The sequence below is a fragment of the Vicugna pacos genome, chromosome 14, assembly GCF_048564905.1.
Source record: "Vicugna pacos chromosome 14, VicPac4, whole genome shotgun sequence".
NCBI lineage: Eukaryota > Metazoa > Chordata > Mammalia > Artiodactyla > Camelidae > Vicugna > Vicugna pacos.
In genome coordinates, this window is record NC_133000.1 from 17,312,687 (window position 1) to 17,384,775 (window position 72,089).

The 72,089-nt window shown below is 38.6% G+C and overlaps 1 protein-coding gene across 1 annotated transcript; it reads right to left on the reverse strand.

The window, feature by feature from the left end:
- Window positions 1-15,043: 15,043 nt before the first annotated feature.
- Window positions 15,044-48,567, reverse strand: LRRC63 (leucine rich repeat containing 63). The gene is made up of 10 exons (XM_006209458.3): window positions 47,853-48,567; window positions 47,520-47,752; window positions 39,191-39,874; window positions 38,267-38,335; window positions 36,046-36,203; window positions 27,108-27,206; window positions 23,180-23,316; window positions 21,353-21,436; window positions 19,507-19,746; window positions 15,044-15,328 (listed from the first exon to the last, which is right to left on the reverse strand). The coding sequence occupies exons 2-10, from the start codon at window positions 47,602-47,604 to the stop codon at window positions 15,142-15,144; spliced, it is 1,743 nt and encodes a 580-aa protein (XP_006209520.2). The 5' UTR covers window positions 47,605-47,752; window positions 47,853-48,567; the 3' UTR covers window positions 15,044-15,141.
- Window positions 48,568-72,089: the final 23,522 nt, after the last annotated feature.

Genomic DNA, 72,089 nt, shown 5'->3' on the forward strand with positions numbered 1-72,089 from the left:
TGGCAGGTGGAGTTAGGGTTGCTAATCAGCTGATCTTGAGATGAGGAGGTTAGCCTGGATCATCTAGGTAAGACCGTTATAATGAGGACAAAAATCCTTCTAAGAGGGAGACAGAAGAGGAAGAATGAGAGAGATGACAGTGAGAGGAAGAATCAGTCTAACTTTGCTAGCTTTGAAGACAATAGGGGGCTGTGAGTTGAGGGATGAAGGCAGCCTCTAAAAGCTGGAAAAGGCAAGAAAATGGATGCTACCCTAGAGCCTCCAGAAGAAATGCAGTGTTGCTGACACCGTGACTTAATCCCTAAACCAAGTGAGACCCGTTTCCGACTTAAACCTTCCAGAACTGTAAGATGATAAAATTGTGTTGTTTGAAGCCACTGACATGTGGCAGCTTGTTACAGCAGCTGTAGGAAGCAGATACACCTTTTGTCTGCGCGTTATTCCCACTCCCCTAGGTCAGTCTTTGCGTCATCTCTTGGAAGACATGTCTTTTGGAAGGACATACCTCATAATGGTACTTATGGGGCAGAATGTCCTCTAACACAAGCCGGCCAGAGCAGAAGGGCTGCATCTCGTGAGGGTGTAGCTTGTCTCCTGCTGCTACTGGGTTGCTTTTAGCTATTTTGGTTAGAGCTGAATTGAAAACAGTGGGTTCATTTGGGAGTCATCACACTTGGAAATTCAAAGGTAGTCTAAAATAGCTGGTAATCTGATTATTTTTCCTCTTGCTTGATGGTACATTTTAGTTCGAGCTGCCCTCTTGCAGTGTGTCCGAACCTATCTGCCAGGAAAGGGTTGAGAGAGCGGCAATGACTGAGGTTCCCTGGTGCCTGGCAGTGGTGGTAGGCGGTTTGTGGTCTCTGCCCCTTGCAACACCCATCATCCTGTTTGACGCAACCCTTTGATGCAGTGTGAAAGGCAGCGAGCTCCTGTTTGACCCCCTTCCTTATACGCCAGCATGGGTAATTTTTCATTACCACATATTCATCAAGTTGCATAAAATTTTCAGCACCCAGGGGCACCATAACATGACCATTGCCAGTGATGAGTTTATCTAAGAAAAGGAGAAAGAGCAGAGTGAGGCTCAACCTAGTTTTGGCACAGACTTGGCCACTTGCTTCCAATCACGTGCTCTGTCACCCTCAGCTTCTCTGACAGTGCTGAGGCTGGTGCAGACCCGCTGACTATTGAGAAGAGGAACAAACTTCTTTCTGGTTCCTCAGAGTATAGAAGCTGTTTCTATTTCTGGAACAAGCTGTTGAAGTGTGAGATAGTTTTAGCTTCTCCCTTTTCTAGTTTTTGAAAGTAAAATAGCTAACTCTGGCTCCAGGTAAAATAGTGAAGCATTTAATCCATTTCCTTAGGATTTATGCCATGTTTGCTCCCACAAAATTCAGAAGGACTCCAAAATTAAACTAGTAGAAAATAGGAAAATTTTAAAAGACAATGAAAATAACTACAATAAGGTCCCAGCTCCCCCTGTTGAATGAGTAAATATTTTAAATGACAACCCTCATTGTTTTGTTGAGTGTGTGGTGGAAAAGATGATGGTGTAGAGTAGGGGATGGGGCATGAATTTTCCAGAAAGCAAATTGACTTTCTGTATCAAGAGCCTTCAGCATGTTTATGTATATAACCCTGAAATTATATTATTCAGAGTTCATCCTCTTTTTTAACTCATCCTCTCAGTTTCCTTACCTGTAAAATAGAGATATTAGTAGTAACTATTTCATAGTGACTTGCAAATTCAGTAATGGAAAACTGGCACACAATGGGTGCTTGACAATTGTTAGGCATAATATTGACCAAAAACAAAAAAGTCTTTCCAGATAAAAATTATTGCAACACGGTGGCATAGAAATTTCAGGTATTGATACTCCCATGTGCTTGAGGAAACCAAAAAACCCATTTTGGGAAGAGAGGCCCACCTACTGCCCATTCAGTTCTTGAAATAGGTCTCTTAAGATGGCTCAAAGGTGTGGAAACCGGAGCTCTCAATTTAATTCAGACATATTGTCATAAAAAAGGTTAAGGACTTCCTTGGCATAAGAAAACTACACGTTATTTTTATGGATTGCCTTAGGGGCAAACGTCGTGTTCTCCCGAGGGGACATTCTAGTGAGCACTCAGTGCCTGCAATTGTGTGCTTAGTGTGGGCTGATCAACGTATTCAGTGGGCAGGTTTTTAGGATTAGGATCTGGGTCTATTTGAAGGTTTTCAAAGGTCTTTGAAGAAGCCTTCTGGCGCCCGAGGAAAGGGGATTCAGACTGGCTTTGGCTGGTAATGATTAGGTGGTGGTCAAATGATTGGGTGGGTAAATCAGGGTCTGTTGTGAAAGAAAAGAGGAGAATTGAGCTGTTAGGGAAGGTGGTAAAGGGGGTGTGTCACAGGAACTCACAGAGAAGAGAGGAGAGCTGCATGCAAGCCGTGTTTACGGGATGGAGAGTTAGTTACCGGGGACTTGAGCAAGAGGGAGTGGCCAGCGTGGGGAGGGAGGCTGTCCAGGGAGTGGGGCGGGCACTGAGGAGGGAAGTGGCCTGACAGGCCTCCACGGGATCCTTCTCACGCCCCTGGGGGCCACCTTGAATAGTGTCCTCTTTGCTGATCCACCAGCCTTCACACAGGTGGAGACTTCTGTCCCCCCCACCACTGAGCTGCATATGGGACAAACCTGGGTTCCACCTGCCCCGTGCCTTGCAGGCAGAAGAATTAGCAGCACTGATCCCCTGCACTGCCACAAGTCTTGCTTCTGGCAGACCACCCTGTGCAGGCACCTTCTGTAACTCCCCAGGATACTTGTAAACCCAAAAGGAGCCCCTTCCTGGGCTTTGGCCTGAGTCCTGCTAAACTGAGCAACATCTAGCCCCTCAGGCTGGGATGGTGCTTAATGGCATCCCCACTCACTTCATAAGGAAATGCTGTTTTCCTATTTTGAAAAAACTCATTTGTCTTTTACACAGGACATACTTTTCTACTAGTGTCCACTGAGAACTCCAAAGAGCTGTAATTCCATTTGTTCTGTAAAAAGGGGGTCAAGGAGGTAGACCCAGTAGTCACGACAGCAGACACCCTCTGTTATCATCGTGGAATGAAAGCAGCTGGACTCTAAATTCAGGGGCGTTTGAGGGTCCTTTGAGCACTGGCAAAAGGAATTCTGTAGATCATTTTGGGTCTCTTAGGGTATTGCCAAGCAGAAAGGGAAAATGAAATTGGAAAGTTCCAGTTAAGGCAATTCTTTCTATGACATGTGATGTTACAAAAAAAAAAATGCCCTTGTCTTTTTCAAGGGCTGTCTATTATTATGCTTTCTGGGCCAAGACAATCTTCAGTTAAGGTCAATTGGAAATCTGGTGTCCAAGCAGATATTTCCCAATTAGATAATGACTTTTTGAAACCGTTTCTCTGTCTGTCCTGGGCCTTATGGAAACTATTGATCTGCTTGTTGAGCCAAATTTTGCATTACTATAAATTACTTGGGTGATTCTTACTTTTTAGTGCCTCACTCCTTAAATTAAAAAGTGTCTGACCAAAGCAAGAGTGACTCAGGGATCAAAAAGTGCAATTAGTGTGAGTCTCTTTTCAGTACAGAAAACTACTACAGCCCATAAGCTACATGAAATTGAGCTGGAAAGAAGTAAAGGAAGAAAATCAAGCTGTTATTTGTAGTTTCAAGTAAAGCCCATGGTTCTCACTGAACTTTTAAAAATTTCAGTAAGTGGCTTGGCTGGGTTTCTGAGGAATTTGCCGGTTGTCCCCATAAAATTTTGACTCTGGCTTCTGCAGAATTTTCTAACGTCAGCTTTCTGTATTTGAAACATCATGAAAATTTAACCCGTTCAGATTTTTCCAGCAATCAAACATATTCAGCAAGGTACTGTGGAAACATTGTTAAGGAGGGTCAGACAACATTGCAAAACCGATGTGACGCTTTGAAGAGACTGATCCTCATTCTTCTCATGCTCCAGGTGACAGGAGACATCCTTTCCAATTTTCAGGAGCAGCTAGGGTGGAAATTCTCTCAAAAGGGACAGGTGGTCCCCGTGTCCTGGACTCACGCACTGTCCATGGCCACGAGGGACCCGATGGTGAGGATGGTGTAGCAGCTTTTTTAAGCAAGTAGGACCCCAGGAAGGATGAGGCCGTGGGGGTCTGTGCGGAGTAACTTGACCCTCTCTCTCCATGGCCCTTTATATCCACTTCCAAGGACTGTTCTTTGCTGGCCCCTGCTGGATCCCAAAGTCCTTCCTGCCCTTTGTGTCATAAGACCAGTATTACTGCAGCAACAATGCATCCAGACCAATGTAATAATCTTACTCCAAACTCTTAAGCAAGTGAGAACATATTGGGTCAAGCCAGAAACCCACAGTGGGGTAGGGGCCGTGATCGGCTGCATCTGTCACCCCTCACTGCCCTCCCCCACCTCGCTCTCCCATTGCTTAGCTGCAGTTTCTGAAATTCAGAACAGTGCCCTGGGGAGAAGGAGATCAGGAGGAAAGGACACAGCCTTGTGTCTTTGGAATTGTTATGACCTGGCATTGTGCCATGTAGGCTTAGTAGATGCTCCAAGCTGACTCTCTCTGGGCAGGTTTGTGGGTTTCTTGGGGAGCCCCTTGCCCCTCAGGAATCTCCCACTGCAGCTCCCACTATTCAGGTGATGCTCCCATCAATTGCCACTTTCCATCTCCTCACTCAAGCCTTGTCCCTCTAGCAGGAGATCCCACTGCAGAGTCATTTGGCTCCATCCCCGAGTAAAGCTCCCAAAGAGAACCCTTTCAGAATGACCCCAGGCCTGATCCTCCCTGCAAGTGACTCAGAGGAAAACTCTGCCTCTGTCTTTGGTCCTGCCACTTATGCCCAAGTTGCCCTGTGTCTTTTATCTTTGCTTGGCCACCTCATGCCGATAGCCACAGTCTTCCCTTTAGAATTCTCTGGGTGTGTCCTACATTAGTGCCTTGTGTCTGTGATGTTCCAGTGAACACATGAAACTTGTCAAGCAGGGCCTTGAAACCTCTCTCACGTGGCTTAAGGCAAGGGGAAAGCAAGCACCATGACTTCCTTCAGGTGGCTGAGGAGTGCCTGTCTGTCTGTCTGTCTACCTATCTGCCTAGCTATTACAAATCTGATTTGTCCACCTTATTCCTGAGTTCCATATAATGTTTTGATCACGTATAACACTTTGATTTGGAAACATCATTTTATTCTAAGCATTTATGCCCCAGCAAGATAGAAACACCAAGAGTCCCATTTTAGTTTCCTGTTACAGTTGCTAACCAGTACCAAACAATAGCTTAGCAACCTAAGAAGTGATATCAAATGTATTTATAAGGTACTAACATGTAAACAAAGAAAAGCTTAGTCTGGCCAGTTAGGAATTCAGGGGCAGGGCAGGGCCTAGCAGGTGTGAGTTTTAGGATTGATTAGTAATGTCTGCAGTGAACTGGGAAATACAATGATGCAGGGCTAGGAATTTGCCATCCCAGAAGATGTTGGGGGCTCAGTAACAAAGCAGATCTTACATGCTGTTCCCAAGCTATATTAGTTTGCTGGTTTAGAAGCCTTTTTTCTTTTTCAGAAGAGGTATACAGAGGTAAAGAAAGAAAAGTAATTGGACCAGAAGTGGTTGCTTTCTTCCTTGCTAGTAGGTCATATAGACCAGTGTCAGGTGAGGTAAAAGACCTGGGCCCCCGGTCCATCCCACAAGTGAGATCATTGCAAATCAGTTTGATTTACCCTGTTTCCAGCCTACCATATAAACCTAAGTGATACCAGGTTTGAAGGAGCAGCTTGAAGGGAAAGAGTTGAGCTTAAGATAGATTAGTAGGAGTATTACTCATTGCTGGTGTAGTTGATTGACTCTGTAACAGACTATAGCTGTTAGGGTTAGGTTTGACTGAAGATAACAGAAAATGCAAAATATTGGTGGCTAAACCAAGATAGAAATTGATTTCTCCCTCTTGTACAAGGTAGGCAACACCAGGTCCAATATTGTGGTTTATGGTGTCATCAGCTACCTGGCTTCTGCTTTCTATTCTCAAAGTCACCTCATGGCCCAAAATAGTTGCTGGAACTCCAGTCATCTCATATGCATTCTAGGCTGGAGGAAAGAGGAAAGGACAGAAAGGGTCTTCTCTCCGATCAATCTGTTCTCTTTAAACAGACTTCTGGAGTCTTATAGAACTTTCACTCATATTTCACTGGCCATAATTTTGTGATCAGATCTAGCTTTATGGGAGCCAGGGAAATGTAATATCTTATACTGGGAGGCAGTTGTGGCTAGCTAAAAATCAGGAGTCTGCTCCTAATGAGGAAAAGGAGAAAGGAAATGCTGTGGGTAATCAGCCTTCTGTGCCACACAGGTAATACTAGGAAAGCAATGGCTTTAAAATCCCTCCCTCCCTTTGGGATATGAAAGTGCTTTGCAAATTATAAAATTTTAGGCAATGTAATCTAGTAAGAGTTTGAAGTGATGCAAAGACAGTACACTATTTCATGAGAAATTAAGCTAACAAATTAGGAGTATTCCAACAATTGTATCTTTTTCTCATTAATAACTTAAACATTGTGACTATAGATCTGATATTTTTTTAAAAAATGAGAATGTATAGTCTACCATCTTCATCTGAGTCTGGCAGTATATCAGAATATTTTAAATTGTGAAGTCATTTATACAATATATTATTAGAGTCACTTTCTGTTCTTTTAAGAATTTATTCAATTGAATAAATATATAGAAGGTGCCTGCTCTGGGCAAGGAACTGTGCTAGAAAATACCTTAAAAACTAGCAAAAGGGAAAATGGTATACCCTGTTTTTAAAAAGAAAAACAAAAGGACAATCCATTAGAATGTAAATTCTATGAGGACAGGAACTTTTGTCAATTTCATTCACTCCTGTTACTGAAGGGTCTAGGACAGTGTTTGACATACAGGAAGAACCCAATAAGCAGTTGTTAGTTGAATGAATGAATGAATGAATCCTAGAAAGTATTGATGTGCATTTACTCTAAAAAAAATCTTGGGGGAAAAAACAGAAATCAACTTACAAGTATGTATGTTTTTATAAAATAGTGTTTCTGAGGAGCAGTATATTATGTCATATTTAGAGCTAATAATTTAAAGGTGTCATAAGATTTATTTTGCAAAACAAAGAATGCTTTTATAAGTAATATAATCACCCTTATTTTGTTGTCTTGACAAATCTCGAATTTTTTTATATGTAATATTTGCATAAAGTGGCCTTAACTCCACTTTCGTGCCCAGAAGAGAACAGAGTATGACTTAAAACCAATGTATAGTTTTGAAATGTATCAATTCTATAAAACTGATTTTTTCCTATGACAGAGTTATAAGTTTGGTGAATTAATTAATGCAATAAAGATTTTTTTCATACTCCTTCCTCCCATGAAATACAAATCAAGGGAACCATTCTAGAGACTTCCCTCCCACCCTCGTGTTCAACATTCAATCGCCCAATTATATACTCTAAATATTCCTTGAAAATTCTCCTCCCTGCTACTACTGTTGTGCCTGGTGGTACCTTTGTACCTTCTCTAAATTTCCTAATCTGTTTCCATATTTGATCATGTTACTGTCCTGTAAAGATCCTTCAGTGACTCTTTAGCAGTCAGTGACACCCCCTTAGCATGGCATGTGGGTCTTATGACCCCACTCTGTTTATTTCTGTAGCCTTATCTCCCATGACGCTGGCTGTGCCGTACACTTTACAACAGTAGCCCTGGTCACTGGGTCAACTACTGTGCCCATAGTAAGTCGTCTTGGAATCCCCAGAGTTGGCCTGGTGTGACTTTGCTGTGCTCCTGTGGCATCTGGGCACACCTTGGTCATAGTACATGCCACATACACTGTATCCAGAAGGCCTACGCTTCATGGTGATGGTCATCTGGTAGTGCTCAATCACTGGTGGATTGAACTCAACTCAAAAAAAATTTGATCTCCAGAAAACATTAGTTTGAAAGTTTTATTTAAAGAATAGTTAATGTGATTATTATTTATTTTCTTCTTCCACTACAAAACTACTGATCTTCAGGTCTCCCCAGAAGTATGTGGCAGCAGGACCTTCTGAACCCTTTGGCTTCCCACACAGATGTCCCCCAATACCATTTTCTGATCAGACATAATAGCATTTCTTATTAATGAAAAGTAGAACTTCCTAACATGTTAGAAAATAGTGGTTAGATAGTCAGAATGGGTTGGCACTCTTGATTTGTGGAGGTATGGAATTCTGAGATTAATTGCTTTTGGAACATTTGCATTGCTGGCCCTAGCCAAAGGAATCCTATTTAAAAATTAGAAGTGCTTAACTAAGCACAACTTGAAGAAAAGAGAAGAATCATTCTTTTGTCATTAATCTCTACATCATCCCCGCCCTGCCCCCCAATGTAATGAAAACAACAACTAAAAATAATCAGAGATCCTCAGTTGACATTCAATCCACTGGAAATGTCATTGTGTCGAGAATTTAAAAAGGGAAGAAATTGGAGAAATATGTGTTTAAAATCCACTTAAAAAGGCAAATAAACCATAATGCCCTTCCCCGTCCCACGGTGGCCGCCCAAGTTGAGGTGTCTGCCTGTTAGAACAACTGCACCTACATATGCCACCCACACTGTGGCTTTCCAACCAGGGTCAACCCTCAGTGCTGGGAAGCAGAAGGAGAGAGAAGTTGGGAGGGATAGAGCGTTAGTAGAGGAGGGTGGTTGGTCTGTAGAGGGCCTCTTCACCACCACAGAGCAGGACACTTGTCTGACCTTCCTGAGCAGGCTGACTCCGGGGCCTCAGGACCTGACCTCGGAGTCTGCAGGAGGCAGAGGCCCGGGTGGTCCCACCCTGAAGTCTCATTGCAGCTGCGCCAGTCTGGGCTGGAGAAGGCCCCGGGGCTACCTTGGTCCAGGACTGGTCCCCACCTCTGCTATCTCTGGCAGACATCGACGCCATGGACTATCTTCAGATTGTCACCCATAGGGTGTTGCAGGAAAGGCAGTTTCTGGGAATCAGATGATCAGGAATCCAGGCTCAGGATGTATGATGTCTAGTGTATGAAATTAAGCACTGCCTTGATGTGCAGGTTATGGTTAAACAGTGACCCCAGTGAGTGACCTCTGAGCACCTGCTGCCCAGGAGATGCTGCATACTTCTGCCTCCTTGGGTTCTGAGCCGGAAGTGACAATCCCCAGTAAAGGGGGCTTAGAGGGCCCTGCTCTCCTAGCCCTACCCCTCTTGCCTTTCATCACAGCTGGCTAAGCATACAGACTCCAAAGCAAGGCAGAGTACTCCTTGGAGCTATATTGATCAAAACTCTCAGCTTGAAAATAATATTTCTGAGTAAGTGCATAAGCCATTATATCTATGATTACTGCCCCCAGATAAGAAGCAGACATTTTATCATAAACAGTGTGAGTCATACAGAAACGTATCCCCCAGTAACTGAATTGTTACCATTATTATTACCTAAAGTTACATAGTACATGTTCCTGAATGGGGAGACCGCATATTGTGTGGATAGCAGTTTTCTTCAAATTCTCACCCAAATCCAAAATTGTTTATTTGGTAAGGGGGAGAGGAGGTAAAATAATTTTTAAAATTATAAAAGCTATATAAAAAAGAGGTGTAAGAATAGCTAAAAAGTATTGAATAAGGATAACATTGAGTGGGAACTTGATAAACGAGATATATGAAGATGTGGTTCCAATTAAAATCATTAAAACAGTATGGTGTTGGCATCACATAGACAAGTTAATGGAACAGTAGAAAGTATAAAAATTGGGTCTAACGAAGAATTTAATATATCATAAAGATGGCATTTCATATCGGTGGGGTAGACAGTAGATAATGAGGGCACAACTTCACCGCATTCTGGAAAGACTTGAATTTTGGAACCACACCTCACTTACGATACTGAAGTAATTTTGGGATGAATCAGAGATTAAAATGTAAAATATAGGTCAATATTTATGTAAATTTGAGAGTAAGTACTGTAAGGAAGGACTTGTTAAGCTTAGCAATAAAAAACAAAAACATAAAGGAATAAATTGGTTTTGACCAACATTGCTCCATTTTCCCAGCCCTCTCATCCCTGGTAAACAAAACAAAACAAAACCTCACTTCAGGTAAGAATAATAGGCAGGCAGTAAACTAAAAAAAAAAAAAAAAAAAGTTCATCCTACAGGACAGAGGGTTAATGTTCTCAATATAAATCAACTTTATTAGTAATGAAAGAAAGTAAATGTATCGTGTCTACTTCCTGTCTCTCTAATTGGCAAATGAATATACTAGTTTATTAACTAAAATCAATGATATTGTGGGTTTGGGGAAAAGGTAAACTTTCATCCTAAGAATAAAAAGACTTCAACTTTTATACAGTGCTTGCAGTCTTAATATCAGAAATTTATATTAAAATAAAAACAAGGATAAATTTTGGCAGAGATTTATTTTTATAAATTTTCCTTAAATTGTTGTTTATAATTAATAAAAACTGAAGAGAATTTATTTAACAAGAGAATTTTAGATAAGTAAGTTGGGGCACTTCCATGATGACACATCAATATTGGATATAATAACATGGAAAAATGTGATGTATGATTGAGGGGAGAAAGATAGAAACAAAACATCACCATTACATGATCCCATTAAAAATTAAAACAATTTTTATGTTTACAAAAATAATACATAATTATATTTAAATTCAAGCAATCAGAAGTAGAATCTGGTAGAAAGCAAAGGCCCCTCTTCCCAGCCGTGAGATTCCATTTCCCAGAGGTAACCATGAATCCATGTTTTCTCATCCATACCTTTGTCTCTGTGTATACAGATGCATGCGCACTCACACTCACTATTACAGGACAGCTTTGGGATTATCTTGAGTACTTTACAGACGGGTTATCTCACTTATCCCTAGTCCCCCTTCAGGTTTAAATTGAGCACTCTCTGTGTCAGGAATGAGAGACAGGAAAAGATAAGGGCCAAAGAAAGCAAGGAAAGGAAGAGGGAAGATGAAAAGAGAAGAAATGAATGCAAGGAAAGGAAAGAGGGAAAAAAGAATCTACTTACCGAGCAGTTTTGGGCAAAGATAATGAAGAACTAGAAACAGAAGCAGTTGCCCATCTCTGTTCTCCCACCTCTGGTGCTCTTGCGGTTCTGGAAATTACAGTGGATGCCCAGTGACTTACATTGATTGATTTTTGAACATTAAGCCAGTTCTGCATTCCTGGGGTGAATTTTATGGATGGGATCTTAATGGCTGAGACTGGATGAGTAGACAATAAAGTATTTTACACCAAAACCTGCATCTCTTATTTAACCAGCATCTAGGTATGAGCCTTCTGGCCTTTGGAGGTGGTGATCCCCAGCTTCAGTGAGCATTAGAATTACCTGGAGAGCTAGTAGTTATGAAGATTCCTGGGTACCATCCCCAGAGATTCTGATCTAGTAGGTTTGGGTGGATCTGAGAATCTTCATTTCCAAGAAGCTTACAAATGAAGCTAATGATGCTACTATAGAATATAATGCAAAAAATCTTTTTTAAAAACCTACTGGATAAGGGAGATTCTTCCATATACAGCTGCATGCTTATATGTGCTTAGAATTTCTCTAGAGTTGCTGGCAATGTTTGCCTCTGAAAACTCGCATCTGAAGGAAATTCATATGAGGCAGACTTACTTTTCACTCTTACTTAAATCTTTTTTGAACTATTATTATTACCCATTTAAAAGTAAATAAAATAAATATGTTATATTTTCCCCCAACTCCCTATTAAATATAAACACACACGCCTTTTGAACCAGCAAGATAACTTCTAAGAATTTATTCCACAGCTATATCTAAGCATGTGCAAATGACAAGGTTATTCATTGCAGCTTTTTTTTTTCATAGAAAGAGGTTACAAAAAATTGAAAGTCCATTAGTAGTGACCTGGTAAAATAAACTATATACATTGCTCAATGGAATAATATATAATCATAAAAAATAATATAAGCTAATAACGTACTGGTGTGAAACTGCATCTGTGACATAATATTAAATGGGAAGGCACAGAAAGAAGTATGTATTATGTTAATATTATATCAATAGTAGGAAACATTTATTAGTTTACATCTGCATAAAATATCCTGAAAAAATATAAAAGACTTGATATCTTTGATTGCCTCTGAGAAGGGAAATGAACTGACAGAGAACTGGGGTTAAAGACATTTTAAGAACTCTTTTGTACTTTTAAAATTTTGAGTAATGTGATTATAATATCTGGTAAATATTTCTCTAAAAATATGTGGTAGATATCTTTCCATGTTAGGGAAAACAGATATCTAATTTTTTAAATGGCTGGATGATATTACCTTGTTGGACTGACCATATATAACCAATTCTCCACTGTTGAAAACTTAGAATGTTTCAGATTTTTCATTGTTGTAAATATCATTGCAATACATATCTTTGGATATATTTTTGCACACGTGCAAGTATTTTTGAGCAATAACGTCTCAGGATGAAAAATACATATGTTTAATTTTGATTGTTATGGCTATTGAAATATTTAGTTCATCTTTTTGATGTTATTATTTATAACAGCTTATTGGATATTAGGAAGTTTAGAGGTCTCTGATAGTTCTAGATTTTTTTAGCTGCCAAAAACATTTCTCCTTCCCCCAGTTTTCAGTTTCAGAACTCTTCCTTGTAAAGAGCCTATTTCATTTGTTTGTGGATGGGCTAATTTCCCCTTTCCTAGTTACACATACGGGCATGTGACTCAGCCAGTCAGAGTATTCATTCATGTAGCTACAATGATTTGTTCACATATGGACATGTGAGACCCAGTTTAAGCCAAAATCATCCCTAATATGTTTGACAGTAATAGTTGGGATCGATATTGAACTTCTCTCAGAGGTTCCTGACTTTCCAGTACATAAACCTGGAGTCATCATCAGTGATCATCCTTGCTACTCAAGGAAGAGCCAAACTTAGAGAAAGGTGTTACTAAGAGATGGATGATAGACAGATAGACAGACAGACAGACAATGCCTTGATGACACAGTTTGAGCTCAGAATGACACAAATTTGGCTGTGCCTGAAGACACATGCACAAAAGGACTACATTTCCTTTTGTTTCTTCAGCTGGTCCTAGTGGGTTTCTGTCATTTACGATTGAGATTAGTTAGTAGAGTAGCTCTCTTCTGGTGGTCATGTGTATTATAGATGTTTTCCCCAGTGTGTTGCTTGTCTTTTGACTTCATTTATGGTGGTTTTGGCTGTACAAGAATTAAAAAAAAAAAATTTACATAGTGAATCTGTTTATCTTTTCCCTTGGGTTTCATTTCCTGCTTAAAAAGGTCCTTTGCATCCTGATTTTTTGTTAAGACATGATATATCTCTTTATATTTTCAGTTTTGACCTTTAGGAATCTGAAAATTGTTGTGTGTGGTGTGAGACAGACACATAACCCATTTTTAAAATAAGAGTAATACATTACATAAGTGTGCACATATATACATATACACGTCAAAATGATTAGCTCTTGTTCATTGGGTGGTGACATTACAAGAGGAATTTTGTTTTCTTCTTAGGTTTAGTTCTGTTTTCAAATATTTCTTTAATAAATGTGTCTTACTTTTATATTTAAAAAACACTCTATTTTTTTTTAAAGATCTATAAGAGATCACTTACATTCAAGGTTTATACTAACCATGAAGAAATAATGAGATTGAGCTCTAAGTATATTTCATTTTTATCCAAATGCCTAGGTAAATGTTTCTGTGCAATGTCTCTAAGCTGTTGTGATTTCCCATGAAACTTTTCTTGTTTATTCCTATTGCAACGTGACACCACCCAGTTACTCAAGCCAAAAACCAACATTTTTTAATTAAAAAATAAATACACTTCTTTCCCCAAGAAATATTTCAGGGACAAGTATAAGCATTAATAGGCTATATGCCACTGGGATTTAGTCTTATTTTTTATCTTGTTTTGTAACTATAGGTATATTACATTTTAATGAATTTATTTGTTATCATGATATAAGTATCTCCTTCTGGATTACACGTGTGATATGATAGTTACTTCTATATAAAAAATTTTATTCGTTTGCTAGAGAATACCTCGTATACTTCTTGGGCAAGGTTTTCCTAGTTCTGCTTAAAATTGAATTATTTTTCAAGAAGAATACAAGCATTCCAGTTTATTGAAATCATTAGTCAGGAAAATTAATTTGCCTGGTTTATTTTCTTTTTGATTTAAATGATATTACTACATGATATACAAAAACCTGACATGTGTATTTTCTGATGTTTTTGAATGATAAAATAGTTATATAAATTTAAATTACTTCCTTTCATCAAGTTTCATTAGCAATGACATTTTAGATTTGTTAGCTGCACGTAAAGATATGCCATATATGAAACAATTCTGTGTCTGCCTTTCTAAAATTGTTTGTTATATGTTCTTTTACCTTCTTCTTACCAAACACTAATTCTTAAAGCTTCAAGTTCTACTGTGTGCATATGTTGCTTTGTAACGTAATTTTCTAAGTTCTACTTCATTTTCTTGACAGCCTATCACTGAAAGCCTTTTGAATGCTGGCAGTAGCCTGTGGAATCAGGCTTTGTGAGATGACCAGCAAGATAACAGAGATTGTACCAATTTCCTAAGAGCCTGGGTAATGAATTCAAACAACTAAATATAGTACTGGAATTCATCTTTCATTCCCCAAAGCAATCCACAATTGAGATGGTTGGCACTGGAGAGATTTCCACAGAAACACACAAAGGTTGAGAACTTGGGTACATGACTTTAAATCCATATGAGGCGCAAACCCCACTGATGACTTTGAAATACTGTCTTATCCCTTAGAATGGATGGCAAAAGGCCAATTGTAAGATAAATTCTTTTGCATTTTTCTTTTTATAGTAAACATTTCAGAAAGAAATTTTCTAGACCTTCTTTTAAATCCAAAGAGTTTTGCTTAGGTAAGTATTCTGCAAAAATTTGCTATCACAAACTTTCATAAGGATTACAAAGAGGATTCACACAAGAAGACATGTCTTCACAGAACCTGTATTTTCAAAGAAATGAAAGATTATGTACAGAAACTTTAATGGCTTTTAAAGTGGGACTCATAAATTCATCAACTTGGGATTTAGAGATGTTCTTTACCAGAAACACTAGCTGAAACAACACTACTTTCCTTTACTTTTCTATAGCAGGAAGAGGAACAGACATGATATAGAACAGGAAGCTGTGTTGCTCCAAAAATATTATAGGATCGGATGATGCGAAAACCTTCACCAAACTTTGGACCATGGCACCATTCACATCTGGACATGCTGCAATGAAGGAAACATCAGAACTACTAAAGGAAAGACATTTTGCTTGATGCTAAGCAAAAGACTCAAAGTAGTACAAAATATGGCCTTTATAATCATTGCTCTTACCATCTGAGGAGCGAAGACATCCACAAGTGAAAAATTAAATGCTAAAAAATAAATGTGTGTATTAAAAAAATCTTAGTTTCTAAAACAAACAAACAAACAAATAGATCCATAGTAAGAAAACACTCTAAGGACAAATCCCAAATAGAAAACAGTAATTATCCTTGGACCTATTATCCTGTGTGATCACAGAGAATTTTAAACTTCTTCATAAAATGTTTTTCTATATTTTCCAAATTTTCTATAATAAATATGTATTTTTATAACTCAAAACAAATATATCATTTTAGAAATAAAAGGACTATTGTAACCTAGTGTAGGCCTAGTGTCCATATATATATTAAATGCTCACAAATCAGTTTTAAAAAAAGACATCAGCCCATTAGTACATTAACATTAGCACATGAACAGACTATACACAGGAGAGGAAACTTAAAAGTCCAGAGAATACTGAGAAGAAAAGCTTCTCAGTTTCACTAGTAATAAGGGAATACAAAACAAAATAGCAAAGAAATACCATTTCATAAATCATCACATGGGCAAAGTGTGAAAATCTGACTGTACAAAGTTTGGTGAGGATGAGAATCATCAGGGACCCTCATACTTTCTTGGCGAGGTATAAATTGGTGTAATGACTTTAGAGAGCAATTTGGCAATTTCTTCTTGTTGAAGATGCACATACTCAATGACTTAGAAACACTTGCATATTTGTATAAAGACATAGACTTTAAAATGGTATGGCAGACTTCTTGGTAGTAGTGAAATTGGAAACAATTCAAATGTCCACCAGCAAGAGAAAGGATGAATAGATTATGAGATATTCATTCCAAAGAAAATCATACTAGAGAAAATGGACTAGAGCAATATAAGTCAATGTGGAGAAATCAGAAGAGACAAAGCAAAAGGCTGAAAGTGTAAAACAAGTTGTAGAAGGACATACTTTGTGATATTTATGTAAAGCTTAAAACACGAAAAATAATAATACATATTTGTTGGAGGTTTTTTTCTGACACCAGCCAGTTCTCCAACTCTCTGCAGACACCAGCTGGGTGTTCCTAATATTCAGTTCAGTTCTGACACTAACTACCTGGAGTTAAGGATCAGACTCCACGGACATAAGTGCTCGGTGCCACAAGATTGCTCTCACTTAAGATGCCGTTTCAAATATTGGGTTCCCAGGTTACCCACACTTCTGTCTGACTTGGTTGCAAATTGGGGGTATCCACTCCCCACCCCCAGGTTTGATAATTTGCTGGAACAACTCACCGAACTCAGAAAAATGCTGTAGTTACTATTACAGTTTATAATAAAGGATGCAAATGGACAGTCAGGAGAAGCGAGGTCTGAAAGGATCTGGAACAGGAGCTTCTGTCCCTGTGGAGTTAGAGTGCACCACCCTGCAGGCCTGGAGTGTGTTCACCAACTTGGAAGCTCCCTGAACCCCATTATTTAGGGGGTTTTGGTACATAGGCATGAGAGGTTAAATGACTGGCCATTAATCTCCAGCACTTCTCCTCTCCTAGGAGTTGAAGAGGGGTGGAACTGAGAGTTCCAACCTTCTAATCAAAGCTTGGTCTTTCTGGCTGCTAGCCCAGATCCAGAGGCTGTGTAACTGCCTTCCCACCCAACAAAAGTCACTTTATTTGCATAAACTCATCTACTATTGAAACAACACTCCTATTACTCAGGAAATTACAAGGGTCTTAGGCGCTCTGTGCCAAGAACTGGGGGCAAAGACCAAATATTTTTTTCTTCTACCACAAGCTTGTTTATAACATACAGATGCGGTCAAAGTAAAACATGGGGGGTTAATACCAGTTAAGGAGAGTGGTTACCTCTGGGGAGGAAGCAAATGAGCCTAGAAAAAGGTCAAAGGAGGCTTTAACTGTATCCATAATGTTTTACTTCAAAAAATAAAGATTTGAAGGAAATATAACAAAATGATAAGATTTGACAAAGCTATGAGATGTTCAATTTTAACTATATTTATTTTGTATATTAATATGCTTACATATATATTTCATAATAGAAAAGCAGAGTATGCTGAATTAGTAAATGAATACTCTGTAAAGGAAATCGTCTGGTTACAGTACATGCCATAACTGAAGCAGGCTGAGCTACAAGTCCGATCTAAGCTTCAGAAGCCAATCTCAGAAACAGCAGAGCGATGGCTGCCAGGGGCTGAGGGGAGAGGGAAATGGGGATATGTAGGTCAAAGGGTACAAACTTTCAGTTATAAGATGAGTAGGTTTTGAGGATCTAGTGTACAATGTGGTGACTGTAGTTAATAATTTGGTATTATATACTTGAAATTTGCTGAAAGTAAATCTGAAAGTGTTCTCACCACACAAAACAAGAGTTAATTATGTGATGCGATGGATGTGTTCATTTTATCTTTGTAATCATTTCACAATGCATATGTATATCAAATCATATTGTACAATTTAAATATGTACATTTTTGTTAAAGAAAAATACAAAAAACTAATTGAGGCTTTTGAAACAAGCCCCCTCCGGCTGAGAATTGCAAGGAAGAAAAAATATCTTTTTCCTCTACCTATCTTAGGTTCATTGACTGGTGCGGGCCCTGGATATTAAACTTGTCAGTTTAAACTTGTCAAACAGATTAACAAGAGGAAAAACAGCTTAATTATGTACACACACACAGGACCCTCACAAGGAAATGAGACTCAAGGAGGCAGCCATATGGTTGAGGCCTATATACCATCTTAGGCTAAACAAAGGAAAAGAGAATTTGGGCTTCTGGGCTGAGAAGCCCAGTTATGAGAAGGCAAAGGGTGGAAATATATGGTAAATAAGGGTTGTCTTGTTTTGTAGATAGGAGTCTCTCAGGTGATAAGAGGTGTCTCCTGAAGTAGTTCTCTTCCTCATGTAGAGACACTTTTACAAATGGAAATTTCCTTTACAAAAGGAGAAATTTATATTCTATTTTTAGGTAGTTAAGGGGAGGTAAAGAGCTTTTCCTGCATCTGCTAGATGTCAGTTGCCTTAAACTGAAAATAATCCCCATGTCAAAGAGGCATATTTTGGGAGGCATATTCTGGTACCCTTCAGAAGAAAGGGAAAATTCAGAAGGCCCAGTATTTGCTATTATAGCCCCAGAAGAGAAAACACAAACAAATCAAAGATAGAATTTTCAAAGTAATAGTAAAAGAAAATTTCTCAGAATTGAAATGCATGCGTTTCCAGATTGAAAGGATACACGTGCCCAACATTGAATTAAAAAAAAAAAGATCTCACAAAGGCACATCATTGTGAAAACTTAAAACAACTAGAAAAAAAGATTTGAAAAGCTTACCCCCAAAACACATAGGTTATATATGGAGGATAAGGCATAAGAAAGCTGTAGACCTCAAATACAAAATAGAAAAGTAGAAGACGATGAAGCAATGTCTCCAAGATCCTGAAGAAAATTATTGAACCCACAGTTTTTATACCCAGTCAAATTATCAGTTGAGTCTGTGTGCAGAATAAAGACATATTCAAACGTGGATAGTCTTTAAATTTTGCAGGGAGACACTGGAGGGAAGGCTTCACCAAAATAAGGAGGTAAATGAAGAACAAGGTATCCAGTGTGACTACAGTAAAGGAAATTCCAAGATAATAGTGAAGGGAAGTCCTGGACTAACAGTTGTGGGCCAGATCTAGACAGCAACTTTTCCAGATTAGGGCACAAAGACACAGGGCTCCAGGATGATAGATTTAAAAAAAAAGGGGGGGGGGTACTGATTGGCTCTATGTTACATAAAATGGCTCCCATGGCCTAAAGAAGAAACCCCAGTGCATTCAGTGGTCTCCAGCAGCTGTTCCCAATCTTCCTTCTCAAACTTACCTTGTGCTACTCTTCATAGACTTTTTATTATGCCTAAAGAGCCAGAAGGAGCAATCTGAAAAACTGCAGGAGTGTTGTGTGTGGTGTGGGGGATGTATGTGCAGGGGGTGAGGTGAGGGGATGTGTGTACAGTAAGTCTATCATCTGGCCCTGTAATAAAGAATATTTTAAATGCTTTAAAACAGTATGTTTTGGTTAAAAGGGCTTAAGAATTTGCTCACCATTTTAGTAACTTTTGAATTTTCTCCGGAATCTCAGTATAATACATATGTAGATTATTCTTTAAAAAGAACAAAGAAGTAAGTTGAGTAAGGCGCTGTGGACTATTCACAGAATTCTCTTTCCAAAGAGTAGGATGAGTGAAATTATTCTCAAATAGGATTTTTCTCAGGGTCAGCTTCAAAATTCCAGGTGGAAAAGTAGTCAGTTCATTCCCGTCAACAATCAGTTTTTTAAGTGATCTGCAAATAAAGGAAACCATAGCTTACAAGGTATTCATACAATTTATAATATCCAAGTAAAAATCTGTCCCAATGTTCCTGAAAACTGGTATAAAACTTAGTAGTAATAAAATACGTGTTAAGTATTTCCTTAGAATCAAGAGAATTAACTGAAAAAAGCAACCGAACCAATATATTATGCAAATAAATGGATTTGTGTAAATAGTAGAGTTAAAGCACATATTTTGGGTCTTTGCAACATGCCATTATTATGGAAAAAAGTAAGCACAAATGTAGAAAGAACAATGAATGTTACGCTACCTAAAATATAGTACAGTTTAATGATACAAAGAAAGAATTTATTTTCCTAGACAAATTAAACATCAGCACTTTTTTTTTTCAATTCAAGTATTCTAAAGGTCTCAACTATTGGTGGAAGGCAGCAATAGGGGGAGACAGACCATCACGCTGGGGAAAGTAGCTTTCATCTTGCTTTTATAAAATAGTATAGAAAAATGTGTTTGTAAGTTTTGGGGGGAAGGAAAGATAGCCTGTAATAGACTGGGAAAGTTCAGTGAAGTTCCAAAATTAACAAGAGAGGAAAAAAGAGAACAAATAGCATCCTGAAAAAAAAATCACCGAAAAAAAACCCAAAAAAACCCCATACGAAAAGGAGAAAGTAAATAAATACTAAATACAAAGTAAAACAGAAGTCACTTAAGTATATCAGTCATAACAAATGTGAACAGGCTGAATTCTCCTATTGAAATATAAAGACTGTTACATGAGAAATTAAATAATGGAACAAATACTAGAAAAGCAGAAATAAGATGATCTTATTTTACTGAAGATGAAATAATGCTCCTAGAATATCAAAGAAAATATAGTAAAACTCAGAACTAAAATAATTTGATTACATAGCTTGATTTAAATTAATGCGAAGAAGTAAATAGCTTTTCTCTATTCTGTTCTGTCCTCTGTTTCTCTATTCTGACTGGCAATAGGCAGCTAGAAATGAAAATTAGAGGAAATACTACATCCATAGTAGTAACATAACTTTATGTTTTGGGGGGAGAAAGGGCTTAGAATTATATTAAATGATCTTAAAGATCATTATCTAAAGAGAATTGTTAATACACTAATATTGAAAAATAACCTCCCTACTAGTTATAAGAAATAAATTACTCTGAAGTCATAATTAAAATAATATGGTACTGACCTAGAAGGACAGAGATCAACTTCAGAGACTTTTAAAAAACTAGCGTGAGAAAGAATTGAGGCTAAGCATTAAAGCACTGTGTGTTACTAGCATTTTGTATATATTTATGTATTTCCTCACAATAAATAAATAAAACTGATGAGAACTACCTGGTGCACACACAGATAAATGGGTAAAATCAACCTGTCAACCTATTAGGTGGTCATCCTTTAATAATTACAGAAAATGTTATGTATTAAAAATACTGTACACCATTCAAATTACATGTTGGTTAACTTAATGCTTCACACATTATGTTTTACGGCTATTAAATAAATGAAAGGACTCAATTTTCTCCATAACAATCATTACCAAATATGCCCTTAAGGGGCATATATGTCTTGTGGGTACTTACTACTTCCAAGATACCTGAGTTTCTGGATTTCATTTGGAATAAAAGCAATGCTATTGTAGGAAATATCAAGTTTCTCAAGATTAAACAAGTAAAATAACCTAAAATGGAAAGAGAAAATGAATTGTAAAAATGATTATATGCTTATCATCGTACTGGGTGGGCATAAATAAAGAGTTTAATTCTTGAGTAAATAGGTAAAGAAACTATTTTTCTGAGATCTTGAAATTTATACATATAGGCTTTTTAAATTATAGATGATATAATTACCATGAAATTTCCTAAAAATTATTCATCTATCCCTTAAGACTGATTTGGAATATCTGGAGTGGATAAAGCCCCATCTAGAAAAAGCCACCTGAGAAATTCCTAACAGCATTTAGATAAATTTTTTCTTCGTTGCTATCATTAGGTCAGGTCTCTTTGCTCAGGAAATTAGAGTTCTGACAACAGCCTTTAAATACAAAGAATTCAGTACCCTCATTCCTCACTGCATGTGTCCTCTGTGTGAGTTTCCATTGAATAAACTCTGCAAATGAACATTTTCACATATGTCAGAGCTTGTTTTAAGTCTCCCCTGAGGTAATAAATTAATTCTCATAATAATTATTATGTAATTGTATTATTATTCCTAAAATTCCCATTATGTTTTTCATTCTTGGCTTTAATATGCTATCAGTCTTCCATGGATATACATACATAGCCTATGTTATTTACTTAAAAATATACTACTGTATTTTAGAAACACTAGTATTTTTGAGAAATAGTTCCTTAAAATTTTGATGATAATCAATAGGTCAAACTAATTTGCCTACTCTCTAAACAATGAACAATGTTGACTCTTTAATGTTGACTCAAGTTTTAGTTGCTTTAGAAATTTTTACGTTTTGTTTAAATGACAGTGTGGTTACTCTAATTATGTAATTATGATTATAGATTATCCAGTATGAACTCCTGCTTAGATGTATATATTTCATGTACATATACACACATTGTATTATTAATATATACACACACTTAGAATTGTGTGTGTGTATACACAAATAATTATAGATGTGTGTACACACAGATTAGTATACATATATAAATTGCTTTCTCTGTCCACTGAGAGTGTTTAGAAGCAATATCATCCCAATAGCAATGGGAACATCCAGCACCCAGATCTTGGTTTTTAAATACCATCCTCCAGTAAAAAGGAAACAGATTTTCCTTAGAGATAAGTCTGATTCTAGTATCAAGGCAGGGAATCAAAGCAGTACAATTTATGCTACTGTGGGAAAATATCTATAGATAAGTCAAACAAAAATAAAACCCATAATATAATATCCTTACTCCTTAGTGTTTATTCTTTCTTTTTATACATTTTATGTGTAATGTGTGATGTATATATATATGTATTTTTACACAGAAATGATACAACTTTCACATACTTTATAAAAAATGACTGAAAAGTTCTACAGTATATGAATGTAGATCTTGTTGGATTGTTGCTTACAAACAATGCTTTGTCAGTGAATTTGATGCACTTCCTTAATTACTATAAAAATCTTCTTTTGCAAAATGTTACTCAACTATTTAAGAGTCCCTTTGCTTATAACCTTTTGCCCTTAAGCTGCATTCAATTTGTTAAAAATCTAACTGGAAGAGGTATCTTGTTTTGGCATTTGGTTAAGGTTTTGGTCCAAAACTTTCATTAGTCAGTTAATTACCGTCCATATGTGGGAAAAAAAATCCATATCTTTTATACCTGAGTATCAACATTCCTATTGGAGTTTAAAAGATCTTAGATATCATACAAGTAGTTGCTTATTTTATAGATTAGGAAATTAGACTATCAACCTTACCCAAGTGGAAGAGTAGTAATCAAATTAAAGGCAATGTTGAAAGTTCTAAGGAACTTAAGTTGTTGAATGTGAGAAGGGATTTCTTTGATAGGATTATTTCTCAGAATCAGTATTTGTAAATTTCTAAGACAAAATATCTGAGGAACAGAAAAGAGAAACATGAATAGAATAGTGAAGTATGCAAATCCCTATTCGTTACATTTTATTAACCCTTTGAACTAATGCAGTCAAATCAGCATGGTAACACTACTGGCTGTATCATCTATCTCAAAAAATACCTTGGTAAGCCTTCAAAATAACTGACCAGGGTTAATATGTAAGCTATGGTAAGACAGTGCAATTACTGCATTCCATACCCCTGCCTCAAGAATGTTCCTTTTCTAAATGGGAAGATCATCCTGATCGATTGAGCACATGGTTTCATAAGAAGTAATTATGCAAAGAATGAGGGAGGCAGGAGGTATCTACAGAATCAGGAAAATAAGCGGAATTAACCTTAGCGATCAGTGGAGTGTCCAGTATCATAACAAGCATGTTTTACTCTGATATCACAGTAATTTTGTATATTCTGATTTTTCATACGAAATTTTAAAAATAGAACATACCTTTTAAATCTATGATCATTGCTTGATTAGCATATTTTACTGTCTACTGAATCTTAATAAGGTCTTATGCTAGCTCTCTTTAACATTAAATGTTTTTGTACCATTAAAGATTTTAAATTGGTGGAGAAGAGCATGCTCATTCTTGCCATCAGAAAATTTATATACTCCAAGTTTGTCTTTCCTTTTCAAGAAGATTGTTTTGCCTATTTGGAATCCCTTGCAGTTCCATAAGAACTTCAGGGTCAGCCTGCCAAATTCATTTTAAAAGGCAGGTTGTAATTTTCATAGAGACAGCAATGAATCTATCGATTAATTGTGAGTATTGCCATCTTAACAATATTAAGTCTTCAGATCTATGAACATGGGATCTCTTGCCATTTAAGTATGTCCCCTTTAATTTCTTTTAAAAATACTCTAGTTTTCACAGTATAAGTTTGGTGCTTTTGTAAAACTTACTTCTAAATGTTTTATTCTTTTCCATGTATATAGAATTCCTTTATTAATCTTATTGTCAGAATGTTTTGTGGTCATGGTGTAAAATCCTCTTTATATGTTGCTAAATTTGGTTTATTAGCATTTTGTTAAGGATTTTTGCACTGTGTATTCACAAGAGATATTGTTCTGTAGTTTGCTTTTCTTTCCATATCTTTGTCTAGTTTTGGTATTAGGGTATCACTGGTTTAATAGTTTGAATGAGAATGTTTTCTCTTCTCTCCTATTTTTTGTAAGACTTTGTAAAGGATTGATGTTAATTCTTTTTAAGATGTTTGGTAGAATTCACTAATGGAGCTATCTAATCCTGGACTTTACTTTGTGGAAAGTTTTCAAATTACTATTAAAACACTTTCTTTATTATAGAACCATTCAGATTTTCTATTTCTTTCCTGAGTCTATTCTTGAGTCTTCCTAGGTATATATCTGTTTCATCTAAGCTATCTGGTTGGTTGGTATTGATAGTATTATCTTAAAATATTTTTTGTATTTCTATAAGGTTGGTAGTGATGTCCCATCCTTCACTCCTAATTTTAGTAACTTGAGTCTTCCTTTTTACTTGGTTATATATAAAGTTAGTCAATTTTGTTGATCTTTTCAAACTAACAGCTTTACATTTTGATTTTTCTCTATTGTTTTTCTATTCCCTATTTCATTCATTTTTATTATCCTCTTCCTTATTCTTTCTTTGGATTTAGTTTGCTCTTTTTTTTTCCTAGTGACTTAAGATGGACAGTTAGGTTTTTATTTCTTCCTGTTTAATATAGGAATTTAAAGCTATAAATTTCTCTCTGAGCACTAATGTAGATGCATCTCATAAATTTTGGTATGTTGTATTTTCATTTTTATTTCAAAATATTTTCTAATTTCCCTTTTGATTTCTTCACTGACTTTGTTATTTAAGAAAATGTTGCTTAATTTCCATATATTTACAAATTTTTTCAGTTATCAATTTCTAATTACATTTCATTGTAGCCCAAAAATATACTTTCTGTGATTTTCAAGTCTTTTAAATTTATTAAGATTATTTTTGTAGACTAACATATGGTCTATCCTGGAAAATGTTCAATGTGAATTTGGGAATGGTGTATTCTGCTAACTATTGGTTGCAGTGTCCCATAAATGTCTGTTAGTTCTTACTGGCTTGTAGTGTTGTTCAAGTCTTCTGTTTCGCTCTTGATCTTCTGCCTAGTTGGTCTGTGCATTATTGAAAGTTGGTACTGAAGTATCCAACTATTATTGTTAAATTTTCTATTCCTCCCTTCAGTTCTTTCAGTTTTTGCTTCATGTATTCTGGGTTCTATTGTTAAGCACATAAATGTTTATAATTGTTACAGATTCCCGATAGATTGACAAAATGTCCTTCTTTATCTCTAGTAACATTTTTTAATTTAAAATTTGTTTTTGTCTAATACTAGTTTTAAAATTTTACCTGATACTATTGTAGTCACTCCAGGTTTCTTATGGTTGCTATTTGCATGATATATCCTTTCCTATTCTTTACTTTTAACTTCTTTGTATCTCTTAATCTTAAGTATGTCTCCTTTACACAGCATATCAGAGCTTGTTTTTTAACCCAATCCGACAAACTGTATTTTTTTATGTATTCATATGTAATGTTATTATTAACATGGCTGGATTTACATTGCCATTTTACTTGTAGTCTCTAAATGTCATGCCATTTTTGATCCTCCTTTACTGCCTTCTTTTGCACCAGCTGGATATTTTCTAGTTTAATGTTTTAATTACTTTAGTGGGGTTTTTTCACTATATTCTCTTGAGTTATTTTCTTAGCGATTGCTTTAAAGGGTTTAAAATACACCTTAACTTATCAGAATCTGCTCAAGATTTACACTAACTTAATTCCAGACATATGGAAATGTTGTTCCTAAATAGGTCTATTCCTTCTTCTTTTTTTGTACTATAATTGTTACACACAGTACATGCATATGTTACAGAGCTAACAATACATTATTATAATTAATTATTATTGTACATGATTTCACGTCTTTTAAAGAATCTGAGAGAAGAACCTCTTCAGATAGAAGAACAAACTACATAAATATATACTTTGTTATGTTTACATTTCTGCTTCTACGTTTTCCTGTCCTAAATTTTTTCAGTAGACTCTGTCCTCTGCCAAAGTCTACCATCTAGTGAAAATAAAAACACAATATTATGAGAAACTATGGAAAATATATGTTTTCAATACTTTATATTTGAAATAGAAAGCAAGTCAACTTGCTAGAAGTCAGTTCTTTAAAAGTCAATATTCTGGAAGTCAGTTCACAAAACAACCAGATACCCTGTGACCAATGAAACAGTGACTAAAGAAACTGAAAACATAATCTGTCCTAATGACTCATAATGACTTGTTTATGTAAATGACATTGAATTTTCTCATCCCATATCTGATTATCCTTCATATGTTTTATTAAGCAGAATATCCTATTTCAGCCTATGATAATGAAAACTTGTTATGACGTCATATTACCTGGTCACTAAACATTGCCTTTAAAGCTTCTGATTAACACTTGGATATAGTACATTTTAGGTTTTATTCAGAATTATAAAAATAACTAAATAACCTTATATACATTGTACAATTAGGAGAACATATTTGAGAGCCTGACCATAATACAGTCTTTGAAGATTGTATCGTGGGACGTCTAAGAAAAATGTACTGTACTTTTGGTACTTCTGCATTTTGGGATGCAATACAAAATATATTTACTTTCTAGTAATTCCAGGGTATTGTGTCTATTTAAAAATTATGATTATTATTAATAATAAGAAATTATTATAATATATAATAGTAAAAATGGACTCACTTCTGTGGGAAAGTAAAAGATGTTATTATATGATAAATTAAGATATACCAACTGGGAAGCCAAAGGTGTTAAATCTGGACAATACAGTAGAAAAAAGCCCTAAAAGAAAATGACAAGCGATTAGAAATTATTAACAATGCACAAAATATTTCATACAAGATTGAAAAAAAAGGAGCACATAATCTGAATGACAATGTTTGATATTACTCTAACAAGCCTTCAATAATCTTCTATTCATTTATTTTAGTCTTTCATGATAATTTCTTAAATATGTAAAGAAACAAAATAGAAAAACTACAAAATATTTATATATGTAAGAAATATAGTATTATATGTGTGACAGGCATTATTTCAATTAGTAACAGGCAAACATTTATTGAGTGTCCACTACATGCTGAAATAAGTAATTGAAAATATATTATATTTAATTCTCTTTATGCTGTTTTTTTTTTCATGTCTCTACTTCTACTTCTCTGTTATCTTTCTAGTAATCTCACATCTGTCCAAAATTCCTTGCTTAAATCTGCCAATTTCTGATTGAGGAAAGCGTATGTGTTGTTATGGACTAAATGTTTGTTCTTCCAAAATTCATGTGTTGAAGCCCTAATCCCCAGTGTGATGGCACTTAGAAGTGAGGTCTTTGGGAGGTAATAGAGTTAGATGATGTCTTAAGGATGGAGCCCTCATGATGGAATTAGTGCCCTTATAAAAAGAGGAGTGGACCAGAGATCTCTTTCTCTCTGCATGTGAAGATACAGCAAAAAGGCAGCTGTGAAAAAGAGCTCTCAGAAGGAACCAAACTGATGCATTAGTCTCAAACTTCCCAGCCACCAGAACTGTGAGAAATAAATGTTTGTTGTTTAAGCCACTCTGTGGTATTTTGTCCTAGCAGCCAAATTTGACTAAGACATATCTGGTACCCCCAGTATCTTTAATGCTCCAGGAAGGTTGGCACATTTGTTTCTTAAGGCTCATGGAATCAGTTGTGTTCAACTGAATAAACCAAGGCACTTTAATGCTGGGGGATCAAACCACCACTTGTCATGAAGGGAGGCATTGCTACCAGTGCATTAGGTTATGGCATGTGCTGGATACGAATGAGAAGGTTCATGGCTGATGAATCTTACACTGGACAGTGCTGGTTTCAAGACTGACCTCTTGTAAAAGTATTAATATTTGTAAATGTCTATATGTTGGTGGTAGACAAGCATAGCTATTCTTTCTTCCTGTCATTAAACATTTTTCTCTTCTCTGCATAACTAGTGGTAAATTATGTGGCAGGAAAGTGTCTGTCACAGTTGCTAATCAGTCCACTTAGAGTGTTCAGATAACTAGATAACTAGTGCTTTTATGTTTTCTTCTGCCTTCCGCCATCTGTTTCATGAATTATCTTCTCACTTCATTCACATCCTGCTAATAAGCAGCTGTCTGCTCCTAAGTCATCCAAACAGAGAAACCTCCCCTGAACAACCTGTCATAAAGAGTAACCTCTCAAACCAGTGCCCCATCAATAGCCCTCTGTCCCCTCCACTTGCTTTATTTATCTTCATAGCCCTATCACCACAGAACAGACTGTGTAGAAATATCTGTGTGTATGTGTGTATGAGATCACATCCCACTAAAGTATAAGCTCCATGAAATAGGTATTTTTTCTGTTTTGTGCTCTGGTACATAAAGAGATACATAGTTTACCACTGGTACACAGTAGGTTATTAATGAATATTGGCTGAGTGACTGTCTGGGACCTTCACATTGTCATGGAATCCCAGGGACCTTCCCTGTGGATACACCATGAGGCTTCCCAGCATGGGTACCCTGGGTCTCTCTTTCACCATCCCATAATAAAATCTGTTTGCTGCGGTTGTTGTGAAAGGGATGTGAAGAACTAAACAACACTAAGAGTGCAGAGGCTTTCTCAGTCCCTTGAATTGCTCTAGCAACCTTTAAGCATTTATGCACTGAGTCTGTATTATATTACTCAGTGTGTTTGTTTTGTGTAAATTCTTATTCATATAAAATCTGTTTATTTAAAAAGCCTACAAGATAAAGAGTGATGACTTTTAATTCTTTTACATCACACCCACAGTGCTCAGGAATCTACTCTAGAGTCAGATAGTTTTTTAAATAATATTGATGGCTGTGGAAATAAGTTTTTCTCTTGATTAGCTCCAGTCAACTCTTTAAAAGCTATATTCTTCCTCCATTTAAAGCAGAGATCAGTGAACTATAATCTGCCACCTGTTTCTCTAAATAAAGTTTTATTGGGACACAGCCATGCCCATTAGTTTACGTATTGTCTGTGGCTGCCTTTGCCCTACACAACAGAGTTGAGTAGTTGTGACAGAGACCATGTAGCCCTCAAAGCCTAAAATTTTACTATCTAGCCCTTTACAGAAAACCTTGCCAACATTTGATTTAAAGTAATTCACTTCAAAACCAAATAATCTGATTTTCTCACTTCTCCTAATTATCAACAGCCTTGTTTCAAACCAACCCTCCCACTAAAACCAAAAGAGGAAACAAACACAACAAAGGCTTGGGGAATTACCCAGGTAGCTAGGACTTAACAAGCCAAAATTCCAGAAAGATGGGACTCTCAGGGTGACAAACACAACACTCAACACTATTTTTCTCCTGACGTCACTTGCCTAATTCACAGCTGTGGCAGAGAGGCTGTGTAGGACCACAGCCAGTCTCATAGTGTTAGGGAGACAAAAACTGGGATTCAGGGCTTACCAAAGAGGAGGGGCTTCAGACTTGGTATGAGATGCAGCCTTAGGAGAAAAGGTTAAAAGAAAAGCTCTACAAAAATTGAAGCCCAGCACTAAACCTGCTTATTCTGATTGGATTAAGTCCCCTTTGCCTGCCAGAAGCAACAATAAGATTTTCTGGAAGATGATAACATCATCTAGGGTCTCAAATTATATCTACAAACACCTATCATACAATCAAAAATAAAAGGACATGCAAAAAGATAATAATTGGACAAAAATCAAGAGAAATGATGGACTATGGAAATAGGCCCGTGGAGAATCCAGATTTTGGATACATCAGATGTGTTTTAAAAAAAAGTTAACTGTGATTAATAGGCTCAATAAATTGAATTATAAGATAAAGAATTTAAAGTAAAAGTTTAAGGAATAAAAATATTTAAATAAAAAATTAGATTATAAAATAGCCTAAATTAAGGGTTTGATAAAGGGTTTAACAGCAGATTTCACAAAACTGAAAAGAGAATGATTAAACTAGAATATAGGTGAGAAGAAAATACTCAGAATAAAGCAGAGAGAGTAAAAGGGATAGAAAATACGGGAAAGAGAGTAAGAGATATATGGGACAGCATGAAAAGTTCTAAGATACATGTAGATGGATTCTGATAAGAAGAGAACATGCAGGAAGGGGGAGGGCAATGTCTGAAGAGATACTGACAAACATCTTGCCAGAACTAATGAGATATAAAGCCATAGATTCGAGAAGTGCTATAAACCTTAGGAAGATAAGTAATTTAAAAACTACTCCTAAGGCACATCATAGTAAGACTGCTTAAATTCAGAGGAAAAGAGGAAATCTTAAAATAAGCCAAAACTAAGGACATCTATGTGGGCAGGGCAGGATCAGCTCAACATAATCATTCATAGCCTGAGTGGGCAAGGAAGACATCCACACAAGAGAACACTCCAGTGTAGGGTGACAGAAACCAAATAACATGAGGAGAATGTCAATCTAGTACAGGGTCTCAGATCCCAAGTAAGGGGAGGAGCCGAGTACACATGTGTGAGGGGATGACAGCAAAAAAAAAAAAAAAAAAAAAAGTTGGTTATATATGGTTATTGGTTGAATAAGTAAACATATTAAGGTTAATAGAGACCAAATTTCCGACTGTTGGAGAAGGTAGTTACAAATTTAACAAGGGAGAAAATTGGAATAATCCTTGTAGCATTAAATTAGAATTGGATATATTGATGTGAATTCACAGGTTTCAGTGTGTGTGTGTGTGTGTGAGAGTGTGTGCGCGCTGGTGCACTGAAAGTGCTTTCAGTGCTTACCCACTGAAAGAGTCGATAATACCCTAATATCAGCAAGCACACCTAGCCCAGATCTTGGCTTACCCACTAAAAATAACAGGGATCCTTGGAGAAACAGCAGGTTTCAGGGCGGGGGCAGAGAGAGAGGAGGATAAGTCTGAAAGAATGATGGGGTATGTCAAACGGACACAGAAACCAACTTGAATGGACTTTTACTAATAAAATCTAGGGCAGCTTGAGAATAAAAATAAATAATGCTATAAAAGATTATGCTCAAGTATCAAATAAAATAGTGATGTAAATAAATAAATAGATTAAATTTGATGAGAAATAAGATTATTTGTATAGTTTCAAAGTACCACAATACACTTATTAAATACAAAGGGGAAAAGAATAATAGTGGAGAAGCCCTGAAGATACCACCTTAAACAAGTAATCAGAATGATCACGATTAGTAATGTGATAAACTGAAATCACGCACTTGGTAAGATCAAGTGAGAAAAATCTTTTTGAAATATTAATACCAAAAGGTGAATGACCTATATCTAATCATGAGAAAATATAAGATAAACCCACACAAATGGACATTTTACAAAATAACTGGCCTGTAATCTTCAAAAGTTTCAAAGTCATGAAAATCAAAGAAAGCTGGAAACACACCAAATTGAAAGAAACTAAAACAACTGTGTACAACACGTGACCCTGGATCGCATCCTTTTGTTACAATGAACATTACTGGGTAAATCAGCAAAATGTGAATGGGGTCTGTTGATTGGATGGAGTTATGAATCAAAATTAATTTCCTGATTTTGAGGGCTGCTCTGTGGTTTTGCAGGAGTGTCCTTGCTTGTGGGGAGAATGCACTGAAGTATTCAGAGGTAGAGGAAGAGCATCTGCCGGTTTTCTTTGTACTTTTCTTGCAACTCTTCTGTAAATTTAAATCATTTCAAAATTAAAATATTTTATAAAGATGACACTTAAAAGCTTGGGGGATAGAGTTAAAATCATGATCATAGGAAAATGTATAGCCTTAAATACATAAACAAGAAAAAGGCTGAAAATCAGTGATGTCCACGTGCATGTAAAAACGTTAGAAAAAGAACAGCTATGAACGCCTCCAAAAGTAGAAAGGTAACAATAACAAAATGAATAAAATAAAAACATAGAATGGAAAGAATTGGCAAATCAAAAAATTGGTTCTTTGTAAAGACAAGTAAGGGAATGTTGTCAGTGTTTTTAATTTTAGTCGTTCCAATGAGTGTGCTGTGGTTTTGTCATCCGTGATGAACAATGATGTTGAGAATGTTTTCATGTTCTTACTGGCCGTTAGTAGACCATCCTTTGTGAAGGACTATTGAAGCCTTCTCCCTTGTTTGTTTATTTGTTTGTTAATTTATGTGAAAGGCAGAATTCTAGATGTCTTCTATGACTTTGTCCCCTGGTGACACTCCTGTGTCAATTTTTAAAATACTGTTTCCAGCAACCATGCTAAAATTACTTGTTAGTGTGATTTGGGGGGGGGATTTTTTAAGCTTTTCTACCTATATAGTCATGTTTTCTGCTCATGAATATGATTTTACTTCTTTTTAATCTTTATGCCTTTTTCTTCCTTTCCTTATTTAAGTGGCTGGAACCCTCATTACAATGTAGAATAAAAGTGAATGACAAATTTTTCTTACCTTGTTCTCAATCTTAGGGAGAAAGTATTCAATCTTTATTGATTATATATGATGTTGGTTTCAGATTTTCCTAGACTTCTTTATTTGATTATGAAAGGTTTCTTTTAACCCTAGTTTACTTAGACATTTGTTTGTTTTTAAAATCTTAAATGGGTATTAAATTTTTTAAGTTTTATATCTATTGAGATGATATTGTTGAGGATAAACATTGATTTTTAAATATTAAAACAACTTTGAACTTCTTGGGAAAGCTTCATTTGGTCATGATACATTGTTCTTTATTTTTAATTTTTGATATTGCTGGATTTGATTTCCTAATATTTCATTGAGGTTTTTTACACTTATATTTATGAACAATAATGGTCTATTATTTTCCTTTCCTGTAATATCCTTGTCTGGCTTTAGTATGAGAGTTATACAGGCATCATAAAATGAGTTAGCAGGTGTTGTTCCTTCTCTACTTTCTGAAGCAGTTAGTGTAAACTGGTATTATTTCTTCCTTCAGTGTTTGATAGAATCACCAGTGAATTCCTATGTGCCAGGAGCTTTCTTTGTGTGAAGAAATTAAATTCTCACAATTTAATTAAAATATCAAATTAGGTTTTTCACAGGTGCAAGACTATTCTGATGTTCTAGTTCTTGTGCCTGTTTCAGCAAGTTGTGTATTTCAAAAAAAATTTTTTCCATTTCACCGAAGTCACTGCATTTATTGGGAAAATACTGTTCTTATTATTTCATTGTTTGCTGTTTTAATGTCGATAGGAAATGTGGTGATTTCCTCTTTTTAAATTTTGAATTTGGCATTCAGAGTTTCTTTTTTTCTTAGTCAATTATCCAATGAATTTAGTAATTTTATTAATTAATTAAGGGATATTGATCTGTAGTTTTCTTGTGATGTCTTCATCTTCTTTGGGTATCTGGGTTACACTGAAAGCACAAAACGTATTATAAGTTGTGCTATTTTAATTTATAAGCAAATATATTTGGTCATCTGAATGACCAATGTATATTTCTCTTATATATTTGGATTTCATCCATAGTTCTTGGCTACCAGCTCCCAAAACCCTTGGAATTTCCTGAACAATAAAAGCAGTGGGAGCATGTTTTATTGTAATACTTGGGCTCCTGTCTTCAGTTCCAGAAGTGAAATAGGTGTCTTGTTGTTCATAATAAGCCCCTCTCCACCACAGCTGGGTTTATGCTAAAGAAGTGACTTTTGACAAGCTCCTAAGAATGGGCGCTGGGTGACAGAAGAACCTAGCTGTGTGATTAGAAGCCTGGAACTTTCGATTCTTCCACCTCTAAAGAAGGGAAGGGGTTGAAGACTGAGTTCAATCACCAATGACCAATGATTTAATCAGGTATACCTATTAATGAAGCCTCCATAAAAACCAGAAGGACAGGGTTTGGAGAGCTTGAAGGTTGGTGAACATGTGGGAATTTGGGGAGAGTAGCACCTGGAGAGGGCGTGGAATATCCACACCTTCTCATACTGTGCCCTAGGTATTTCTTCATCTATCTGGCTTTTGGTTCATATCCTTTAATATCCTTTGTAATAAACTAGTAGTCAAGTAAGTAAGTAGGTTTCCTGAGTTCTGTGAGTCACTCTAATAAATTAATCAAACCCAAGGAAGGGGTCATGGGAATTTCTGTATTATAGCCAGTTGGTCAGAAGTATAGGTAACAACCTGGACTCGCGATTGGCATCCTGAATTGGAGTGGATGGTTGGAACCTCCAATCTGTAGCTGATTGGTCAGAATCACTGGTAACAACCTGGGCTTGTGATTGGCATCTGGAGTGGAGGGCAGTCTTATAGGAGTGAGCACTTTACCTGTGGAATCTAATGTTATCTCTGGGTAGACATTGTCAGAATTGAGTTGAATTGTAGGACACCCAGTTGGTGTCCAAGAATTGTTTGGTAGTGTGGGATTCCCACCCTGCCAACAGTGGAGTTGGGTTTGGGATACTATTAGAGATGTTCCTTCCTCTTTTATTTTCTGGAAGATTTTGAGTATAGGTGTTCATTTTTCTTTAAACGTTTAGTGAAATTTACCCATGAAGCCCTCTGGTCCTGGACTTTTCTTTGTTGGGAGGTTTTCATTATTTACTTTTTACAAGTCTGCTCAAATTTCTATTTGTTGTTGAGTCAGTTTTGGTAATTTATGTTTTTTCTAGAAAACATTTCATTTCATCTAGGATATTTAATTTGCAGGCATACAATTGTTCATAGTATTCTCTTATAATCCCCTTTAATTCTGTGAAGCCAAAAGTAATGTTTCCATTTTCATTTCTGATTTTATTGTACCTTCTCTCTTTTTTCTTAGTCTAGACAAAGGTCAATTGTGTTGACCTTTTCAAAGAATTAACTTGTTTTCATTGATCCTCCCTATTGCTTTTCTATCCTCTATTTCATGTATCTCTGTTCTAATCTTTATTATTTCCTTCTTTCTGCTGATTTTGGGTGTAGTTTGTTCTTTTATTCAAGTTCCTTAAGTTGTAAAGTTACATTATTGATTTGAGATCTTTCTTCTTCACATGTCCCTTCCCCACACATTCCCTCAGCATCTCTCAACATCATCTCACCCACCAGTATACTTATTATCATCCATGGACTAACATCAGCACATCATTATCAACCTAAATCCATAATTTATATTGAGTTCAGACTTTGTGTTGTATATTCTGTGGGTTTTGACAAGTGTATAATGAAATGTATCCATTATGACAGTATCGTGCAGAATAATTTCACTGCCTTAAAGATCCCCTGTGCTCCCCCTATTCATCCTTCCCTCCTTTCCCCCCAAATCTGTTGAAACCACTGATATATTTACTGTCACCATAATTTTGCCTTTTCCAGAATGGTTTTTTGTTGTTGTTGTTGTTATTCGTTGTTTACTCCACTACTGCCTCCTTGGTGTTTAATTAATTTTCTGTAATGTCATATTGATTCCTTTCTCACTCCCTTTTGTGTATATTTTTAAGACAGTTTCTTAGGAGTGGTTACCATGAAGATTCCAATTGGCATCCTAAATTTAAAACCATCTAGTTTGGGTTGATACCAGGTTAACTTCATTAGCACACACAACTTTTGTTACAATACAACTCCATCTCCCCAGCCATTACCTCTTGATGTCACTCCTGCAATCCTGTGGAAACTAACCCAAGTTAGGAAACTGAAGGCAAAAATAACTGATAATACAACAGGAAGCTGCCATTAAAAAGATGTAGCGTACCTTAAGGTTAAGCGCATTTCTCCCATATATCTGACAGTTTACTGTGGCCAGGTTGGTCATGGCTGTTATCGTTTCATATCGTGTTGCCACAACAGTCTTAAAGCCTTCACCTTGTATAGTATGTGTCACTGATGTTTCTATTTTTTTTGACTTGACACCTAAATAAACAAAACAGGAGACTTCAATGTGTCATCACTTAGAGTGAAAGTTAAAAGTTATTTATGTTAACACTGAGTCTTCATAAATAAGTTACCTGAACACATCCTTTGAGAGAGAGTCCCCGTAAACTTCACCCACCCAATCTCAGTTGGTTCTTTGCCAACCTTTTTTTTTTTTTTTAATATTATCTAGCACAGTTGTCTTTCAGAAAGAAAACAATAAGCTGGTAGATTTCTACCTGGATAACTTGGGTTCCACCAATCTCCGTCTTTTTGTACTATATGTAAAAATATCTTTTTAAATTTTATTGTGAATTACAGAAACAACTTCTTGCTTTGCAGAACTAATAAAGGACATCCTGTAAGCATTAACTCAGATATAGATCACCTCCCAAGGAGCAACTTTGCTTTCTTCCTTAATATCACCTTGATGCATGATTTAAATACCTTATGTAATTCAGTTCCTCCCTCAGTTTAAAGATCTCACACAAGAAAGGAAAAAAATCCAAACGACTCAAGAGTAGCCAAACAGAGACCACCTACGTTTACTTTATTATGACCCTTTTCAGTTTTACCTTTCATCAAAAATGGCCTGGTCCAAAAAAAAAAAAGGTCTATTCAAGTATACACCCAGGTGTGGCAGGAAAATATTTTGAATTATATTTTACATCCCCAGCCATTCTTGCTGCATGACTTGCCACAAGATCTTTTATAATGTCAATAATTTTGAAAGATCTCCATAATACTGTCTCTAATAACGTGTTAAATTTCCTTCAAGTAGGCAGTAAGTATCACTTTGATTTAACAAGGGTTGGTTTGGAGCTTTGTTAGGGGTAATCTCTTTTAGTTTTCTCCCTTCTCCTAGAACATCATCCTTATTCTCAAGGCATGGGTCCTCCGGGTCTTCAGCTGAAGGTCCAGTGTCTGTATCAAGACCTTTCACTTTGGCAAAACTTGAAGTCCAGTAACTGTCTCCTGTGCGACTGTCAAAATCGATGCTCGGTTCCTTAGCATCTCAGCAGATGTTTCCTGCCGTGTTTCTTAGAGTACTGTCCTACACATGCACAGCTTAGGAATCAGCCAGCACCCGTCGGGGAGTCTTTATGTGGATATATGAATTCAGTTCTCTCCTCTCGGAGATACTACCCCTCAAATCCTAGCAGTATTATCAGCACTGAAGTCTGACCGCTGCCTCCTTAACCCAGTCATACTGTTGCTTTCCATCTGTGCTCTATTCTCCAGCGCCACAAGTGCCCTCAGGCAAAAGCCAAGATCAATGTACAGCTAATTCAGCTTCTTTCAAGGATTGCAGCCACTCGAGTCATGCTTGCAGTGGTTACTCTCCAGTACCTTCAATGGCTATTTTCTGTATTTGGCGCAGCTTTAATACTTGATTTCAGTGGGAGGGTTTGTCTAATACAAGATACTCAGTCTTGGACAGAATCAAAAGTCAGCGGGGGTGAGGAGGGTGTGGCTCGGTAGTAGAGTGGGTGCTTAGCATGCAGGAGGTCCCAGGTTCAACCCCTAGTACCTCTATTTAAAAAAAAAAAGTCAGTAGTTTATTTAAAAATCTGTATCTGATCATTCTAATACCTGGAACTCCTGTGGGTATGTTTCTATTGCTTACCATTTCTGCTAGTTTTCATTTATTTTGTTTCTTTGTGTGTCTGATAACGGTGAATTGTTTACTACACACTGTATTTGTGAAATTGTTTATAGAAATAATGTGAGGTCTAGGATGATGTAATCTTTCTTTAAAGCTGATTTTTCATTTGTTTCTGCTAGGTCACATGACATGCAGTTAACCCTCATTATTGCATGTCTATCTTCCCCACCCGAATAAGACTTGAGCTTTTATGTTCCCAGCATCAGTACAAAGTTGGGTTTAGAGTCAACACTTAAAAAATTGTTGCTGAGTAAACAGCTTAAGGAACTGAAAATGAGGAGGGCCGTAAATGTGAATCTCACACACACATATACAAAGATACAAAATCATAAGTACTTTTGTGGAGAGATAATCATACATACAGTTTTTAAAAGAATGATATAAACCTAGCGCTTACCTTCAGGTAGGCTTAGCATGCTTTGCTTTGGGATACTTTCCTTACGTTCATGTTGTGTTACACGAGTTTCTAGAAAAAAATTTAAAATAGGATTTTTTTTTAATTGAAGTATGATTGATTAACAATGTTGTGTTAGTTTCAGGTGTACAGCAAAGTGATTCAGTCACACATACGTATATATATATATATATATGTGTGTGACTGAATCACTTTGCTGTACATATATATATATATATATATATATATATATATATATGTAAATCTATTCTTTTTCAGATTCTGTTCCATTATAGGTTATCACAAGATATGGGATAGAGTCCCTGTGCTATATAGTAGGCCCTTGTTGGTTATCTATTTTATATATGTTAATCCCAAACTCCTAATTTATCCCTCCCCACCCCCTTTCCCCTTTGGCAACCATAAGTTTGTTTTCTACGTCTGTGAGTCTAAAAACGGGATGTTTAGATACATGTGAAAATTCATATTGAAGGTGCTATGAGTTCATTATAATTGTTCATCTTTTAGTGAATTGAGATTATCCATGGAAATGTGCTCATGAAGGCGCCCATCAGCCTCGGCATTCTCCATCTAGAGTTCATGTGGACCACCTTATGAATGACTGTTCATTCTTACTGCTCCTTTGTATTAGCTTTTCTGATCCTTTGAACTACTTTGTCTGGTTCCCATCACCACCATCTGGTGATGCCCAGTCTGGGTGAGGTGCCCAGTCTGTCCCTAGCAGACCTGCAAGGTCAGGATTTCTGTTACTGCATTCTGTCCCACGTAGTAAATGTACAGGCAAAAAGTGATCCCAGCAGGCCATCCTGCAAACCCAACGGGGGAGCCACCATATGCTTGCACGCCCTCTCTCCCCTTCGCTCTACTTGACCTCATCATTACCGACCATGTTGAGACTGGACTTACCTATCACAGACTGTCTTAGAGGTTTCCTGGGTAAAATTGGTAACGGTATGAAAACGGGACCTGGAAAATCACTAATAGTTAGTGTTGCTGCCTGCTTTTGTTGTAAACAGTGAAACCACTGTCTTTCTGCTTTAACAGGTGTAGTCCTTGGGACAGGGATTGCCGCACTTAGACGCAACAGGGGCTGCTTAAAACTGTAGGTAGTGCTCTTGCACAAAAGTAGATGCTCAGCGTGAACTTCCTTGAGTTTGGGAGTAGGCGTTGAAGAAGGGGCACTGGGACGTCTGGGGAACTCTGAGGAGACAATCATAATGTCTTTAAAAATATTATCGGCGTAAGTATTTTTTATTTTTGATGGCTCTTCTGGTTTTCTTGAACTTTCTATCTTGCTTATTTGTTTCCCAAAAACTCGACTTGAAGCTGAAGGACACATTGGGAAAAATATGGAACCAGTAGCAGTCTCTGGAATGTGCCAATAGACGTTCTTAGAAGTTTTCTTGAGTGTTGAAAGAGTAGTCACTCTTTCTCGTACATGATGATCAAGATGGAGATTTTGGATATTGACAGGGGGTTGTGATTGATTTCCTGAAACAACATCAGGAAAACGAGTTTTCTCTCTTTCAGTTAAAATGGTTTTATCTTGAACAAACCGTGCACGTGGTGGCTTTGTTTCAGCAGCTTTGACTAAACCAGAAAAAGAAAAAATAAAGCACAATTAGATTATACTTATCAAGGTGTCAGGAGCAAAACCATTAATGTCTTAGCATTCATAGCTTTCCTTTATCCACCCGTCCTCTCTCCGGTTCAAAAAATGTTTCTGTGTGTACTTTCTCAGCTATCAGGACGTTTGTTGAGCCGACTGGGATAAAGTTTGAGCGATCAGCTGGAGGACTGAAAAGGCTAAATTGGGTTGCAAGAACGGAATTGGTGAAGAGCAGTACATAAAGGGAGACTTTTGAGCGGTTGCCACTAATACTCTCGCCATGTGGAAGGGCAAAAATGACTCGATGAAGTTTTGCCTATTTATCATTTACCATTATCTCTTCCTCATTTGAAACTTCTTTGAGCAAAGATTTACGTTTCTTTTCAATGCTAGATATCAGACCCAGGTGTCTTTTGAACATGATAACATTCTGATACGGGCTACAAGGAACCACAGGTTCATTCATGTTACAATAGTAAGTGTTCCTTTCTCTCTTAGGTCCAGAAAATGCACTGTGTCTGCATTATTTTTTTTCTTAAACATTTATTATTGTTGTAAAGAAGTCTTTTTCATGAGAACAAGTGTCACGTTTATGTAAAGAAACACTGGTTATGGCTATAGAAGCACATTTCACTCAGCTGCTCTGGATGAAGGATGCTCAACTACGACTCTGAACCCAGCAGTCTAATATTCACAGTGTGCTGGCTGCCATTTGGCTATTTATACAAACGTGCCTTTTAAAAAAAAAAAATGTGCCCACACAGGGTGGAAACGCCAAGAGCCTGCTAAAAAGAGAAGCCTAGAAAAGATAAAACTGCCCCAGCAGTTCTGTTCAGCAGCAGCCTGTGAGCGCAGGAAATCTGCGGGGGAGTTGGGGGGCGTGGGGAGCGGCACTACAGCAAGGGATGCCTTCTCTTTCCTGCGTCTCAGAGTGTTCTGTGGCATTTCCGTGTGTTGTCTCCGTTGGGTACAATGAACGGTGAGGACGTCAACAGTCTAGTGAGGAAATAATGGATGCATCAAGGCAAGACTTGCAAAGAGATGGTCAAAGCAAATTCAACTCTCACGCGTTGTCTGTATAGGAGAGGTGGCTAGAGGCCGACCTGCACTGAGAGAGAATCCAGCCATTGCAGTGCTGTGTGTTCCCCTGACCCTCCCCTCCTCACAGTGGGTGCAGGAGGAGGGTTGACCCCCACCTCAAGCCAAGTGAGAGGCCCACTCTTAGAGACCCATCTCTAGAGAACAGGAGTGTAGCCACAAGGAGAAGAGAACATCTCACCGTTCCCACCGGCATTCCCCTCCCCTCCATAAACCTATATGACAGCAAAAATGGATGCCCCCCCACCCCCCAGTGCTGTGGCACAGCTGCGGCGAGGCGAGAGCATCCTTACAACTACTGGACCTCTATCTGCGGCATTTCAGCGGGGTGTAGAAGCTGATGACTGACTCTCACCTTCACTCTGAACTCCTTAACTCTTCCCCACTCCGAGCCCCACCTACGAAGATACCAGAAACTCTGACTTACGGAAGAGAAGTAAAAGAACAAGGAGGGAGAACTTATCAGGCCCCTGTTTCCCTTGGCTTGTCTAAAAACGAGCAGACCTCGCCTGAGCTGAGAGAAAGGGCAAGGTTTAATTGCATGCGAGATGAAAGCACTGATTTAGGTTGGAGTAGCTGTTTAATATCTAAAAAGGAGACGAGGCTAATAGATGAGCGTGACTGGAAGAGCCTTGGGAGAGCTGTGTGTGCCACGTGAGTTTAATGCTTCCTTCCTTATAAGGAACTAATCAAAGCCAGCTCATTCAATAAAAGGGTTACTACTACTATCTTCAATTTTATTTTCTCTCTCTCCTATATTAAAAAAAAAAAGATAACATGAGCAAAATCTAGGTGATGCTGGGTTTAACACCAAAACAACAATCCGTGAAAGAAAAAATTGGTTCAGCTGGACTTAAAATTTAAAACTTGTATTCTATGAAAGACATTGTTAAAAGAATAAAAAGACAAGCCATACACTGGGAGAAAATATTTGCAAAACACACATCTGATAAAGGACTTGCATCCAAAATAAAGAGCTCTTAAACTCAACAATAAGAAAACAGCCCAGTTAACACAGCTCCTCCAGCTTCCTTTTGATTAGTGTTAGTATGGTATACTTCTCTATCCTTTTACATTCAGTCTCTCTGTGTTTTTATATTTAAAGCAAGTTTCTTGCAGACAATATATGGTTAGCGCTTGTGTTTTATCTACTCTGACAGTTTCTGTCATTTAACTGGTACACTTAGACCATTCACATTTTAATGAATTACTGACATTTGTTGGCTTAACATCTGCCACATTTGGAAACTTTTCTATTCATTGCAGTTGTTTTGCTTCTTTTTCAAAACCTTCCCTTCTTTTTCTGTCTTTTCTGGTTTTAACTGAGAATTTTATGATTCAGTTTCTCTCCTTCAGTTTCTCAGTTTCGTTCCTCTCTTAGCATACCAGGTAGACTTGTAAAAATGTTTTAAAAGTGATTGCCCTAGAGTTTGTAATCTATATTTACAGCAAATCTAAGTCTACTTTCAGTTAACACTCCACCACTTACTAGGTATGGCAAGCATCTTTTAACAGAGTATTCCCCATTCTTCCCTCCCACTGCACAGAGCATCACTGTCATTCATTCCATTTGTCCCTGTGCTATAATCACCTGCTACATCGTTGCTATTATTGCTTAGAACAAACAGTTCTCCGTTAGACCAAATAGGATCACTTATTCCTTCTCTGACACTCTTCTAAGTAGATCTGAGTTTCTGGCCCGTTTCACTGCATACAAAATCTAGTTTAGTGAGCTTTATTTTTTTTCCCTTTCAACACTTGAAATATTTCACTCTACTCTTTTCTTGCTTTGCATGGTTTCTGATAAGAAATGCAATGTAATTCTTATCTTTTTTCCACTACAGGTAGATACTTTTTCTCCCTTTCCTTTGGCTTCTTTCAGGAATTTCTCTTTGTTTAAAAACGAAGGTTTTAGTTTTCTGCAGTTTGAATATAATGCACCAAAGTGTGTGTGTGTGTGTGTTTTTTTTTAATTTATTCTAGTAGGTGTTGCCTAAGCTCCCTGGATGATCTGTGGTTTTGTTTTTTTTTTTTTTTTGATCTGTCGTTAATTTTAGAAAATTCTCAGCCATTATTACTTTGAGTAGTCCTTCGGCTGTCTTCACCCTTTCATCCCCTCTAGTATTCCCCCTTGCATGTATGTTACACCATCTGTAATTTTCCCACAGGCCTTGGGTATCCCGTTCTTTTGTTACTACTCTTTTTATTCTTTGCACTTTAGTTTGAGAATTTTCAGTAGACCTATCTTCAAGCTCACAGACCCTTTCCTCAGTCATATCCTGGCTACTGATGAGCCCATCAAAGGCATTTTACATTTTTATTAGTGTTTTTTTTTTATTTCTAGCATTTCCTTTTGATTTTTCCTTACAGTTCCCATATCTCTGTGTACACTACTCACCTGTTATTGCACATTATCCACTGTTTCAATCAAGACTCTTAATATAACAATCACAGATATTTTCAATTGCCTGTCTGATAATGCCAGTATCTGTGTCGTATCTCAGTATGGTTCTGGTGCTTGCTTTTTCTCTTCAACCCTGTTTCTCCTAGCCTTTAAGCGCTTTGTAAATTTTTTTTAATTGAAAGCTGGGAATGATGTGCCAGGTAATAGGAACTGAGATAACTGTGGCTGTGGTGTCAGAGACTTGAGTTTCCTTGTTTTGTTTTGGTTTTTTCCTCCTTTGTTGCCTTTGGGCTTCCTTACAAATTCCTTCTTAAATTCTGCATCTTACAGCTCTCTCAGGTGAAATCCACTGTTACTACATTGGAGCCCTGCTAACATGGTGGAAGGGTACTGTAGAAAGGAATCATTCTATATTCTTATGTTTAAATCTGAGTTTTTTAGTGTCCCGAAGTCCCCGGGCTGTGGCTTTCAGAAGTGTTTCTTAGTCTTTTCCTCCCCTTACAGAAGTCAGGCTCCTGGGGGCTAGCGTTATCTGATTTGCCCTTCCCTCAGGTCAGGCAAGGCTCTGGAACCTAGTTTCCCTTACAGGGCAGGTATTTGTAATGGAGAATACTCTGGGAGTGTTAAAAAAAAAAAAAAGGTTACTTTGTCCTTCCTGGAGGAAACAGGAAATTTTTTTTCTCTGATCCTCATGAGAACCTTGTGGGATTCTTTGAGGTAAAACCCGTGGCAGCATAGAGGCCCCAGCCAAAGACTAGGATCTCAGGAGTTTTTAACTCTCAAAACTAGTCCACACTCAGCCTCCAGTAATTTGTCAAAATTAGCACTCACGTGTTCCTACCAGTTACTGGCTTGAACATCTTCTGATCCTAATAAGCTGATCGCTGTGAGTCTCTCTATTTGTGTGTCTCTCCAGATTTCAGGATGGTGATTTGCTCTGTGACCTGATTCTCTGATGGGTCTAAGAAACTCACTGATGATCAGTTTGTTCATTTTTTTCTTGTGAGGATGGGAGTGATTACTTTTAATCTCCTTAGTTTTGAAACTGAAACTGGAATTCTCTCGTTTACTTTTCAGAACATTATGACCTGGAATTTGCCACTTCTACTACTATCAAAACCTATCACAAAGTTATTATTGACATCTTATTACTAAATCCAATGGATATACATCATTATTTATCTTTATTTGACCTCTTTTTAGCATTTGATATTTTAACCCACTCTGTTCTCCATGAAAATTCACTCTTCCCTTGGCTCCAATGAAAACACTCTGTCATTTCTCCATTCCCACCACTCAGGCAATGTATCTTTCCTGTCTTGGCAAATGCTCCTCTCTTTCTCAATTTACGTATCTTAAACCTTACGCAATATTTATCTTTCTTCAGAGAAACCAACTTACTGTTCTCATTAATTAATTCAACAAGCATTTAACACCTACCATGTGCTAGCTGAGAGTACAATCACACAGCACAAACCTTATTACCATCAAAGATCTCACAATGTAGTGCAGAAACTAGGCAGGTAAACAGTTATACCAGAGAACGATACATGCTCAGTAGCGGGTGAGTGTGGGGTACCATGGGAGCATAAAGGAGTGCCTCTGACTGGGTGGAGGGAGAAGAGGTGCTTAGGGAAACCTTCCCAATGAAGATGACTTCTGTCTTCTCCATTCATACTTCCCCTACGTTGTAAACATTTCCCCATGATTTTTCTTTTTTTTTCTAGTGTGTTAAAATTCTGTTTCCAATAATCTCCTCTACCATCAAAAACTACATACGTCTCCTCTATAATTAAACATCTTACATTTCACTTTTCCTCAAGTCTTAGTTTACACCCCATTCCTGCCCCCAGAGTTCCTCACATTTATGAACTACTCCTGTCTGTACTATTAATTGTACATAATTTCTGTGCTGCTTTGTACTGTTATTTAAGGTTTTTACTGTATGTGTATCTCATCTTTAGAGCTTCATTAAAGGTCTTGAAAGGTCCTGACAGGCTGGGACCAGATCGGTCATGTCATTAATTCACTATAGCATTTAGCATTACATGTGAATTATAGATATTTATTTCAAGGTGTGATTTCAGTGTTTGAATATTCATTTTTATAAATTGTACTTCAGTCATTTTAAGTGTTAGTTCATTCACTCAACAAATATTTTGAACATCTGCTATAAGCAGAACACTCTGCCAAGAGCCTTTGGAGACACAGAATTTTTTTTTATTGATTTATAATCATTTTACAATGTTGTGTCAAATTCCAGTGTTCAGCACAATTTTTCAGTCATTCATGGACATATACACACTCATTGTCACATTTTTTTCTCTGTGAGTTATAACATTTTGTGTGTATTTCCCTGTGCTATACAGTGTAATCTTATTTATCTATTCTACAGTTTTGAAATCCCAGTCTATCCCTTCCCACCCTCCATGGAGAAACAGGATTAACAAGAGTTAAGTCATAGAATCTCAAAGGTACCAAAAGTAGGAGAGTTCCCCCCCACAAAGAATTATCCAGCCCAAAATGGCAATAATGAGAAACTCTGTACTAGAGGATAAACTTCAACCAAAAGATGAATGTAAACACTATGACAAAAGAACTGGTAGTGAGCAGTATATCTATAGAACTGTGGCTATTACTATTACAGAACACAGTGGAAATGTGGAACATTACAGAAATGTAGAAATGCTATAACAAAAGTTGGTAGGGAGGTGGGAGAGAAAGTGGAGGTAGCATAAGTAGGGTGATTCACACATCTTGAATAGCAATGGATCAAAAGGTAATAATTTAACCTTGTAAATCAAGTTATAGATGAGGCATATTTAAACAGTATGAATGTTGACACTAAAATAATTAATATAATCAACTAAAATCAGATGGTAGAGGAGACTGAAAGGGAAAAGAAGAGGAAATATGTTAATTTTATCACTGTTTATAAGTTAGGAGTCAATAGATAACCATATATAGAGATAGAGGATTAAGAGTATTATATAAAGTTATAATCACAAAATTGGCTTATCTTTACTTCACAGCACTTATCACAGGGTAATCTGACATTCAGTTATATGATTATTTGATCCCACCAAAAGGTAACTAATAAAGAGGACTGGCAGTGTCTGTTCTGCTCACTACTCTACCCCCAGGTTTTAGCAATGTGCTCATAAATACAGTCAATTCTCATTATTTGCTTATTCACGGCAGCTCTGTTCCACAGTCCCAGTGAGCAATGAGTTATCCAACAGTGAACCATTGCTTCTTGGAAAAAATACAGGGTTAGGTTCCTGCAAGCCTCTGGTCTCAACATTATCAGCAACCAATCAATACATAACCTTGCTTTATATGTGTTTCTATTTAAAGATACCTTATTTAATATGTGTTGTTGATTCATTAACACTGAACTCTCAGCCAACACTGTAACGCATGCCTGAAGGAAGCTTATCTAAACACATGCATTTTTCTAACACATGCATTTATCTAACACATGAATTTTTCTTCATAAGAAACATCACAGCCTGCTTGTGCTAATGAACACTAGACAGCACTTCAGTACTGTGCTTGGGGGCTATTTTAGACAGTGAAATCACCAACAAAAGTACAAAATTCAGGAAACATGGCACTGATTAGACCGGGGAAGGGGCAGTTGTTTACAATATGAGAGCTAAAACAAGAAGGCAGAGCTGTAGCCTTCTTTGACCTCAGCTGGGAATGCGTGTGTTCTCACTGCCCTGCACACATCCACGAATGAACAAGATTTGCCATTGACATCCTCTTCCTGTACAGTTTCACTATTATAAAAGGAGTGATTTTCTCACTTCTTTCGAGCTCTGTATAATGCTCCGAAGTGTTCTCCGTGATGTATTTTTGACTTAAAAAGACAAAATATATTATAATCTACTGATTTGGGGGTTACAAATAGATTCTAGCAGTTGGGTAAATTCACTCCTACAGATTCCACAAACAATGAGGATAAACTGTACTTGTAGAAATGAATTGGATATTATCTTACAACAAACATTTGTAAGTTGCTGGTTATTAGCCAGTGTCTTTATTATGATTCTGAGCTGTGCAGGTTGAGAAACTTCTATGAAAATAAAGTTAATAACATATCTGATTAATATACATACCTGCGCGGGGTTTCTTCTTACATAAAGACAGCTTAGGGAGACTGGGAGGTAAAGGTCTTCGAAGAAGTTGTGGGTGGCTTTGCATTTTAATAATAAGCACTTTTTCACAGCTGTTGATTGAGAATTGGAAAGTCTTTGAATGTTTGAATTGTTGCTGAAAAATAATTCATTAGGATCCAGACTATGTCCTAATGAAAATCATTCTGCCCTAATACTGAGTCCAAGCAGAATTCCTATAAAAGAAAAAGAGGATAATGAAATTTCTTAAAACTTCTAGAAAGAATCTGGATAAAATTCAGGTTTATAACTAATACACAATTTAAAAATACATACATATATCAAGATCATCCTAAAATTTCACATGTTAGCAAAAAGTTCAGTCTGTCAGTGTAATTTCAGCTAGTAAATACTGATTTCCCCCAAAATAGAAATGACAATCATTTTTTTCTCTAAAGAAAAATTGGAAATTGACATTTTCCAAATTACAAATTTGGAAAGAATTTTTGATCAAAAAGATGAGGAAGTCCCTCCATGGCCTCTGAAGAACCACAATATCTAACTATTCACAAATAAGTCGTTTTCTTTCTGTCATAATTACTTATTTTAAATTTCAACCACTATAGTTGGGCCATAACTATTTAATCCAAAAATAAAATGGTCTTCAATCTAATGAGATTTCACAGGATCGCAGTGCCAGTTAATGCTGTTTAGAAATGATGCCAGAAGATAGAACCAGAAATATGCTCTTAATTCTCAAAGTGCTGGGCACATCACTATTCCGTTGACAGTGTAGAAGGCTACGTTCTGGAGCTGTACCAATGGGCCGTTTTATCCCCCAAAGATAACTGCACACAAGCGTTCAAGGCGTGCTTCGCACTTGATGCCGGTCATTTTCCTTTCGTATTATGGGAAGAGGTGCTTGGAAACGTTGGACTCCTATGCTATCCTATAGGGCAATCAGCTGCTTCTCAAAACAATCGGCTTTTCCTCTTGTATTTATTTTTCCTGGGAATATAGGCAGCAAGGTGAAGCTGAAGGGAAGTCGCGGGTCTTCCCGCGGGATGCTATCCGGAAAGGAAACACTCAGGCCGCCCTCACCCTCTGGCCAGGTGCGGCCTGAAGCCACGCAGACAGGCCCTAGCAACCCGAAGCCAACACACCCGTCCCGCCCGCGGGATGCGCAGGCGCGGGAGGGGAGGGCGGGGCCGGGCGGGGCGCGCGCCCGCGGAGCCCGCGCAGCAGGTCCAGTCCCAGCGGGCGGCGCGCGCCGAGCCCACTGGCCTTTCTCAGCCGCCGCGTGGGGCTGCAGGAGAAGCCCGCTGCACGTGCACCTGCTGTACGGAACCCCGTGGTGACAATCGTTATTACTGTTTTTCTTCTTAATGACAATGACCACTATTACTTATTTACTTTACTTTTCTCGCTTGCAAGGTGCTTAACTTGGGTCTCTAGGGTCCCGGCTGGCATTCTTTAATGCTGCACTTATGCGCAGCCGGGTCGCGTGGCTGATTTTGCAGTGCCTCCCAAAAGGCGAACATGCTGTTTTCTTTCTCTTCCTTTAATGCAACCTATTTTGTCTTTCTGATCCTTTAAAGTTCCCGAATGAAGAAGAAATGTGTAAGAATCAGGGCATTAAGGGTCCAGGCGGGCTTTAAAGGATACCCATTTCAAACTGTCGTAGTTATGTGTTCTGACTGTCGTATTGTGGCTTGTGTCCTGTGTCATGGTGTGGATGAACCTGTGCGTACAGTGATTGATACATCGTGTGTGTTTGCATGTATGTACATATGTTTCTCTGGAGAGTTGAAGGTAAGAGTGCGAGCACGTTGGGTAGGTGTGTAAATCCCAATTCAATAAAGTAGGTGGAGCGTGGTTCCAGTCTTGTTTTCTGTTTTGTTTTGCTTTGTTTTATAAATACAAATGTAGGAACTTTAGTAACAGTTGCTGGAAGATGAGAGACTTCTGTGTAAATATTTGTAGCTCTGGCATCTTTCAGGATTTACTCCCTAAGCAAGTCTTCCTTTTTGTCCTTAGGAACAAGCATATATTTTAAAACAGTCAATGGAAAAAGTGGAAAAGTAAAAAAGTATTTCATCAGACTCTGGGAAATATTATGCACCTTGTTCTTCTTTGTAGATTATTATTATGTCATGTAGTTTCTTTTCCTTGTAAGATTAATGCGTCCCAGTTATACTGCTGCCCCAGATCATGAATTTATTCCACTTTTGTCTGTTCTGTGTCTACCGCATAGAGTGATTAGCTCCTCAGAAAAACACGACAGTTGACAATAGACAGATCGGATTGCTAGGTTTTGTCTCAAATAATAGTTGTTGTGCATATTTTGAAAGCGTGAAAAATGTTTGTATTTTTAACCCTAAGAAATATGTTTATGTTCCAATAGATAAATTGAGTCGGGTTCCTCTTAATAGTTGTTTGAACCATGAAAACTACTGGGATTCAGTTGTACTAACCAATACTTGGCCATTAACATTTATGCTTAGTAGTCCATAGTCAAAATCAAGGCAATGAGCCTACCAATAGTTTTTGTTTTGTTTTGTTTTTTTAAATGCTTTGTTACACATCGAATCAGGCATCAGGGTTCTTTCCCTGCAGATTCCTTCTAGCAAGTACCAGGCAGAACCCAGGGCTGTTTAATATGTAACCTTCTTAAGGGTGAATATCTTGCCTTCTGCTGCTTAACTATTTCTGTTATTTAGCACCAAACATTTACCCATCCATGGCTTGGTGTGTTTTATATGTATATATTAGTTTTTCTAACACAAATTATTCATGCTTCATCTACGGAAATGATGTACAAGTGCAGGCTGGAGTTAGAAAGTACAAATCATATTCAATTTGGATTATTATCTTTTAAATTTTATTTTTAATTATTTTTGAAAATATTGCTACCTCAGTTTCCTTTTTAAAAAATAACCATGTCTCTTTAAATAATATAAGTCTTTGATTTTAAGGGTCTGCTTTACCTGATGTACAGTCCAATCAGCCAGTTTGTCCCATTAGCTTTGCAGTTTGGCAGAACTATGAGATCAGCTTTGTCAAACTGAACCGCAACACTTTTAGCAAATTGTATTAAGGAGGCCACCGTCGTGGTGAGCGCCAAGGTTGTATACATCCTGTGTTCTTTCTTTTTATGTTGCTAAACTGAGATAAAAGCCTCCTGCAAAAGCAACCCTACGCACCCCGCAGGTAATGCTATTGATTTTCCTAATGAGTGGAGAATACTTGGGGAATCTCAGATTTGTGGTTGGGGAAAGAACACTGCTCTGTTGGGATGGTGTAGAAAGTGTTGCTAGAAATCTACGCTATTCTCTGTGTACCTCTCTGTTTATTTGTTTTCCTTTTACAGGACAGAGGTCTACTGAATCATTTGGTCAGTGTAGATTTAACCTAACATTTGACTGTGTGGAAATAACTGGAGTGATTTGTATTTTTCTGCTCATATTAGTTTTTAGAAGTTCTGTTTAAAATGAATAGTTATTTTTGAGAGCACATTGGATAAACTGTTGAATTCCCAAGGTAACCCAGCTCATGAAAATGCTTTTGAGAAAGAGATATTTTCTTGATCTGAGCTTACCCAACCATTTTGTTATTTATATACTGGGAAATGTCTTTATGCCAGTTACAGTGGCTTAAATGCACGCATTTATTTTGTGTGTTTTCATGCTGCTGCAAAGAGAACAATTTTATATTTTCTTAAATGTTAATAAAAATATTTTGAAGATGTTGCTTTTCTTTTTACCTCTCCTATCTCACTGCAAAGGCAAAATCTTCATTTCTTTTCTTAATTTTTTGGCCAGTTATTTAGTTTTTTTCTATTTGTCTCTCAGGATGATAGTTATTTCCTTTCCTTTCTTGAACTAGAGATTGATCCTGGGATTCCTTTCAAAAAAAATAATTCCTAATAAGGAAATGTCATACATTTAAAAAAAAATTCCCAAGCATAACGAAAGAACAATGTCTATCTGTTTTTAAAAGTGTATTCATGAATTCAGCCATTCATTCCACTGATTTATTGGGACCTATGTGTAAGGCTCTTTCCTAGGTGCTAAACTTTAAAGTTTTTTTAAACAACATATGATGATTCATTTGAGGCTTTATAATTTTAGACAGCAAAATGGAATTTTAAAACATTTTCAAAGGCTTTATTTATCTAAAATTATAACTACTTGAGGTTTAAATTTTTTTAACATTGTTTTATTATGTTCCTGGAGTAGAATAGTGTTATTTATTCACACTACCCCGAATACTCAGAAACAGATCTGTATTTCCTTAGCTTCATGATTGTCTTAGACTATCTGTGCCCACCTGATATTAGATATCTGTGTATATTGTGTGATTGTGTCCTTCACCGGAAAAAGGTAAATAGTATTTGTTTTCTTACTGTTAGAATGACTGAGCAACACTGCCTTTGGTGCTGTGAGCAGTAAAATGTTAATGGAAGGCAGTGGTCTAAGTGTTGATGTTATATTTTATCTTACTCCACAGTTATCACGTTAATTGAAAAGTCTACTGTCTGCATCAAATGCCAGTCAGAGGCCGCATGGCTCCGCTCAGCTGGGTTCGAATTCCTGGCAGCCACTTGCTAGCTCTGTGCCCTTGGAACAGCTGCTCAGCCTCTCTAAGCCCCTGTCGTTTCTTTGCCTGTAAAACGGGGTGAAATGGTAACTAACTCAGGATATTTCGAGGGCTAAAGAGAGAACTTGTGTCAAGGACTTAGGCTTGTGCCGGGTACAGATGAGTCCTCATCAGATGCTAGTTGTTAAAAACAAACGGCTCTGATTTCCTATCCGTATTGTTCCTGCATTAGGTGATGATAGTTGATGTTAACCAAAGTGTCTGGAGGGTTAAATCCTGGGCATTTATCCGTAAAATATCACACTTGGTTTGCTAAGGTCTCCGATATGTTGGAGAACCAGGTCTGCTGCTCTCAGATTGTGAACGAATGCTGTGCATTCTCCAGGCAAGTCCCCGCATCCTGTCACTGGTCCTTACCCTCCTCTGGACGGCAAAGGAACTGTGGGGCAGCTCGCACCTGGGAGTCCAAGTGCAGTGACGTAAGTAAGAAGGCCTTGACTTATGTCGTTCATGTGAGTTGAGTCCGCGAGGTGCTGTCAGCATTGATTGAGCTAGACTGAATCCGTGATGATTGTCAACCCATGACCCAAGGATAAAAGCTACCTTGTTCTCGGCGTCCTCCAGGCCAGCTGTGAGCGTAACAAAGGTGGAAAAGGCCAGAGGGCTGCAGCATGACCCTCTTCGGAATGGCCAGAGGGAAAGATGTTCGGAAAGCATGTAACCTTTCTCAGGTTTTTTTCTGATGTGCATGCTAGAATTTGGGAGTGTAATCTACAGAGTCCTTGGGACCGGCTGGAATTTAGTCCTAAACTTACAAGGAGCATGTGTCATGCCCATGAGGTGTGTGCTCTCTGTGCCCTCTGTTCAGTCCTCAAAAAAGACCTCTAGCACTTAGCACCATAGGTGAGCAGAAATGCTTTGTAACATCTTCATTCTCAGGCAAATAACAATTCATGATCTTAAACAGTAAATACAATGGATTTGCTTTTCAAACCTGTCGTTCTGCTTTATGCTCACAGTCCTAAGTGTAGTGAGGCTAAAAGTGTATGTGGGGATGGCGGGTAGGGAAGAGCACACATTGCCTAGACGTGTCATGGTGCATTTCTCATACCACCACTGGACTAATAGCTCTGTAACTTTTGTTTCAGCATCACATAGTGAGTTTAGCATTCTATTGACAGTTCTTCAGGATTTACAACAATCTCAGTCTCCTACCATTATGTTTTGGTGTTGGAGATCCCAGGACATTGTTTCTTTCCTCACCTGGTCCCAGGTAGTCACCGGCCTTGATGTGGAGACTGTGCCTTCATTTCCTTTGCCAGTTATTCCGGGTGGAGTAATACCTCCAGGGGAAGAGACACGGTGTCCTGCTCTGTTCAGGAGCCGTGGGGAGGACAGATTACAGGCTTTACGCTTCCTACCACTGCAGTTCCAAGCAGAGCACTATTCTTTAATCTGTTTGACATATTAACATGGCTCTGCTTAAGACTTGCTTTAAAGAAAAGGTTCATTAACTACAAGAGATTTGCGTGCAAACCACCAAACAACATGAGATTAAGTCTGTGCTCCTGCTCCTCCTGGGTGGTACCTTGCCCTGGGTCCTGGGGACCTTGCATCTTGGATGCCATTGCTGGTGGGGTCCCTTCATTGTACCTGGAACCCTGCACACCCCATCACTCCCCAGCCCACCCAGACCAGACCCATAAGGAGGTGTCTCTAGTCACCACTTCTTTCAGCAGGAGCTAAGGAAACCAGACCGTCCCCTTCTTCTTCAAGCCCCACTTCCCAAACCCAGACTCGCAACACTGAAAAGGATTCCTTCCAGAGGATTTGTACCTTCGTGCATCACTTTGCCCAGGTGATTCTTCTTGGGAGGAGGAAAAGCATTTCACCTTCACACTCACTCTCTGCTTCTTCTGAGTCATAGTTGTGAGTCACTTGATGTCCCCAGTGAAGGGAAAAGGGAGATGGCACTAATGGGGTCAGTGAGGAGCTGAACTGACAGACCAGAGTGAGTGAAAGTGGAACCACAGGTGTAACAAATCTGGCTCGCCACCGTTTGTTTAGTGGGAATTATTTAGTTAGGAACCAGAAGGGCCGGTTTTTCTCATCTTGTACCGTGAGCTGTAAGACGAGCTGTGATGAATTAGAGTAGCTGTGATTTTCAGACCCACACCTGAGGGCTCGACTTGGCCCAGAGTGTTTATAATACATGCATTTCACTTACTTGTTATTTTCAAGGGGAAAAAGTCATTTTCAAAGGGAAGTGTTTTCTGTAGGGTGTGGAAGTATTAGAACAACAAATGCTTCAAGAAGTTCCCACAGTAATGGAGGTGTGGATAGTAAGAGGTTGGAATTTTTCCATATGTTACTTACCTGTTCTGACTGGAGGATAAAGGAACCACAGAGGAGAAGGGCTTTGGCTGAAATGGAAGTGAGGACTTGATCTCCTGCTTGACTTTAGACCTCCCCCAAACGACCTCTGCCCTTTCCTCTGTACAAAGATTAACAGGCACCTTTCTTCCAGGTACCTCAGTGTAGAAGGGACAGACTTTTGATGGGGTCTGGGTGAAGCACAGGAAGTTGGAGGTCACACAGCCCTAATCAGAGATAAGATCAAGATCCTGTCTCCTGAAACAGGAAACTGCCCTTTATAATGGTTTTACACTGTTTTTAAACAATGGGTGTATTTGTCGAATTGTGTGATCATGAAATGTACATAAGAAGTATCATTACCAAGTCACTTACTCCAGGATAGCTCCATCCTGAGTCTCCAAGGGAAGAGCCCTGAGAGCTGTTGGGACTGTTGTCATCTGTTATCAATCTAGAAAGTTTCTAAAACTGGGACTCAGCGCACTGTTAGAGCCTCAGTTAGCTAACCTCTGCCAGCCTCAGTTTCCTCACCTGTAAGCCTTCTTCCATATTCAAGCTAGTGGTTCTAGTACTAATTTACCTTCATGAACTAGTATTGATCAATTAGCCATAAGTGTAGCTTAAATTATTATTGAATATGTTGATATTTTTCACCTATACCCCTCTTGGAGTAAAAATGTCTATAAATCTATTTGATTTTCAAGTATTAGACTGAATAATTTTCTTTGCCCTTAAATAATATCTGTTCAGCTTTGGGGGATGGAAGCACTTGAGTTTGGTATTTCCGTGGTTTAATGAACAAAATCAGATGTCTGCTTTATAGGTTTTGATCAGCTCCTCCACTGACTTTCGTATTTTTAACTGAGTATTTTAATTACAAAGTAATTAATGCGTATTAGGGCAGTGGGAAATAATTCGGAAGGATAGAAAGTAAATGTCATCTATGTCTTCTCCCCAATCCTAAATGTCTTGGTGTGTAACATTCCAGAATTTATATGTATTTATAATTCTATATAATACATATGATATATAATCATATATACAATTTTGATGTAAAGAGATTACATTATATTATTCAGTGACTTAATTTTTCCCATCTGACATTTTATCTTGGACGTCCTACAGGACAGTACAGATCCACCTTACTTTTTCCAATCCCAGCCTTTGATTTTGCAGGCTCGGAACCTGGCTTTTTCAGTCTGTCCAGGTATTGTTAAAAAATACTGAACTAGGAGTCATGAAATTAGTACATGTTTATTGTAGAAAAATAAATTATATAGATAACCCCCTAAAGAAGAGGAAAAAATTTCCTGTAATCCTTTCATATAAAGATAACTATTGTCAACATTTTGATATACTGTATATAATTAAAAGCATTTTATATACATACAGATACACACATGTACACATATAGATATATTTTAATTGTAAAGTATTCTGTTCCATTGCTATTTTATAACCCTATTGTTCTCTCAAAAATATGAGAATTTTTTTCCATGTGGCATAAGCATTTTGAAGCTTTTTGGTTAAATATTCCCTATTCTAGAAATCCAGATTTAAGCTCCCACCAGCTGTGTGTAAGAGTGCTTATTTCCCATCATTCCAATGGATCCTGGGAGCTAATTTTTTAATCTTTGCTACTCCAATAGGTAGAAAATAGCATCTTATTTTAATTAATATTTGATTATTGTTGCTAACTTACACTAAAATGGAACTTGTAGATACACACACACACACACACACACACACGTATATATAGGAACAGTCATAAATTGGTTTTTTGCTTGAGAATTGTGTAGTTTGTTTCATTGGTTAGAAATCAATGCTAGGACTTTCAGTCCCTGTGGCTATCAGTGCTGATGTGGACAGCTTCCTACCCACCCCAAATACATAGACATGCCGAATAAAGTTAAGATGAACAGAGAGGGAAACCCCAGGTGTTGGAAACAAAAAGAAATTAATGGCAGTGAAGTAAGGTTGAGATGAAGCCATGGTCTTCCATGGGGTATCTGACTTGAACATGGGCTTTTGGGGGCTGGACACTGGGATTGTACCACCTACACAGGAAGCAGAGATGAGCTCTGTAGTCTGCAGCGGGCAGAGAACTGAATCAGAGCACCCTGCATAAAGTGAAGAGCCTCAAAACTGAGACTCTTTCTCTGGAGCTAAAAAATCTACACCTTGGCCAGTGAAGCATCAAAGAAGGTGACCATCAGGCTGAGGAAGAAATATATGAGTATGGGACAAAGTGGGCTTGGACTTGTATTTCAAGGATGCAAGGAAATGATTCATCAAGATAATATGCCAACTTGAGACTGTCTGCACCTAACAACATAACTTCTAAATACATGAAACAAAAATTAGCAAAATTACAAAGAGAATGTTATTGATAAATCCACTTCTAAAATGAGGATTTTTAAAAACACGTGTCTCTGAGTAACTGGGAGACTGAACAAACAAAAAGATTACTAAGGGTATGGAAGATCTGAATAACCCAATTGATATGTTTGATCTGATAGACATCTATAGATACCTGTTCTCAATAAACAGAGAACACACATTCTTTTCAGTAAACAAGAAATACTGACCAAGATTGATGCCAAAACTTGGCATAAAGAAAATCTCAGCAGATTCTAAAAGGATATTTAGCAAGTGTCTTAGTCCATTCTGGCTGCTATAATAAAACTACTGTAGATTGGTTGTCTAATAAACATTTATTTCTCACAGTTCTGGAGGCTGAGGCATCTAAGATCAAGGCACCAGCAGGTTAGATGTCTGGTGAGGCCCATCTCCTGTTCCATAGATGGCTTTCTTCTTGCTGTGTCCTCACGTGACAGAAGGGGCAAGGGAGCTCTCTTTTATAAGGGCACTAATCCCGTTCATGAGGGCTCCACCCAAAGGCCCTACTTCCTAATCACCTCCCAAAGGCCCCACCTCCAAATCACGCTGAAGACTAGGCTTTAACATCTGAGTTTGGAGGGGACACTGAAATTCAGTCTGTGGCAGAAGGTATCCTAGTTTGACTAGAGAAGAATCTGGGTAGATGAGGCTGCAAATGTAAGCCTGGGAGAGACTTTTAAAATGTCAGGGTTTTGACTAAAAGATTTGGAGCTTGGAATCTGTGGGATTCCAGAGTTGCATCTGAAATTGAGGCCACATTCCTCCTTCAAAGTTCAAGTGCTAATGAGAAAAGAACCAGCTCCAAACAAATCATGAGTTCATGCAGTGATGTCACTGAAGGTTGCTGTAGTTCAAAGAAAGCCGAGTGGGAGAAATGAGCTACTGCAGAACACAGCAGACACGTGGGCAGTGAACACAGAGCCTGCACCCTGGGGGCACGGCGCCATGCTCACCAGGTGACTTAACTCCGGAAAATCACCACTACCCTCCTTAAGGATTTAATTTGGTTTTGTCGTTATTGTTGTTTTGAACTTAATTTTAAGCTGATTTTGGATTTATGGTTAGGATCTAACAGCTTTAGCAGTTTATGCCAAGTTTTATGTTTGCACATGTGATAGAAATAGTAAAAGACAGCTCTGGAAGTCTGGGATAATTTTTCCAGATATTTATTCATGTTGGAGAGATTCTGGTCTTGATGATTCCCTGCATTTTACAGTTATGTAAAATGAAACACAGAAAGGTGACTAAGAATAATAGCAATTCTAATAAAAATGATTAAATATGACTTACTTTTGGTGCATACGCTGTGTACTGGTCATTATGCTCAGTGCTCTCCAAGTATCTCTTCTTGTAACTATGCTAGGATGCAACTGCTGTTTACTTTTCCTCTTTTGATGAAGAAACAGGCTTAGAGGGATTAAGAAGCTGGTCCGAAGGCACAGAGACCATAAACCTAGGAACCAGGTTAGGAACCCAAGCCTTTGCAGCCCCAAAGCATGTGCTCTTCACCACCTTGCTGTCCGGACATGATCTAACCACACAGGTTGAAACACAGCCAAATTTAGATCCAGGATCTCTTGACTTGTGGTCTGATATATTGTCCACCTCTGAAAATAGATAACTGAAGCCACAGAGGAGTTCAAGATCCTATTGCAAGAAAAATGTTTAATTAGGCACATCTACTATACTAGAAGTTCAGAATATTCAATCATAGTTTCAATTTCATTTGGGGAAACCTTTGCTTTTTCATGGAGCCCCTGGAATGTTTTAATTAGATATCTGACACATCTTTTATTTTCTCTGTCACCTGTGGCACAAACCAGCTGTTCAGATGGTTTTGGACCAGGTATTGGTCCAATAAGTATTTGTTGGATGGATGAATAAAAATCTAGAACCTCTTTTCTACTTAGGAACAGGTTTGATTTCTGAAGGCTATTTTCAAGTACACTTGTACATAAGTCTATAATGACAAAATGGATTTAAGAAGTATTTCCCAGAAGTCCCTAGAAGTATTTCCAATAAAGATGAGTATAAATCAGTCAGCCCTGGAAAACTTTAAAATTGGGTCTGTTTATCTCTTTTACAGTCAAATGCTCTGCCCCTGAGCTATACCCGCTGTTTATCTCTTTTGATATACAATCTATGAAGCATCCTTTTCTATAATTGATTGTCTTGGTCTACATTGAAAATCTATTGAGGCTGTTAACCCTTCTTTTTGATGATGTCAGCAACTGTTTTAGCTTATACTTTGTCCAAGGTCCTCACTTGATAAACCACAATATAAAATCATCCCTCTATGTACTTAGGACCTGCACCAGTGGAGATGAATAGTGGGAGAAAAACCATGTGAAGTGCTCATAGTTTAAATCCATGATCACCTAATTATTAATTACAAAGGAAACAGTAGCTTACAATGGAGGACCCTGGCAGGCATCGTGTGCCCCGTGATACGATGCACTAAAAAGGGCACGTCACTTTTTTGGAATCCTTGCCAAAAATACATACCTGATTTAAATTGTGAGGAAACAGATAAGCCCAAACTGAGGGGCATTCTATGGCTAACCCTTTCAGAAGTGTCAAGGTGATGAAATATGGGCTGAAGAGCTATCCCAGATGACAGGAGACTAGAAGACATCACAAGTAAATAGTATATGGGACCATGGATTAGATCCTAGTCTAGGAAAAGAACATTCATAGGACAGACTGCTAAATGTGAAAAAGGCCTGTATTTCAGTAAAGAGTGGTGGATCAGTGATAACTTTCTGATGTTGACAGTTGTACTGTGGTCGTATAAGGTGTTAACATTTGGGGAAGTTGGGTGAAGGACATATGGGAATTTTCTGAACTATTTTTGCACCTTTTTTTTTGCAATTCTGAAATGATTTCAAAATGAAAAGGTAAGAAATTAAAAGAAAAAAATGTTTTAAATGTGATCACTAGCCTTGAATGTTGCTCAGCCATCATCCATATGCCCCAAAGCATCCACTCTTCCTAACTCCTAGGCAGCTATTTCATACACTCTTCTTTCTCTGCAACCCTTGCATAGCTCCTTCCCCCAGATCCTTCAGTGTGAAGACAGAGGCAGTCAGGAGAATCTCCACAGGCCCACCTTCCAGCACCTGTGACCGTTTGCTCTGCTCTCCTGTCTTTGTGGATAAGCTGCCCCGCTCCCAGCCAAGGCTGAGCCCTCTGCTTTTCCCTAGAGCTCACCCTCTCTTATCGAGTCAAGAAAATTGCTTCTGCAAATCGTCCCTCTGTCTCTTGCAGTATTGCTTTTTTCTTTCTCTCCACTGGATGATTCCTGGAATCATAGAAACATACTGTTATTTCTCCTGCCTTAAAAAAAAATCTCGAGTCCACTTCCCCCTTGAACGAGCTTCCGCAACAGTTCTCTTCTTCCCCTTACAATAAATCTTTTGAAATTTGTTTATAGTTGCTGTCTCCAATTTCTTCCCTCTCGTTGCTTTGGGAAAGCTCTTCAGTGGGACTTCCGCCCCACTCCTCCACCAGACTGCTCTCACGTGATTCTGAATGGCCTCCAGGTTTCTGTATCGAGTGCTCAGTAGTTGTCTGTCCTTATATGACCACTGGCAGCTTTTCGAGGTTGAGCCTTCTCCCAACTTGGGATCTATCTTCCCTGGGCCTCCACTGCATCACAATCACCTGATTTATATCCCACCTCTCTGAGAGTTTCTTCTTGGTATACTTTGCTGGCCCCTCTTCGTCTCCTGACCCTTTATGCTAGAGTGCTCCAAAGTGCAGAGCCCGGCCCACTTCTCTTCTTTATTATCACCCTCTAGGTGATCTCATCCAGTCTCACAGCTTGAAATACCATCTGTATGCTGATGACTTCAAATTTAAACCTACAGTGTGGACCTCTTTTAGAATTTCAATTCCGTTTAGCCCTTCTCCCCACAAAAGAATGCAAACATACTAGACACACGCAAACTTCTTTTCCCCTTCCCTGACTTAATTTTTTTCTCCCTAAGACTTACCAGTGTCTGATACATTAGATACTTCATTACCTTGACTTTTGTCTGTCTCTCCTAACTGAAATGTCAACTCCAAAAAGTCAAGTACTTTTGTCTGATTCATGCACTATTGTATCTCCAGTGCCTCTGGTGGTACCTGGCACGTCGTAAGTGCTCAATTTGTTGAATGAATCGATGGATGCAGGAATCTGCACCGAAACCTCAACATAAACTTTAACGAAACAAGCTTTGAACCAATAGGCTTATTCATGCCTTGCAACAAATTTCTATGCAGTTTTCCATGGTATGTTATTACTGAAATTCCTAGCCTTCTCCCTCTGAATTAACATTAGGTGTCTAATATTTATCACACCAAAGATTTTCCCCTAGTTTCTGACTGATAATGATGATGATTACATAGGTCAAGCCCATTTCAACATTTTGCATGATTTGTTATCAACATTTCAGTATCATTTTTACTGTTGAAACTTCCTCCCATAAGCGCCAGCAGTGGTCATTATTTTCTCACCACTCTTAGGTTTGTCTCTCTTTTCATTTCCACTGTAACTGCATGCCTCTTCCTTTAGGCTATTTCAGCATTCTTGAGTCTTTTGCATTGACTGCACATGCTAAGCTTAATCATGTTTGTAAACCTGCTGTGGCTTTCATGTTTGTACAAACAGCAAACTTGCCATTGACCAGAATTTGTAAGTTAATGACCTCGGAATGAATCAGTTACAGATAAACCAACATGACATTTAATTGTTTTAATTCATTGCCAGTATTTTTTAAAAAATTAGATGATTTCACATAAAAATCCAGATTTCCGGTTTCTCTTGAACAATCAAATTTGCATTCCTTTTGTTACTACCTTTAAGACAAGACACATATTCTCCAGTGTGTGTCAGTCCCTGCCACTTAACACTTGGCCCATTTCCCTCAGTTTAGTTACCTGCCTGGTCCTTGTAGGTACCTGAGATTGACTCAAACCTTAGGTAGGAAAATGGCTTAGAGGTTAAAACAAGTCTATGTGCTCACTGATGCCCACCGATGCCACCTACTAGAGTTGGCCAAGTTGGTGCCCTTCCTCTGAAGCTTTGCTTTCTATTTCTGAACGCTTACAAAATGAAAATGTAGAAATTCAGTAGCTTCAGTAAACCTACCACCAAGAGTCATTTTGCAGAAGCCCATTCATTCTGGTGCTTGTTCCTTTTTTTTATTCTTAATTTAAAAATATGTATTTATCTTTCATTTACCCTTCATTTCTCTTGATTTACCTAAGAAAGGGCAATGCAGTGAGGAAGGAGATGAGGTGCTGAAGGCTTCTCCCTCCTATGTTCTTGTTCCTCTGGCTGGAGTCATAAAGGACTAGGAGGCCTCTGTAAAGCCACAAGCCTCACAGTGTGGACAACCGACACAGCCGTCTGGAGTGGTAACAGGGACCACACACTACTCAGGTTAAGATGTGTGACCACTGGGGCAGGTATTTGTCACATTTTCTGGCTCCTTTGTGATTCATCTGAAAGAAGACTTCCACCTGCTGGTTAACAAGCACTCAGCCTCCATCTATAAAAAGTACGTGGCCAAAGGACAATGGGAAATGTCACTGAGGCTCAGTCCTGCTTACTTCAGATTGGAAGCAAGGAGAAAGGATATAAGCCATCACAGACTGGATTATGAACTCCGCAAGAACAGAGGGTGTGTCCATCTTGTCCACCACTGTACTCTCAACGTCTGGCTGTAAGTGCCTTGCAGAAAGTAGGATGGATGAGGAGAGCAGCAAGTGGATTTGGATGCTGGGATCAGTGCAGGCAGAATCCAGTCTGCAGACTTGCTGGGCACACTCGCAGGGGCTTGCTGGTGGAAGCAGATCTGCCACGTTGGTGGAAATGGAAATGGATGGGAATATTCCTGTTTGGTTCACGGGGCTACATTTTCAGCCATGATTCCCTTTCTCTGAATACGAGTTTTCTTAAAAATGGCCAGAATTTAAAGTGTACGTGCCTTCTCTTTTATTGATACTTAAACTTTGCTGGGCACAGAAAAACAAGAATAAAACATAGTCCTTTATTATCTAATTTAGTTGAAAATAATCTGAAAGCTAAGATAATATTGTCTAAATACTTTCCAGTACATGCTCCCAAATTGGGTCACGTTGGCTCTTCTTTCTCCTTCTCTTCGTGTTAGAGGTCAGCCCTTGAACTTCCGTGCATGTGCTTCTAAGTGCTTCCTCCTGGAGGGCTGACGCCAGCCCATGGTTTTAGCTGTCTCCCTGCTGATGAGGCTCAAGTCTGTATCTTCTGCCTTGACCTAGCCCACACTCCAGTTACAGAGCTTGCATTTTGCAGAGGTGAGCTCTCCCGAGCCTCTTCAGCCTGGCCCTAACCTCACTGTGGTCCAGTGGATCTCGTCTTTGCCCTCCCTCAGTGCCACACTTCTATCCAGGATGTCACTCTTCCCTGAGCGGATTGAATTCACCCTTGACTCATCATCTCAGTTAATCCTCTAGAGACAGTCAGCCTCAGAAACGTCTCTCACATTTGTCTCTTGCTTCGGTTGCCCACTGCCCCCATCCAGGCCAGGCCACTATTACCTCCCACCTTGTCAATAGCTGTGTCCTCCAAACGCTCCTCCCTGCTTCCAGTCACTTTCCACTCTGTTCCATTTCTCTGCCCCCAGACTAGTCTACATCATCAGTTTCATTGTTTTACTCTCTGTTGCCTGAGTTCTCTAAGATCCTCTTTACCTGGATTTGTTTTGTGTCTTCCTTGAAACTTCATTGTACCCTGTAAATACTCGCTTAATCAGTAAGACTGAAATCCGGGAACTCTGTTGTAGTCTGACTATCCTCTGGCCTAGTGTGCGGAGAATTAGCGGCTGATTCATATCTCTATTTAAAGAATGGAGAACTTGAGTAGAAGTATTTTCATATTGCAGCTGCAGATAAATAGAAAAAAACAAAACCTCTTCATCTGGGCCTCAGTTTCTTTGCTTTAAAATAGAGTAAATACCACTTATATCGTGGGTTTGCTGGAGGTATTAAATACGATGTGTTATGGTCCCCAGTACAGGGCACTTGCAGATGCAAAACAAATTCCAGTTGAATCTTAAAAAAAAAAAGATGGATTGAATGAATGAATTTGAATCAATATAGCGAAATATGTAAGTATGTTAAATAAATCACAGTTGAGAAATTCAGATTCAGCTAAAATCCAGCACTACTTAGGACCACTGTGTTGGGTGTGTTAGCATATATTATCTCACTTATTTTTCAGATTAACCCGGTGATATAGGTGGTATTTTCTCCAGTGTACACGTAAGTTTAGCCAAGGAAGGGGGCAATGCCTTACTCAGGCTCTGTCAGCATATGCTGGCATCAGGATTTGTCCCTAAGATTTCTAATTTCAAGTCTTTAGCTTTTCCTGTGTACCGCCCTCAAATGTTTTTCTCACTAGTTTTTAAAACGTTTGATATTTTTAGGTTTGCATTGTTGAAGGGCTCATGGCTTTCCATTTTAATACTTGACCCGCACTCTTTTTCTTTTGTTGTTTTCCAGTGCTTATTTTAAAACCTTTGTCCTTGTATTTGCATTCTTGGTGGTTGGGAACTTCTCAAACGTGGTCTCAGCCATAGCGGCAGCGTATCTGTTTACAAAAGTTGGAAAATTACTGTATTTCCAGTGTGGGAAGTTGAATGTGAGTAGCAGACATTCGGTTCAGCCTGTATCTGTTTTATTGACTCTGTTAGTGTCGATGGGTTGTAAACATCAGTGAATATCTAGGGGGTTGTGATAAATTAAAGGTATGCAAAGTCTCTACTCTTGAGATGGTGAAAGCCCTAATAGTGTGCTGCATTCAACTTTCCAATACTTAGAAATATTGCAGAGATAACATTTTTATGTACTTGACATTTTGTGAACATAAAATTTGCAGCTGTAAACAGCCCTCATCCTTTTATAATCTACCTGATAATAATAGCTATCATCAGCTTTCATTGCCTTGTTATCAGAAAGCATTAAACAGCTGTGAAAGTCAGTCTTTATATGGCATCTGCATATATAAATTCTCTAGACATACTATCATGCTTAGAGAGTGAATTTTAGATGTATACTTAAAATATCTAACTACATTTGCTCTTTGGTTTAACTTTTAAATGCCATGTTATTTATAGAATCAGTTTGCCTTCTCAACTAACCAAATATTTATTGAATTTGTCCTATGAGCAGTGACTTGTGTTAGGTGCCAGGAGAGGGTGCAATTCCTGTCCTCCGGAAGCTGACATTTTGGCTGGGAGCTGCACAGAACATGCCCACACTGGTTGCATAAGCTAGTCCCTCTGTCTATCGCTCTCTTTCCCCTTCTTTGCCTGACCAACTCCTACACACTTTTGGAGACTCAGCTATACGTCTTCTAGATGCCTTCCTGCCTGCATTCTCACTCCTCCCCATATCGTTGGTACCCTGGGCTTCTCTCTGTTACAGTGTTTATCACAGAGTATTATAATTGTCAGTATATTTGGTAACCTTCTAAATTTCGAACTCCTTGAGTGTAGGAGACTGAGTCCTTTGGTTTTGTTTTCTGAGGGCCGGGCACGCAGTATATTCCTAATAAGAGCTTGATGAATGAACAGAGATGCTGCAAACACAGAGATGTAGTCACAGAGATTAATTGACAAAGAAAGGTAGCATGCAGTCAATGTCAAGAATGGCATATAAACAAGCACTTTAGATTTAGGAGAAGAAGAATAGATTGGTGGTCAAGGAAGGATGCTTGATCGGGGGCCACTCCATGGGCATGCAGACCATGCTACATGGGGCTCTGTGCTCAGAAGTCCTCCACACTTGGTTTTATGCTCTGTTGTCAATGTCTAAAAATTCTTAATCATTTTTGAACAAAGAGCCCCATGTTTTTCTTTAGCACTAGGGTTCACAAATTATGTAGCCTGTCTTGTTCTTGGTTCCAGAATGATTGAGATTGATTGGAATGGGGAATGGGGAGGGCAGGCGGGAAGAGAGACAGGAACCTCACAGGCTTAGTGAATTGTGCCTGACATGTCGCAGGGTTAACAGACCCACTCGAGCGCCAGAGGGCTTGTGTTGTTAGTATCAGGCTTAAAAGATGGATCAAGGCAGCATTTGGACACTCCTGGAAGTGATGAATACTCTCAGATGGTGAACGAGAGGGAGAGCGGTGGGAGGAGGGTGTAGCTTTATAAAGAGTAACATGGTGAGATGCAGGGGAGGGTAAAGAACGGCAAGACAGGAAACAGTGAATCAGGAAGCTGATCACAAGCCCAAGGGCATGGTAACAAGGGCTTGAGTAAGATGGAAGGGACACAGATGCACAAAATTGGGAAAGACTCCGAGTGGTAAAACAGATGCAACTTTGACCTCATGTGGGAATGAGAAAAAAAGTAGGAGTCAAGGAGTACTCCAGACTATCCTGGACCAGTGATGCACTTCTGGCTGGACTAAGGAAGTACGGAATAGGGTAGGGAGTGGCTTGTTTGTCAGAAGAATGATGATTTCAGTTTTAGGTATTTGAGGTCATAGCAGGATTTCAGAGTAGAATTGTTCATTTTGCAATGAAATAAAATAATTGTTCATGGAGAAGACAGTCTGGACAAAGGGCGGTTAAATGTTGCATTAGGTCAAAGACCTTAAGACTAAGTAAAGCCCTTCAGATCACAGTTTTAAAGGAGCAACCTGATTAAAAAAAAAAACTGTGAGGGAATTGAGGGAATAAGGTAGCATTTACTAAATTCATAATCCTCTTTTGCAAACCCGCTCCACCCCGGCTCCCTGTCTCATTGAATGGTACCATTTACCCGCTACCCAGCTTCCCATCCAGAAACGGGGTCATCTTTAACTCCTTCTTTCCCCCATTCAGTCTCTTTCTTCCTCTGAATCTGGTCCTTTCTCGTCCTTTCTGCTGACCAAGTGTCCCTTGAATCTACCCAGCTCTATCTGTCCCGCCACCACTCGTCACCACCTTATACCACGCTGAAGGCAAGGGCCTCTGGAATGGTCTGATCTTTAACCTCCCCTCCCTGACCCCAGCCCCCACCATCTCATTCTTCTCACTGGATGTAGGGAGATTTTTCTAAAATACAGGTCTGATTGTGTCCCTTTCTGCTTAAGATCCTGCTATGAGTTGTGCCTCCCACCACACACACACACAGAAAAGATATGAAGTCCTGTCCTAACCCCCAGTGCCTGTGAATGTAACCTTCTTTAGAAACAGGCTATTTGCAGATGATCACATTAAGATGAGGTCATTAGGGTGGGCCCTGATCCAATATGACTGTCTCCTTATAAAAAGGGGAAATTTAGACACAGCTGAGATCTGATGCCTCTACAAACCATGGACACCAAAGGTTGCCAGCAATCACCAGAAGCTGGGGAAGGGGCATGGACAGATTCACCCTCACAGCCTCAGAAGGAACCAACCCAGCTGCCATCTTGGTTTCAGACTTCTAGTCTCCAGGACCATGAGACAATGCATTTCTGTTATTTTAAACAACCCAATTTGTGGCCCTTTGTCACAGCAGCCCTAGCACATGAATACAGACCCTAAAAGATCTCCCCACTGCTTGCTGGGTGAAGCCCAAACACCTTAACACAGCTAAAAGACTCACCGCCATCTGGTCTCTGCTCCCTTCTCCAGCCCTTCCTCTGGCTTTGCGCTCTCCCCCACTCCCACCTTGCTGCCTTGCACTCTTCCCTGCAGGGGTGCTCCGCTTTGTCAGGTTCTAGATGCTCCTTGCTTTCCATCACCTGCAATCTTCTGCACATGCCATGCCCTTGTGGTGAGAGTGTATTTCTGCCTTTCTTTCCATCTCCTCGTTTGAGTCTCAGCTTAGTCCTCTTCATTTATTTATTCAACAGATATTTTTGAAATGCCAGGTATAGTGTTTAGAAGCTGACAAAACAAACACAGCCCTTGGCCTCACGGGATTCTCAGTCTAGTAGGAGAAACTGTCAAATGGGGCAGCAGTGGACAAGCAATGTCAGCAGGATGTTGGAGGCTACAGAATCGATGGTGTGGGAAGTGCCTGAGCACACACAGCAAAGCTGAACCCAAAGCCTGTAAGGAGAGAACAAGAAGCAACGAAATCCCACCACAGACTCTCAGCAAAGCTCAGAAGTCTGAGGCACCACGTACCTTTGAAGGCAGGGGTACCGGATGGAGCTGGAAGACAGGAGCGTTGGTAGAAAGCTTATATAAGAAGCCGCAAGACATTCCTCACCCCATCCTGAGCCCTACCTTGCTCTAAAAAAGGGAAGATTCAGAGAAAAAGAGCTTTTGACTGTTTAGAAAAATGGTAGAGGAAATAAAATGTTCAATAGAAGTTTTGAAGAAAGGGTTAAAAACTTCCCTGACAGTAGAACAAGAAGGCCAAGAGGCAGAAAATTAGAGGCTCAATTCAGGAAGTCCCACATCCAAATAAATCTAATCCAAAGGAAAGAGAACATAGAAGACAGAGGAAAGGAAATAAGAGAGAAAAAGAGAGAGAGAGAATGTCCCAGAACTGAAATATTTGAATTTCCAAATTAGGAGACCCACTGAGTCCCTTGCACAGTGGATGGAAACAGGCCCACTCTAAGACAGACCATAAAGTTTCAGAATGTCAGGCATACAGTTAAAACCCTAAATACTTCCAGAAATGAAAAAGAAAAGAATGACATGCAAGGGACCATAAGTCAGGACCACAAGTGAGCAGACCTCTCAACAACCCTGGAACGAGTCCTTCAGCATTTTGAAAGAAAATGTGTGGACTTCTACGAATAAGGGTAGACCCTACGTGTTTTCAGCCATAAAATGTCTTGAGAAGTTTATGTCCCACACAATCTTTCTCAGGAATCTACTAGAGGATGTGCTTATTGAAACAAGGAAGTAGACCACGAACGTGGAAGGTATGTGGTCCAGAAACAGAAAATCCAACCCCGAGCGAGACGGGGATTCCCAGGGTGGTGGGGAAGGGAAGCTTCTAGATGGAAGCTGGGCGGCAGGACCAGACGCAGGACAGAGGACTCTAGGAAGGACCTCTCCAGGGGAAAGAAAGGAGGAATGGATTCATTTCCTGGTGTTTCGAATTGCATTTTAGCCCTATTGGAGAATTTGGTACAGAATTAGTAATATGCAAATAGGAACCTAACAAGTGAGAAAAAAATGCAAAAAGGAAATATAAACATCTTGCTCTACATAACTCAGCTATGAATATTTACATAATCATTGTCAAAACTGAACGTTGGTTTAAAGGTGTTATAACCTGTTTCAGAGGATGGTGGGAGGGCTGGTGTGTTCTCGCTGGGGGAGTGAGAGGGTCAAATCTTCACCTCCCCCAGTAAGAAGTTAAAAAAAAAAGTTGAATCTGAACAGTCAAGACATAGTATAAGCATCTAGAAATATGGAGCAGCAAAAGAAATAGCTAAAACTGTTGAAAATAGTAGTTTCTGGAGAACTGGAATTGGTGATGGAGAAGCCATGTGTCCACAGACTGGTGTTTCCTTATAAACCCTGAGTAACACTTGACTCCTAAAATTGTATGTATGTATTGCTTTATTAAAAATTAAAACATATATCCACAGAAAGACATGTACACAAATGTCCATAGCAACATTACCCAAAAGGTAGAAACAATTCAAATGTCTGTCCTTTAATGACTGGATAAATTAAATGTGGTAGGTACACTCATTCAGTGGCTGTTCTCCTATGGGAAGGAATGAGGTACCGATACAGGTCACAACATGGAGACACCTTAAACACATTCTGCCAAGTCAAAGAAGCTAGTCAGTAAAGACCACATGTTGCATGATTCCATTTATGTGAACTGTCCATAACAGCAAAATCTCTAGGGACAGATAATACAGTAGTGGCCAGGGGTTTGGGTGCTGTGTGTTCCTGCAGGCACTCAGCTCTTCTTCTGTCATGGTTCTGAGGACCACCAGCTTGTCACTTGTCTGCATCCTTGACCTCAGTGGAGAGTCTACAAAGGTGGAGATTGTGCTCATCTTAATCCCTCTTATTCCCTGCCCATCAAATATCAGGGGGAGGGGATGGGCAGCAGAGTGAAGTAGAGATGTCTTTCCCTTTGCCCAAACCCCACAGTGCAGGAAGAGGGAAGTGGAGAGAGTATAAGAGATTAAAGATACTGGGAAAACATGAGATAATTGATGGGGCAAGGTATCTAAGTAGAAAATAAAAGATTAAGATTAAAATGAGGAACTATTGACTTTGGGTAGACAGGAAAACATCTCCTCCTTTAAGAATGAAAGGGAGAAGATGGATCTTGTGAGAATTGAGGAGGCGAGAGATAGAAGCTCATACTGGATGACTCAGATCATCTCAGTAAACAAAGGGGAGGAATCTGGGGTCAGGAAAGGATGCAGAAGGGAGAATGGGAGATTGAGGCAAGAGGAGAGAATTTGGAATAAATATCTTAATACACACACACACACACACAAAATTACACGTACAATCTTAGGAACCCATGGACCCCAGGCTGAGAAGGCCTGCCCTCAGGAATGAATAAAATTGAGCAAAAGTATTTCTAAATGGTACTCTGAAGGCCAACAGCTTGAATTGATAGCATTTCAAGTCTGTTTCTGTGACTGTCTTCAGCAGCATGTAGTGGCCGGAGAGGAGCAGCTGAGGCGGTTTTGGGGACGGAGGCAGTGGGCTCCAGGGCAGCCTGGGGAGTGACAGAGCAAGCAGGGCAGCAGAGAGAGAGGGAAGGCAAAGCACAGGCTGGTGAGGTGGCAGAGGTGGCAGGAGAGGCATGTGGATGGTGGGGTAGGAGGTGGGAGAGATCCTCTCTGGGCACAAGGTCTGTAGAGAACGTAAAAATAATAAAACCAAAATCAGCCTGCTGTTTATGATCATGATGCACAGGCAATTCTAAACATCGACAGTGATAAAATACTCCTCCCCCAAAAAACCCTGGTCTAAGACCTAAACAATTGCCTGCCACTGGGTAGACTTATGCCACCATGAGGCAGATAAAGAGATTAAGATTGAAGGAGTGGTTCAGGATGTGGGTGAGGTGGTGGGGTGGCTGAGGTGGAGCCAAAGCTGGTGCTGGAGAAGAGGGTTCCTGCAAGAGGGTGGTTGCAAGCAGCACAACTCAGCGGCTTTCATGTCCCAGAATCTAGGTGTTGCCTGGAATCCAATGTCCTTTTTTTGACTTGAACCAGCTGTTAGGCATAACCACACGTGTTTCACCCTCTTGAAACATCAGCTCTGCTCACATCTGCACCTGCCTTAACGTCCCACTGCCTTTTTCACCTCTTTTCTAGTCAACGGCATTTATTTACTCACATGTTTTTACTCCTCTACAGACTACATGCTACTTGAGAGCAGCAATTACATCTTATTCATTTCTGAATCACTGATGCCTCCAGACAGGCACTCCAACACTTGTCGAACCCAAGCACAAGTATATTTTGCTCCTCTTTTAGATTCCTCAGATCTCGGATGACCGGATACCAGTAGCTGCAGAATGCTGCTGCTCTGCTCCCAGGTAAATGAAATGAGTCTCTGTTCCTCTTTATGAAGTGTTACTTCTACACCTCCATTCCATCCTGAAGCCACAGGGATGCAAGTTAGGGAGACCACGGTGATCTTATTGCCGAAAGATCAGCCCCGATCCCTGATGAGCCAAATTGAAACTCAGAGACAGGGTCTGAGAGCATAGAAGAAAAGAGACAGCTTTATTACTTTGCCAGACAAAGGGGACTCACAGCAGGCTGGTGCCTTCAAAACTGTGAGCCCACCTTGGGGATGGGGCAGGGTGATTATATAGCCATAGCTCAAACAGTAAAATATCAATAACAATCAACAGAATCATTTTCTTGTCAGAAGACTTGGAGTGGTGTCACGATGTCTCCAGGCGACCAATTCTATAGAGGCTAGTGGTTGTCACTTTGTCGATCTGTTTATCTCATAAGCACCCAAGGCATGGTCTTCTTGGTAATTCAGGCTATTTTGTAAGGTTATGGGTTCCATGACCTCCCTGGATGACAACTCAGAAAGCAACTAACCAAGTTCTATATAATTTTTAGAATATCTATATTACTAACATTTTCCCATACAATATTACCTAAGAAGATTTTTTGTTCGTTTGACAATTCTTCCCATGTAATTTAACATATCGAATGAAACTTACTAGTTTAAAATTGCTCTTTGGGATGTTTCAAGGGCCCTCTGAAGCATCCCAAAGTTAGCTAGAG

What these genes read in the sequence shown, in the direction of transcription:
- LRRC63 (XM_006209458.3), bottom strand. Translation starts at nt 47,604, where the DNA reads ATGCAAAGCCACCCACAACTTCTTCGAAGACCTTTACCTCCCAGTCTC. An exon ending in TCTAAGACAGTCTGTGATAG is followed by an intron (nt 38,336 to 39,190) that starts GTAAGTCCAGTC and finishes ATTTTTTTCTAG; the next exon opens with AAACTCGTGTAACACAACAT. An exon ending in ATTCAAAAGTTACTAAAATG is followed by an intron (nt 15,329 to 19,506) that starts GTGAGCAAATTC and finishes CCTTCATTGCAG; the next exon opens with CATGTCCAGATGTGAATGGT.